The following is a 72,089-nucleotide window of genomic DNA, read 5'->3' on the forward strand; positions in this document are numbered from 1 at the left end:
TTCTGAGCCTTCTGAATAGTGTAGTTCTATCACGCATAGACTATGGCTCGATGGTCTATGGGTCAGCATCATCCTCTGGATTAAAATTACTCGATCCCGTGCACCACCTCGGCCTTCGCCTCGCTACGGGCGCTTTTCGAACTAGCCCAATTGCTAGCCTTTATGTCGAGGCGAACCGATGGTCACTGCAACGAAGAAGAGAATTTACTTGTGTAACTTATGCTATGAAGGTACTATGCCAACTGAACCATCCATGTTGCTGGCTCCTGCTTGACAAAACTAGCACAGCACTCTTCTCAAGAAAGCCATCTCTAACAGCGCCATATCCAGTCAGAGTTGCCACGCATATTGAACAACTGGACGTTCCGATTAAGAGCCTTCATACAACTTCACCAAAAGACTTAATTGCTCCTTGGAAAATGCATGCTGTTAATTGTGATCTGTCATTTCTTGCAGTGGGGAAGCACGCATCCTCTATTGCCATACAGCGTCACTTCATGTTACTTCAGGCAAAGTACACTTGTGATGAATATTACACCGATGCTTCGAAGTCTGCTCAAGTGTCCTGCGCAGCGCATGGACCACGCTTTTCACTTTCAAAAACACTGAACAGACTTACAAGTATATTTACGGCTGAATGCCATGGAATCCTGCTAGCTGTGAGACACATTATAGAAAAGAATATACAGACATCGATCATCGACACAGACTCCCTCACTGTTTTAATGTCCCTATCCTTTCGAAAGTGGCACAATAAGAACCCAGTCCTGAATTCCCTTTATAACTCCCTTATGTCTGCCCATAAACTATAACTTAATATTACACTGTGTTGGGTGCCAGGCCACCGCTGTATACCAGGTAACGAGGCAGCTGATAGGCTTGCTGCATCAGCTGCCCTTCGAAACACTACAGACACTGACAACATATCATATCAGGATCTCAAGCCTCACATCAAAAACACGATCAGACAACAATGGCAAGAGGAGTGGGACAAGGCAACTGAGAATAAACTACACACAATAAAACCAAGGATAGGCAGATACACTACAGAAAAACATAACAGATTCATAGAAGTAGCTCTGTGCAGGATGTGAATAGGTCACACATACAACACATTCATACCTTTTAACGAATTCTCCTGCACCACGTTGTTCGAGATGCTGTTGCCGGCTCACAGTGCTCCATATTTTAATTGAATGTCAAAGACTTGAACAACATAGGAGACGTCACTTTCCTGAATTATACACGAAACAAATACCGACACATCCATCCCTCTTTCTTGGCGATCATCCAATGTTTCCTTTAGAAAGACTTTTTAAATATTTATTAAAAGTAGGCTTTTTATATGGAGTCATTTATCAATATGGGCGTCAGCCCGTTTATTTTAATTAAATGGCTTTCTTTTAAAGAAATTGTTGCTGAGGCAACTTATTCTTTTAACACGTACATCTTACCCTTTCAGTTTTACTCAGACCACTAAACACCTTAACTCAATGTTTTTAGGCCCTATACACCACTGCTTTTAGACTACACACTCCGGAAAAACTTTTAGGCTCTATACACCATCGTATTTAAGTACTTCATTAAACACCTCACCTCGGACATTTTATTAACTTCAGTAGTCACTTCACCTTGTGTTTTGGCGCTCTTTGGCCAAAGATGCCCTTGCACCATAAAAATCAGTCCATCATCATCAAGAAGGACCCGGATGTGCAAACCCAACATATGACGATTGTGATCACTGATCTCGAGCCGGGCATCCTGAAGAGTGATGTTGAATTACCTTAGCCAGCCTTGCTAAGAACAAAGCTAGAGGAACTGATGGCATTCCAGCTCAGTTGCTTCAAAACATTAACGATGACTCTGTTAACGTTCTGTGTAACTTATGTAAGCAAATTTGCACAAGCCTGCAGTGGCCACAAGATTGGAGAAGGTCAGTTTACATCCCTATTCCAAAGAAAGGCAGTGCCAAAGATTTTCCAACAACCGAACAATCGCGCTTATTTCGCATGCCAGCAAGGTGATGTTGAAGATCCTCCAAGGAAGGCCGCGGCAGTATGTGTTACGGGAGCTTCCGAAAGTGCAAGCTTGGATTTGCAAGGGAAGAGAAACTAGAGACCAGATTGCCAACATTTGCTGGATCATGGAAAAAGCAATAGAGTTCCACAAAGAAACCCATTTACTTCTGCTTTATTGATTATGCGAAAGCGTTTGAGTTCGTAGATCCCAACAGATTGTGGCAAGCTCTCCAAGAGATGGGAGTTTCAATTCACCTCATCTGTCACCTCAGTATCCTGTATGAAGGACAAGAGGCCACAGTCAGCACTGATCATGGTCTTACTGATTGGATCCCGATTGAGAACGGAGTGAGACAAAGCTGCATACTGTCGCCCTGCCTATTTAACCTATATGCTGAGTGCATCATGAGGAAGGCCGGTCTGGACGAGTCTTCAGCTGGAGTGAAGATTGTTGGAAAATGTATCATCAGCCTTAGATATGCGGTTGATACCACTTTAATGGCAGAAAGTGAAGTGGAATTCAAGAGAATTCTGATGCGCGTACAAGAAGAGAGTGAGAAGTTTGGGCTTAAACTGAACATTAAAAAGACAAATATCATGGCATCTTGCCCTATCAAGTCCTGGAGCATCAAGGGCCATTAAGTGGAAGCCGTGACAGGTTTCTCTTCTTGGGCTCTGAGGTTACCCCGGAAGATGACTGCAGCCATGAAATTACGAGTCGCCTGCTTTTAGAAAAGAGGTCCATGGCTAGCCTTGATCGCCTAAGTAAAGAGCAGAGACATCAGACTGCCAACTAAGATCCGTATAACTCGTGCTATGGTCTTTCCAGTTGTGATGTATGGATGCGAGAGTTGGACTGTGAAGAAGGCTGACCGCCGAGGAATTGACGCGTTTGAATTGTGGTGCTGGTGGAGACTCTTGAGAGTTCGTTGGACTGCCGGAAGATCAAATCAGTCGATAGTGTCGACCATAAACCCTGACTGCTCATTGGAGGGTCAAATTCTGATGGTAAAGCTTAGGTACTTAGGTCATCTGATGAGAAGAGAGGAGTCGCTGGAGAAAGCTTTGATGTTGGGGAAGGTTGAGGGTTACCGGAGAAGGGGTTTTATGGCATCCTCGAGACGCTGTAGATAAAGTAATGTGATGTTAGGAAGATAGTGACAGACCGGAAAGCGTGGCGTGATATGGTCCATAGGGTCACGAAGAGTCGGTCATGACTGAACGACTGAACTGAACTGAACCTGCTATGATACATTATGCGCGAGTGACAAATAATTATATTACAATTCACAGCAGTCAATATAGTAGAGCACAGAAAACTTCCTTGAACTGTCTGGAGATGCAGAATGGTGTTTATTGCCTTGTAAGAGACGTGTTCCTCCACTGTAGATATTCGAAATGGTGCGCTTGTTTGCCAAGAATTGGTGATCTCTGAGCCAGTGTTCTAAAATGTGAAGTACATGCACCTTTGTAAGCGGCCTCCTCCAGATCGAAATCTCCATCTATTCTCACCTGATAATATCTTCACCCAGTGTGTTCCTTCAGGTAGAAAGTGCTTTATATATTTTTGATATTGCAGATATTTACAAAATATATTAAATACGAGATGGATTTCAGTACCTTGGTAATTAATGACAGCCTGAAGGGACAGTGGAACTTAAAAATTTGTGTTATTCATCATCATCAGCCAAACTATACCCACTGCAGAGTGAAGGCCTCTCCCACATTTCTCTAATTCACCCGGTCCTGTGCTACCGGCATCTACTTGTTACTACCTGTCCTAAGTAGACATGCTCACCTACCACTTCAATTGCTCCGCTACATAAGTAAACTGAAATTCCTTCCCGAGGCTGTTCAACATTACCTTATGTTGAAAGTTAACTACTCAGGTTAAAGTACTTGTTTCCTGATGTAGTATTTAACGTTTTTAGAGCTCATTAGAACTTCTGCTGCATGAAACTATATTCCAGTTTACAGATGAACTGTTTTGTGCAAATTTGCTGCTGTTTTGTGCTGATTGCTGTTTAGCAATGGATTATCAACTGTCCAATGTTCGCTGTTGCTGAAGATTCTGAAAGCAGCATTTGTAGAATTTGACGTAGGCCACCCAATGATCAAGTTTGTTGCAAACACACTAGGCCGTAATAATTAAACCACACCCATTTCAGCATTTTATAATATTACTCCAATAAATGTGACTTAAACATACATTTTGCTGTTTATAGGAAGTACAGCACCCCTATTGAGACAGCTTAAGACTTTTTTCTTTTGTAAACGTGAGGTAACATACTTGCTGGAAAAGTTTTCTCAAATCTTGCATACTTTTCTTTGAACGTGCAATTATGCAGAAGGGTGTTAGCAGCTGAACTGCTCATTTATGCGCAGCAGTCCCACATGAAGTGTCCATGCTAACGGACCTATCCTCTCTTGTGTTTCTTTGTGTATTGTCAGTTGACTTCCTAGTTTTTCTTCAGTCTTGCAAACTGTTGACTGCAGTATATTCTTAGAATTGAAACAATTATTCCGGATCTCAACGTCTATACTTAGTCCAAGATTCTACTTTTCTTTGCTCTTTGTGCCCGCTATGCCCAATGCTGCGATGATATGAGCCATCGCTTCACTCCTGTCGTCATATTCTTCGCGGACACCACCTTAGCCAGGGAGACGCTGTCCCTACTGACGTATCGTAATAAATGTAGAAAATAAAAATACCAGCTTTCATTCTGCATAGATAGGGACAATGATTTCCCTGCTTGCGGAAAAATTGGAAGTGTGAAAAGCTTCCACTGAGGCTATTCTTACGCGGCTCGTCAGCGTGGCTAGTGCTGGGTCGCAGTGTTGTAGTTATCGGATATCTGAAATCAACTTACATATGGAGTGCAGTATTCTTGCACATATACCGGGTGTCCCTCTAATTTTAGTCAAGCACAAAAATTTAAATGACCGGCAAGTACGCCACTGGCAGTCAATCTGACTGACAAAACAATTAGTAGGAATGATTTATTTGACTATATTTACATATTGACATTAAACAAGAAATCGGAATTGCTGAGTGGAAAGTAGCATAGACGCTAAAATTGAACGGCATTTTTCACCATTTTTCTGTTTCCTTAATACATTCCTTAGTATGAAACACCCCGCGGTTTTCGCATACGACCACTATGTAGTATGTAATTAAATTTTCGTTTCTCACCAGTTTTGGTTGAGCAGTTGAGCGATGCCTTTGAAGTCACAAACAAGTCTAGGTTTGACGCTGCATGGAAAACTAGCGATGCAAACGCTGATTCTTCGATTGTTATGATTACTGTTCATGAGGGAAGCCGACTTTAACGTTTTAGTGAATTCAAACGATAGAGGAACGATTATAGCGCTGGTTCTTCAAACGTACCGTCTATGCCAAAAGTAACCAGGCTGCTCCGAAGGCTGGCGGAGCAAGCACGCGGCCGTGTGGCGGCGTTGCGCTCGCTGTGGCTTATCGGTGCTTGTCAGCTCCGAGGGTACAACAGCTAACGTAACTTCGCACCCTCACTCTCGCCTGTTGGATGAGAAAAACTAGGCGCGTATGATGTGCGGGCTGCGGTTTCACGCGCGCAAAGCCTGGTTGTGCTCAGCGAGGGCGCTCAGTATAGCGAGGGGGCTATTCGCTCTTCTCTGCAACTGCGGAAAACAGAAAAGCAGGTGATAGCAGACACCGTGAGCTCTTGTTAATTTCTAGAACGAATATGTGCTAGGTTTGCCAGACAGTGTCGCCCTGAAATAAGGGTTCCGCAAGCGAGAAAGCAATCATGTGCAAAACTTACCTACAAGCAAATGCAAAAATTTGTTCGAATCAATCATTGTACATATTTACGTAACAGAATTTTGAAAGTCTAAAAAAGAGATAAGGTGGCTTGAAAGGGTTCACAAGCTTTCCAATATCTTTGTACTGGAGTTACAACCCGTAATGTGGCACTACGCAAGGCACCTTGAAGGAAGCATATTGAAATTTCGAGGTGCGTTATCATTCTTTAATGCACAGGCGCATGAAACTCGTAGGAAAGCGCAATTCTGCTAGTGCGTTTCAGCAGCGGATTACAGAACACAAGCCCGTATAATTATACAGCTAGAAACGTGACATGTCTGCTTCAGGCAGTTGCCGAGAAGAGCGAATAGCCCCGTCGCTATACTGAGCGCCCTCGCTGGGCACAACCAAGCTTCGCACACGTGAAACCGCAGCCGGCACATCATACGCGCATAGTTTTTATCCTCCAGGGGGTGAGAGTAAGGGTGCAAAATTACGTAAGCTGTTGTACCCTCGGAGCTGACCAACACCGATAAGCCACAGCGAGCGCAACGCCGCCACATGGCCGCGCGCTTGCTCCGCCAACATTCGGAGCACCCTGGTTACTTTGGCAAAGACGGTGCATTACTTCGGCCTTAGTTTCTCTCGACTCTAAGGCCATCGAGTCGAGAGGCTCTAACAGGTCTCTCGACTGATGAAACCGAAATATGAGAAAATAAATTCGATTATAAATTATTCACAGATTGAAAGCGAATATTTCGTGGTGATCCGTGTACAGAAATGTCTTAAACATTATTACAACTGATAAAATTAAACCTCATAATTTACGTGTCTACACTCCTTCAATAGGGCCTCCAAAAATCTCTATTACGTTATTTACGATAAATAAACACTCCCATGTACGTTATTTTTATGGTTCAAAGAAAACCCCGGAAATACAACTAAAACGTGGGCAAAGAATTTGCGCGCCACGATCCTCCTCCTCTCAACAATCATTTCAACACGCGAAGCCAAATGCGGCAGTCAGTTTTCACCGTAGTGCAGCGGCAGGCCTATAGGATAACGTTTGTTCCTGCGATCGTATCAGCCGAGCCATAGAATGCAATTTTATTTCCTTGGTTTTGTTTACAATAGACAATAAAAAAAGCTCCCCTCATTTCGATCCTACAGCCTTGTAGTCTTCCCCGCCACTGCAAAGCTCAGCGTGCTGTATATACATTGCTTCATCATGCACAACTGGCTGACGCGGAAGAAGCAATTATGTCCATCCCCAAGTAGCACACATTACGTGGCGCACCTGGGGCCCGTATGGGCAAGTTGTGCTTGGGTAACCACAATAACACCCATGAGGGCCCCCTTTAGGGATCAAGCGGGCAAGCCCAATTTGGGCTTGCCCCTGCTTTTTCCATTTGGGCATCATATAGGCGCGGAAAGGGCTAACTGATTACATATTCCCACATCTGGCCCTTAAGGGTCCCGCTTGGGAAATTTTAGGGCCGATGCAAATAAAATTTGGGCAATGTGTAGGAAAAGCCTGGGCTAATCTAATTTGGGCTACTCAAAAGCTGAATAGGTGCCGCATGGGCCGCGGCGGGACTAAATACGGGTATGCCCGCACATTGCCTACATGGGACCCTTGAGGGGTACTTGAGGGAAGGTCAGACGAAAATGTGGAATTCATGCAGAAAATTCCTGGGCTGCCCCAAATAGGGCTGCCCCCCAAAAACCTAGATAATTTCCGCATGGCCGTTAGCGGGGCAGGCAAGTACTCCTTCCCGCTTCTGCCTGCATCAGTCTCTTGCGGGGCAATTTAGGGCAGATGCGATGCAAATGTGTTCCTAAAGCAAATAGATGACGGGATAGTCCGATTGGGGCTGCCCACGCAATACCCGAATAGGTCCCACATGGTTTGCGGCCGGGCTGAAAAGCGAGCACACCACCACGCTGCCCACACGGGTATTCCTTGGGGTACTTGCGGGAAAATGCAACATATATTCGTAGTCCATGCGGTAAAAATAAGGTCAGCCCAATTGGGGCGGCCCATGAAAGGCCGCAGTGGGCCCCAAATTGGCCGTAGGCGGGCATACCGCTCTGAAACGTCTCCACCCTATATTTAAGGCACCATTTTATTTATGTAAATTATGTTATACCGGCCACTAATTGCCTCTTCTGGAGGTTTCACATAACTGTCCTAAGCATATATATGCAATGAATATAGACTATGTTTACTCTACAAACTACGTTAATTATGCAGTATCGACAGTAAATATGCAACAGTAACTGTTCCGCTTTACGAGTATGTACTGAACGACCTCCAAATGCAGTTCGAAACCCACCGCCGGACACCCACCGGTAAAAATGGGTACAAGCGTCCCCCGGCCTGGTGCTCGGCTTTTACAGGGGTGTGCGTTTGGGAGAAGCTCCGTAAACCCCGCTGCGCGCCCCTCCTCCGCAGTGGGCCCAAACCCAGTTTCGAACCTTGCAGCCTGCAAGGGTGGTTCTGTTTGTCTTGCAAAGGTACTTCCTTTGACCTTCACCTGAAGTGCTCCCTTAGAGCCTCAGCTGCAGCAGTCCTAAAAAAAGGGCCACATAATGGGCTGTTGTCGCGCAAGGTGGTCTTATTGTTGTCCGATGGCGGAACGAATCACTGCCACATCGGTGCAACTATTTGGGCCGTGACTCCTTTTCCCAAGCATTTCACCCCAGAGAGCCGAGCACCAGGCCGGGGGAAAGCTTGTACCCATTTAAAAACCGGTGGGTAACCGGCGGCACCAGGGATCGAACCCGGTACCTCCCGAATGCGAGGCGGATGCTCTACCACAAGGCCACCGCTTCGGTCAGAATAGTAATGCTACGGCATTACTATTCTGCACGCAGCACCGAAATAAATATTCAAACCAACATGTTGGGGTGTTGTTGTTGTTGTGTTGGGTTTTATGGCGCATAAGCAACTAAGGCTATCATGCGCCAAGAGCGAGGTTAATGTATGTTCTGGTTGCAAAAGAGGAAATGGATATGTTTAATCTATAGTTTATTTAAAAAGCTTCCTTCTTCTAGGAAACTGAGAACAGATGCTAGGTTTACAAGTGCTCTTTCTCCTAAAAGCAAGGTGGGATGGAATGGGATGGTATGATTGTAAAATATAGTAAAATGTTTTCTCCGTAGTGCCTCAAGTTTTGAGCATGTAATTAGAATGTGGTTTACAGTGAGTATCTCGTCGCATTCTTCACAGGTCGGTTTGTTATGTTTCATTAGCAGAAAGTTATGTGTTAGATGTGTATGTCCAATACGAAGACGGCATACTATCACTTCCATAAAACGTTGTTGATGTGTGCTCGATTGCCATTCTCCTAGTACAGGCTTTATGAGACGCAACTTATTATTTTCTTGGTTGTTCCATCTGGACTGCCATTTATTCATCTGTTTATGTTTTATTAATTTCAAGCAATCACTATGTGGTATGTTTACTTTCTGAATCAATTTGTTGTGGGCAAGTGCAGCACATTTGTCTGCTCTTTCATTGCCGTCAATGCCTACGTGACTAGGGACCCAACAGAACACTATGTTATGTCCTTGTGTCGTGATCATTTTTACATTATGTATTATGTCACCGATTAGAGGCATGGCAGCATTTCTGTGATTTAAAGCCATCAGTACACTCAACGAATCGGTGTAGATGACACTGTTCCCAATGCCTTCATTCACTATTTTTTCTACAGCTGTCAGGATAGCATAGGATTCAGCTGTAAAGATTGATGCGCACTGAGGAAGCCTAATTATTTGTTCCCAGTTCTCTTCAACTACGGCACAGCCAACATAAGTAGAAGTTTTTGATCCATCTGTATAAAACTCTGTATAATTACTGTACTTTTCTTTTATTGTGCGAAATTCTTGTATTATATGCTCTTTAGGAGTTTGGCTTTTGTTGAAGTGTGTTAGAGTGAGATCGCAGACATTTGGAAGTTTGTACCATGGGGGTAGGGGGCTGTTTTTTGGTGCAGTGTCGGGCAAGGTGTCCAGAATTTCTAACTCACTGCAAATGTTTTCGAAACGCATTATCAGTGGCCTCGTCGCTTGTGGTTTATTTGTGAAAATTACTCGTGAGCGGCATGTTGAGACTATTGGATAGCAGAGGTGTTTTTTCTGTGACCTTATTCTAAGGACATAAGCACATGTAAGTGAAGCCCTTCTATCTTTCAGCGGAGGCTCGTTCGTCTCTGCATATAGACTATCAACAGGGGATGTTCTGTAAGCGCCACAAGAAAGGCGTAAACCTAAGTTATGTACCGGGTCCAATTTCCTTAGGTATGATGGTCTAGCTGACCCGTAGACTATGGACCCGTAGTCCAAGCTAGACCGCACAACAGATCGATATATATGTAGAAGACACGCCCTATCAGACCCCCAGTGTTTCCGAGAGAGAACCTTCAGTATGTTTAGAGATTTTATGGCTTTCCTCTTTAGGATGTTTATGTGAGGCAGGAATGTTAGTTTTCTGTCGAACGTTACACCCAAAAATTTATGTTCGCTCTTTACTGGCAACTCAATCCCATTTAAGTGTAACTTGGGATTGATCTGTATACCTCGTTTCAGCGAGAACATTACTGCCACGGTTTTCTGTGGGGAAAATTTGAACCCATTTTTAAAAGCCCATGAGTCTAGTTTATTTAGTGTTAATTGTACTTGTCTTTCACAAATTGATATGTTTGAGGATGTGCAGGCTATTTGAAGGTCGTCGACATACAGCGAGAACATAATGGATTTTGGGATTACCTTGCTGATAGAATTCATTTTTACAATAAACAAAGTTGTACTTAAAATGCACCCCTGAGGTACCCCATTCTCTTGAATAAAGTTCCTCGAGAAGGTGGTACCGAGACGTACTTGAAATGAACGACCTGATAGAAAGTCCTTCAGAACATTTAGCATCCGGCCTCGGATGCCCAAATCTGCTATATCGCGTAGGATCCCGAACCTCCAAGTCGTATCGTATGCCTTTTCCATGTCAAAGAAAACGGCGAGGCAATTTTGTTTATGTATGAACGCTTCCCTGACAGTATTTTCAAGACGCACTAAGTGGTCGGTCGTTGCACACCCTTTTTTAAAGCCACACTGATGAACATTAAGAAGTTTATGAGATTCTAAGATGAAAGTTAGTCGGATGTTTAAAACACTTTCAAAACATTTTGCTAAACAGCTGGTCAGAGCTATGGGTCTGTAACTGCCCGCTGAGGTCGGCGGCTTTCCTGGTTTCAGAAACGGAACAATAACGGCTTGTTTCCAAGCCTCCGGGAGTTTACCCAGAGTCCAAATTTTGTTAAAGAATTTCACAAGTGCCTCTACAGAGGATTCGGATAAATGAGCCAGCATTTCGTAATGAATTTCGTCAGGACCAGGCGCAGTCTGTTTTCCAGCAGCAAGGACGTTCTTTACTTCTTGGAGTGTAATAAAACTATTATATGATTCATTTCTGCCACCACTTGTTGTGAGTTTTTGTTTCTCAGCTATGTTTTTGTATTTTAGGAATGTTTCTGTGTAGTGTGACGAACTTGAAACGTGTGCGAAATGTTCGCCTAGTATATTGGCCTGTTCTTCTATGCTAGTCTGAACACCAGGGGCTGTGAGGATGGGAATTGTAAACGGGGAAAAGTTTCCACTGAGTTTACGAACTTGTTCCCACATTTTCTTAGACGTCATTGAGCTATTTATTGACGTTACATACCTCTGCCACGATTCTTTTTCAGCCTTTCGACGAATAAATCGTGCTTCTGCTCTTGCCTTTTTAAATGCTATAAGGTTTCCTTGGGTTGGGTACCTGCGGAAAGTTCCCCAGGCCTTATTTTGTTTCTTTTTTGCATCCCGGCATTCTTGCGTGTACCAGGCTTTGTTACTGCTATGCACAACTCCCGAAGACTGTGGAATAGCTAGTTTTGCTGCACGTATTATGCAATTAGTAAACCTTTCATTCAATTCATCTACAGTGAGCTCCTCTGAGAAAACTTCTTCCAGATTGGCTTTGGACTCGAAAAGTGGCCAGTCGGCTAAATGGAGCTTCCATCGTCGCGGTTTGCTTGGGGTGACTTTTGGTGATGATGACATGCGGATTAGTACTGGTAGGTGATCACTCCCATATGGATTCTCTAAAACTTCCCATTTAAAATCATTAAAGAGAGAAGGTGAACAAAATGACAGGTCTAAAACACTCATCTTTCCCGTGCTCGGAGAGCAGTAGGTCGGTTTACCCGCGTTTAGTAAGCAAATGTTGTTAGATAGAATAAAATCTTCAATAATTAGACCTCGCGCATCAATTTTTTCGCTTCCCCAGAAAGGAGAATGTGCATTAAAATCACCAACTACCACATAAGGTTCCGGTAGTTGATTTATAAGGTTTTCTAAGTCATTGAGAGCTATTTTTCGATGTGGCTCAACATACACGCAGCACACCGTGATTCTTTTAAATGTAAGCAAGGTGGCTGCCACTGCTTCAAACTGAGGGTCAAGTTTGTATTCACTAGCTGCAATATCATTCCTTACAATGATAGCAACACCACCCGAGAGCCTGCTAACGTGCTCTCGGTCGCGGCGAAAAACTTTATATTTTTTTAGTATGTTTTTATGCTGCGCACCGAGATTGGTTTCCTGAACGCACAGTGCTGCGGGTAAGAATGAAGCAAGAATGTCTTTTATATCGCTGTAGTTTCTTAAAAGTCCTCTACAGTTCCAATGAACTAAGAACGCCATTTTATATGAGGAAGGTAGAGAGACTAAGTTTTTTCTGGCCCGGTGATTCGGGCCTTTTCTTTTCTAGTTCGCTCCAAGGAGCTCCGTCGCCTGTCAGATGTTGACGGCCCCGGACGGTCGTCGTTTGTTGTGTCCATTGCGTCCTCGGACGTGCTGGACGATTGTGCAGACTGCACAGACACATTTGTGGTAGATCTCGCCGTTACTGGAGAGACCTTGGGGCCAGCTGACCTAGACGCCCGCGCAGCCTGCTTTGGGGGTGGTGGAGCAGCCCCAGCTACTTCCACCGGGGACGTAGAGGTCCCTGCCTTAGGTGCACCGTGTGTCACCTGGGCAGGTTCCAAAGACTGTTGTGACGCCGCCCCCTTTTGCGTCACAACAGAATAAGTTGGGGTGTGAGTGGACGTGAGTTTCTTACGTGCTTCCCTGTAAGTGAGGTTTTCTTTGACTTTTAGTGTGATGATATCTTTCTCTTGTTTCCATGTTGGACAGGTTCGTGAGTAAGCAGCGTGGCTGCCCTCACAGTTGATGCAAAGATGCGTTTCGGATTCACAGTTCTCAGTGGGATGCTCGTGGGAGGCACACTTCGCACATGTAAGTTGGCCTCGGCAAGTCTGTGAGCCGTGGCCATACCTTTGGCATTTGAAACAGCGACGCGGGTTAGGTATGTACGGTTTCAGTTTTATCTTCGTGTACCCTACCTCCACAGCCTCGGGCAGTGTGCTCGATTCGAAGGTAAGGACTAAGTGCCTGGTCGGTATCTCTTTGTTATCCCGTCTGATTTTAATTCTGAACACATTGATGACATTTTGTTCTCTTAGTCCTTCAAGGAGTTCTTCTTCACTTAGGTACTTTAGGTCGTCATCTGAAATGACTCCCCTCACCATGTTTAGAGAGCGGTGTTTGGTGACATTAACTGGGCATTCCCCAAAGCTGGTTACTGTAGGAAGTTTTTCATTTTGATGATGGTACATAATTTCCAAGAGTAGGTCGCCATTTGGAAGTTTTTTGACATTGTATCCTTGGCCTATTGCTTCAGTCAATGTCTTGGTCACGACAAAAGGAGATATTTGCCTAGCTGTTTTTTGAGGGTCTTCACTGTGCACCACGTGGAAGCGTGGGAATCTGTTTGCATTCTTTAGAAAGAAGTTTGCAGTTTCATCGGTCCGTCCCCTTTTTCGGGAACGATCATTGGAGAGCAAAGAAGAAGCCATGCAGTAAGTTTTTGTTCAGCCGGGGTGGCGGCCACCCACCATGGAGCCCAACGAGGGGACGGGACAGGAACTCGCAAAGCAGACCTGCCCGCGCCAGCCGTACACCCCGACTATAACCAAATATGGCATAACGCAGGGTGGTTAGCCACACAAGGTTAACCCTCGCCGCCTGGAAGTAGGAAGAAACGAAGAAGGTAAGAGAAGACAGGACAGTTGTAAGAGAGAGGATAGGAAAGTGAAAGATGGAGGGGAGGACAGGAAAAGGCGACTGCCGATTTCCCCCGGGTGGGAACATGTTGGGGTGATGTGGGCCAGCACACATTATTGTAGTGTTGGGAATAAATTTCTCTCATGTTACTGAGTGTAGCATACAAGCATAAAAATATAGTGCTTAATGTTTCACACTTGATTATTGGAACTTGAGCAGCCCTGAAAATGCCCGATTCAACCCATGAGGGCAGCACGTGGGTCAGCCCGAAACGGACTGGCTTTCGCAAATCCCGCGCCTGTACAATTCAGGTATTGGAGGGGTTAATCGACTTTAAAATTAAAACCTTGATCAATGGAATGTCGCTGCCTGCAAAAACGTGGGACCCATTAATGGTTATGGTGTGCTGCCCACATTCGTCTACCTGGGCTGAATGCGGGCAGCCCTATTTGGGCTGAATGCGGGCAGCCCCATTTGGGCAGCCCACACGGATACAGTTTGGGACCGATCGCTGCGAAATTGGGCAGCCCACGCGGGGCCCCTCTGGGTACGTGTTGCAAATCCGGCATGGGGCCCGTATGGGCTGCCCTCACGGGCCCAACGCGGGCCCCCATGTCATAGCTCACTTTGTGCTACTTGGGATCATATCCGTCTAAAGCACCATGAGGGCCGTTGACTCATGGCTTAAACTGGGTTAGCTCGCTTAAATTATGATAAGAGCAGCGCAATCGTGGAGAGCGAATGCCTGGGAACGTCTTTCTGTATTTTTCAGATATTTTCTGAAGATCAGAAAGAATTGAAAAGTACACACACGAGGAATTCGTTCTGGAAATATTGAAGTAGTGAAATTACCTCGACAAATGTTTAGTACTTAAATAACGTAACCTTATTTCACTACTTATTTGCAAAACAATAAATTTTCTTTGCCGCTTAAAATGAGTGCCAGCAATATGCATTCGGTTTCCATGAGTTAATATTTTTATTGGACAGTAGGTATAATGCAGTATTACTGACATAAATATATGTTGAGTGATATTTAAGCTTCACAGGTATCTGCTAAATGCTGCGAGAATCGCGCCGCTGCGGCCTTTCAGATGCCTTTTCTGAAAATCAAATACATGTGCGCCAGAGAGGTATGTTCTTCACTTGTATAAGTGTACTGGCAAATATCCTAATTGCAACAAGTACCGCTAAAATAAGAAAGAAAAAGTTGGCAATACGAAAGTTGAGCCAAGATTGAAAAATTTAATTCCTGGCAATGTGCTTCGAAAATAGAAAGCCAATAACACGAACATGAAATCTTGCGGAGTTCACTCCGGTAGAAACGTTCCAGATCCCAAAAATGAACACTGCCAATTATGAAAAAAAAATGGGAATGTTGCTAATTTCGGGAAAACAATGGCACCATAGTATTTTTCTCTGGAAATTACTTTTTTTGCTGACACAATCGCAAATTCAATTTTCTGCAAAGGAGCGAAGTTAACTCAGAAAATAAATTAGTTCCTGCTATAAGCAAGATGCAATAAGTTGATTTTCCTATTTTATTTTAACTTTCGTTTCTTGCTGTGAGTTCACGAATAGACGAAAAAATTTGCTGATTTTGCCTGGCTCGCTGTGTATGAAAAAAACATGCAACGTGTAGGAAGATTTTATAATGATATCGACATTATTTCAGCTAAACTAATTTTCGAACGTTTACAGGTTGATTGCTATAATTTAAGGTTAGAAATATTTAAACTTGTTGAATGTGGTAGCTTTTGGCCCAAGATATTTTGACTTCTGCAAAAAACGATGTTTTCTTCGTACACAGTCCTCTTAGGGTGACAGTTGGCCACATGACAGCTTGTTTTGAACGCCTATTAATAGACAAGTGTAAATCGCAACCTGACTGAAAAGACGTAGTTTGCCTATTTTCAAGCTGATTTACAAATCCGGCATTGACACTTTCCTAAAGGATAACTAAAATACATAATTAGGTTTTGTAACTATTAACATTGCTAAACTAAAAAAAGCACTATACATTAGGATGGGCGACAAAACAGCTGCAGTTTAGTGTCATTGAGAAAGGGCTAACATACCTTGTTGCACTTATGTGAAACACTCGCTATGTATGTATGTATGTATGTATGTATGTATGTATGTATGTATGTATGTATGTATGTATGTATGTATGTATGTATGTATGTATGTATGTATGTATGTATGTATGTATGTATGTATGTATGTATGTATGTATGTATGTATGTATGTATGTATGTATGTATGTATGTATGTATGTATGTATGTATGTATGTATGTATGTATGTATGTATGTATGTATGTATGTATGTACGTATGTATGTCCCCTTCATGGATCACTGCCTTGTCGTGGCGGAGGGGCTTGCGAAACTCGATGAAGTCGTGAGCTCTGCTGTGTAGGGCCACCCAAGATAGACAGGTCACGGCAGAGAGTTCTGACAAAGTGTGATTCATTTGAGAAGGTAATGACAACCCACTCCAGTATTTCTTGCCAAGAAAACCCTATGACCAGTCACAGTAGCATTAATGATATGGCGCCGGAAGATGAGCCCCCAGGTTGGAAGGTATCCCACATGTCACTGGGGATGAACAAAGGGCGATTCCTAGTAGCTCCAGGACGAATGAAGCGGCTGGGCTAAAGCCAAAAGGACGCTCAGTTGTGGATGTGTCGGGAGGCGACCGGAAAGTCCGATGTTGCAAGGAGATATATCACATGGCAACATGGAATGTAATATCTATGACGCAAGGTAAACTGGATGTCGTCATGCGAGAAATGGACAGATTGAACATTGATATCTTGGGTATCAGCGAGCTAAATTGGACCGGAATGGGAGAATTTAACTCCGGCGACCATTATGTATTTTTTTGTGGGTACGAATCCAGCAGAAAGAATAGGGTCGCTCTCATACTAAATAGAAGAATGGGCAAAGCAGTGCTAAGGTACAACCCCCAAAACGACCGAATGATTTCACTTCGGATCCAAGGTCATCCTTTCAACATAACAGTTATCGAAGTCTATGCACCAACCACTATTGCTGAAGAAGCTGATGTTGAGAGATTTTATGCTGACCTGTAATGCCTTTTAGACCGCACTCCATCATCAGACGTCCTTTTTCACAGTGGAGACTGGAATGCTAAGGTGGGGAGTGAAGAAATATCCGGAATTACAGGCAAGCTCGGTCTCGGTGAGCCAAATGAAGCTGGGCAGAGGCTAGTAGAGTTTTGTCAAGAAAACAACGTGACCATAGCGAATACTCATTTTCAACAGCACAAGAGATGCCTGTACACATGGACTTCATCGGACGCAGAAACTAGAAAACGCAGAAAACTACAAGGCCTTTCAGGTATGACCTGGATCAAATTCCATCAGAATATGCAGTGGAAGTGAGTAATAGATTTCAAGAATTAGATCTAGAAGACAGAGAGCCTGAAGAAATGTGGACTGATGTTCGTGATATAATACTAGTTGCTACTTTGGTAATTCCAAAGCAAAAGAAACTCAAGAAAGCAAGCTGGTAATCTGAAGAGGCTTTACAAATAGTTGAGGAAAGGAAGATGGCAAAAGTTATGGGGAAAAGAGAAAGATACAAGATTCTCAATGCGGATTTTCCGAAAATAGCAAGAAGAGATAAGAATGCCTTGCTTAACATACAGTGCCCAGCAGTTGAGAGCAACAGTCAAGTGAGGAACACAAGAGCTCTGTATAAGACAGTCAAAGATATCAAAGAAAAGCTTCTGTGCTAAGCTGGGCGTGATAAAGGACAAACGAGGCAGGGACCTCAGTGAAGCCTCAGGGATAACGAAGAGGTGGAAGTAATACACAGAAGAACTGTACAAGAAGGACCCGGATGTGCAAACCCAACATAAGACGGTTGTGATTACTGATCTCGAGCCGGGCATCCTCATGAGTGAAGTTGAATGGGACTTAGCCAGCCTTGCTAAGGACAAAGCTAGCAGAATTGATGGTATTCCAGCTGAGGTGCTTCAAAACCTCAACCATGAAGATGATGTTAACGTTCCGTGTATATTATGTCAGAAAATTTTGACCAACTTGCAGGGGCCACAGGATTGGAGGAGGTCAGTTTACATCCCCATTCCAAAGAAAGGCAGTGCCAAAGATTCTCCAACAACCCCACAATCGCGCTTATTTCGCATGCCAGCAAGGTGATGTTGAAAATCCTCCAAGGTAGGCTGCAGCAGTACGTGGATCGGCAGCTTCCAGATGTGCAGGCTGGGTTTCGCAAGGGCAGAGGAAGAGACCAGATTGCCAACATTTGCTGGATCGTGGAAAAAGCAAGAGAGTTCCACAAAGAAACCCATTTACTTCTGCTTTATTGATTATGCGAAAGCGTTTGACTGCGTAGATCCCAACAGATTGCGGCAAGCTCTCCAAGGGATCGGAGTTTCAATTCACCTGATCTGTCTCCTCAGGAACCTGTATGAAGTGCAAGAGGCCACAGTCAGAACTAGACATGGTCTTACTGATTGGTTTCCGATTGAGAAAGTAGTTAGACAAGGCTGCATACTGTCACCCTGCCTATTTAACCTATATGCTGAGTGCATCATGAGGAAGGCCGGTCTGGACGAGTCTTCAGCTGGAGTGAAGATTGCTGAGAAATGTATCAACAACCTTACATATGACAGATTTTCGCTTATCGTGCTCCAAGATTACCCCGGAAGGAGACTGCAGCCATGAGATTAGGAGACACCTGCTTCTGGGAAAGAGAGCCATGGCTAGTCTTCACCGCCTAGTAAAGAGCGGAAACATTACACTGCCAACCAAGATCCGTATAACCCGTGCTATGGTCTTTCCAGTTGTGATGTATGGATGCGAGAGTTGGACTGTGAAAAAGGCTTACCGCCGAAGAATTGACGCGATTGAATTGCGGTGCTGGCGGAGACTGTTGAGAGCTCCTTGGACGGCCAGAAGATCAAATCAGTCGATATTGTCGACCATAAACCCTGACTGCTCATTGGAGGGTCAAATTTTAAAGTTGAAGCTCAGCTACTTTGGTCATCTGATGAGAAGAGAGGAGTCGATGGAGAAAGATTTGATGTTGGGAAAGGTTGAGGGTCACCGGAGAAGGGGTAGGCAGCGAACGCGATGGTTAGATGGCAGCCTCGAGGCGCTGCGGATGAAGTTATGTGATGTTAGGAAGATAGTGACAGACTGGAAAGCGTGGCGTGATGTGGTCCATAGGGTCACAAAGAGTCAGACATGACAGAACGACTGAACTGAACTGATGTATGTATGTATGTATGTATGTATGTATGTATGTATGTATGTATGTATGTATGTATGTATGTATGTATGTATGTATGTATGTATGTATGTATGTATGTATGTATGTATGTATGTATGTATGTATGTATGTATGTATGTATGTATGTATGTATGTATGTATGTATGTATGTATGTATGTATGTATGTATGTATGTATGTATGTATGTATGTATGTATGTATGTATGTATGTATGTATGTATGTATGTATGTACAGCACGCCTCTTTGTATTCTGGATAGCCTTTCACAACATGATGGTGAATTCCAGAATGAAATATTTTAGGTATCAAGGCAATTCTGTATGCAGCCCTTCTAGCACCAATAGCCGCTTTGTTGTTCACGCAGACAAGAGGCCACGTTGACAGGCAGGTGAGAACACGTCGGTGCGGCTTCATCCGTGACATCGAGTTTACTTTCGAATATGATTTTGGATGAAGCAGTAAATTTTGCAGGAAAATACCAGGTGTTGTGTGCCTGCATGCCAGCAAAAGGCAGGGCAAACGGAGCTGGAAACTTCCGAGTATTTTTTCATAGTTCCGTGACGAATGTTGCATTCTAGAATTGTAAAAGAGTCAGTGGTTTATATGTAATGCAAAATCCTACGTAGCCAAATAATGACCCGCATACCATGGTTGCAGGTGATCCTATCCACAAGCATGAGCATGTATCTGAGTGGTAGAACTCCTAAATCAAGATCTAGAGCACAGTACAAACTCCTAAACAGCTGGCAGTGGTTTCATCACATTTCGCATTTCAGAGCTTCCTGAATACACTCAGGCGATTCGCTACGTGCTTTCAAACAACCATCTAGGTTTCAAATGCATTTCAGAAATATTGTCTCATTCCTGTCAAGCGAAATTTTAAAACAAAAGGAAAGAACCATTTTATGTTTATATCTTTAAACTGAAATGTACGATACTTACCACAAGCAATCATGAAGATAATCTGTAAAGGTGTTTCACTCATACTTATTGCATTGTTTTAAGGTAAAGAATCCACAGATTCGCACACAACCTGCCGTAGAATTCTCTTCAGAACACTAGTCATTGAGAGCTATTTTGTGCCTGTATTTGTGCAGCTTGATTATAGGGCCAAGTTTTACCTTACAAGCGCTATATCGGTGTAGCAAATCTTCAACACCTCCAATGGTGTTTTTCTAAACTAAACTTGTGAAATTAACTCATTTTCTATGTGTCCACATTGTCATAATATTTATGAGAGTTCCGTGGCGACAGTTTTTGAAAGTATTCAGCAGCATTCAAAGCAGCAGAAGAATAAGATTGGAATGGACCGCATTTGGCAAGCACTCGAAGATTATGATTAGCAGCTTACCGGTATCGCTCAAGAGAAAAGTATACAACAGTTGCATCTTTCCTGTACTCACCTATGGGGCTGAAACGTGGAGGCTAACCAAGAGAGTTCTACTTAAGTTGAGGGCAACCCAGAGGGTTATGGGACGAAAAATGGTAGGGGTAACATTAAGAGATAGGAAGCGTGCAGAGTGGGTCAGAGAAATAACTCAAGTTACCGGCATTCTAGTGGAAATTAAGAAGAAATGGGCATGGGCAGGACATGTAGTGCGAAGAGAGGATAACCGATGGTCGCTGAGGGTAACAAACTGGATTCCAAGGGAAGAAAAGCGTAGCAGGGGGTGGCAGAATGTTATGTGGGCGGATGAGATTAAGAAGTTCGCAGGGGTCAAGTGGATGCAGCTAGCACAGAACCGGGTTAAGTGAAGAAATTTGGGAGAGGCCTTCGCCCTGCAGTGGGTATAGTCAGGCTGATGATGATGATGAGAGCAGCATACAAATATTGAGAGTGCTTGACGATATAAATTGCGCAGAAGCGAATGCTCTTAAGCGCCGCTGTCGCAGATATAAGTACAAACGGCTTCACAATGCGGCGAGCGGTACGGAGTCGAGTTCCAGGGAGCCCCTCGCGTGCACGTCTGCTGTCCGTAAAGACTGAGAAGTTATTGATGCGAAGGGAGAGATGCTGAAGTTTAGGACGCGCGAGCGCCACACGACTGCTGACTCCGGAGTAACACATGCTTGTGCAACGCTGTCCAGTGACGGTGTCCCCGTCCGCAACTGACGCGCCCTTCTCGCATTGTCTTACTCTCTCACTTGTTGCATTTATGCGACAGCTCCGCCCCCTCAGTATTAAGTTGTATAATGTGAGCGTCGATGCTTCCCCTTACTCCTCTTCAAGTTCAAGGAGAGACGGATGGACAGAGAGAGATAGAGAGAGCGCGGCTTCTGCTGCAGCTATGTGACTGCTCCGCCTCCTCAATGCCACGCGACGCACGCGTCGCCACCTCCTCTTTCTCCACTTCAAGTTCACGAAAAGAGATAGAGTAAGCGGCTTCGGACAGACATGGGCGAAATCCGTGATTGCGACTACTATTGCTACGCACTAAACGTTCATCGCTCTTGTGGGTGTCGAGAAAAGCAGTCGTTCTTCCCAGCATAAGCCTCACTTCTCGGTGGACACATATACCTGCATTTAAGGGTTTCGCAATTGCAAGCGCATATGTTGACGATTCGAATCCCTATCCTAAGCTAGCCACTAACTTCACAAGGATGTGGATATTACATGAGAAACTTGCTGCTAAGACACCAGCCCGAATATATGTTAAAGGCGCCAAAGCAACACGCACACACAGAACAAGAAACGGGACAGAGCGCCAGTCACAACTGATTTATTGTGCAGGAAAACGTACATATATATCACTGCCGGTACATGCACAAGGAACGCATTCAGAACCATGTCATATAAGATAAGCGATGTTCAAGAAACGCTTTCTCTGCATTGTACAGATTGATCGACGTGTCACTGACACACAAATTACCTTTTTTTCCGATATAAAATGCTTCAATTAGCTCTCTGGCCATCGTATTGCCACTCATTGCAAGAATCCGCACATCAGAAAAACATGGTTCACAATTGCTTGAAGGGCAGGAGCTGATATGTTTCGGAATATTAGGGCCATCTTTATTTTGCTCTACGTTACGCTCATGTTCCCAGATTCGCTCATTAACACATCGCCCGGTTTGTCCGATGTAGGAGCAACCGCAAGAGAGGGGAACTTCATACACAACCCCTTCGGCACATTTTGTGAATTGTCGCCCATGCCTTGTACCACAGCCTCTTTCCTGTTCTTTTTCCTTCCTTTTTGCTATTCGAGAGCAAACGCTTCCGAGTTTCAGGGGAGCCAAAAAGACGAGTGACACCTTATGCCTACTCGCAACTTTCTTCAAGTTGTGGGCCAACTTGTGCACATACGGCACGGCCACCGGTCTCACCTCTTCTCGAGGTACCTCCCCCTTACTTCTTTGCCTTCTTCAACTTCTGTAGGAGGCTCTCAGCGACATGGGCCACGACCGAACCAGGGAACCCTGCTGGAGCCAGCCTAGCCAATTGGTTTTCAAAACTCCGACCCATCTTGGTCAGGCATGACTTCCTTAGTGCAGACTCAAGGCAAGCGAAGCAATATCCCTTTTTACTAGATTTGAATGTGCGGAGTCAAATGGCAGAAGCCCCTTTTTCGCGCGCGGAACATAAGACTAACCCACCTGATCCTTACAGGACTCAATGTTTAGATCTAAAAACTGTAAAAAATCATTGTCAGGCAGTTCACAGGTAAAATCCATGCCTTTTCCTTGTTGTCTAAAAAGAGGTAAAACACTTTACAGTATCAGCGATGGTAATGCTGCCGTCCTTAGTTAAAATAATAAAAAATCGTTAACATATCTAAAGATTTTAAAAACTTGGTTAGCTGGTACAACATGCTGAAGCACTTGGTCCATATTGTGAAAGCAAAATGTTACATAAAACCGGAGCGACACAAGAACTAATGAAAATACCGGCATTCTGCAGAAAGAACAGCTGATCAAAAGAAATAAAAGTAAATTGTAAGCGAAACTTTACAATACTTAAAAAATTGTCAGTGGAAATACCGGCGGAGTTGTGAAAGGAAACAGGATAATTTCTTTCAATACAGTCCCGAACAGAAGTAAAAAAGGCATCACGGGGCACAGAATAAAATAAATCAACAACATGGTCAAGTGACGCCTGTGTCAGCAGCCCGTCCTTGGCGTTGTCAGCAAAGGAACTTAGATATCTAGCTGCAGGGAAGTGACATGGTGGCATCACACGTGGTTTCTAGTGTATAATCAAATGTGTATCGCTTCTGTGTTTTCCTTTGTTGTTTGGAGCCTGATATTTACATTACCACGTTCCGAGCAATAAACATCAGTTGTAAATCAGCGCCTGTCCGTGTTGTCTTTCTTCCGTCCTTGTCCAAGTCGCGCTGTTCTTCAGAAAATGCCAATTGGCTAGGCTGGCTTCAGCCGGGTTCTCCGGTTCGGTCGTGGAATATGTCGCCGACAGCCTCTTACAGAAGTTGAAGACGGCAAAGGGAGTAAGGGGTGAGGTCCCTCGAGAAGAGATGAGACCAGTGGCCGTGCCGTATGTGCACAAGTTGGCCCACAACTAGAAGAAATCTGCGAGTAGGCATAAGATGTCACTCGTCTTTTCGGCTCCCCTGAAGCTCGGAAGCCTTTGCCCTCGAATATCGAAAAGGAAGGAAAAAGAAAAGGAAATAGGCTGTGGGACGAGGCATGGGCGACAATTCACAAAATGTGCCGAAGGGGTTGTGTACGAAGTTCGTCTCTCTTGCGGTTGCTCCTACATCGGAAAAACCGGGCGATGTGTTAATGAGCGAATCTGGGAACATAAGCGTAACATAGAGCGAAATAAAGATGGCCCTAATATTACGAAACATATCAGATCCTGCCCATCAGGCACTTCGAAACCATGTTTTTCTGATGTACGGATTCTTGCAAGGAGTGGCAATATGATGGCCAGAGAGCTAATTGAAGCATTTTATATCGGAAAGAAAGGAAATTTGTGTGTCAGTGACACGTCGATAAATCTGTACAATGCAGAGAAAGCGTTTCTTGAACATCGCTTATCTTATATGACATGATGCTAAATGTGTTCCTTGCGCATGTGCCGGCAGTAATATATATATGTACGTTTTCCTGCACAATAAATCAGTTGTGAGTGGTTCTCTGTCGCGTTCTTCTTTTCTTGTCTTTGTGCGTGTTGCTTTGGCGCCTTTAACGTATAATGAATAGACACCAACTAGCCCAAAAAGAAGTTCTCTTAACCATGCCGAAGGCTTCACAAAGAACGGTTACGTAAGAATCTTTAAAGAATGCAGTTTATACTTTTCGTGGCGGTTCTTGCCCACATTTTGTACTCACAGATCCTGCTCGCGGCACTCATGAGGCTTTCGTGTTTGAAGATTATGAAGCTCTTTTTTTATATCTAGTCTCAGGCACGGCATTCTTGTAGCAAAATACTGGCATTCGTTTTGCGCGATGAAAGGCAATACGAGTGATCTTGCATGCGCTGCTTACCGAAAGTTAGCTAAAACAATTATTGGGGAGATTTCTTTATTGCTTTGACAGGGCAATTGATATGTACGCGGATTGTAACATGATCAAGTGAATTACAGATGCAGCGCATTGAATAGAACTGCGTCAAGTTGGTGTGAGGAGTGAGCACAGACTACGCTGTTTTAAAAAATACAATTCTTCTTTTAAAACAAAAAAATTGTGCGAAGCAACTGCACGAACCAGAATACACTTGATTGGATACTCCGCAGACTCTTGTTTGATATTTTAGGTGGACTCAGCCAAATGTGATAAACATTAGTTTTTTGCGTTTCGCTGTTTGTTTTTCAAATACAATTGCAGCTCATGCATGATCCAAATCGATTTCTTCTCAGTGTCTTTTGGCTATTTCGACAAATTATTTTTCGAGGCTAAGAATAAGTTCTGTCTTTTAAATAATGACGCAAAATATTGTCCATTATAGGTAATGAAATAAATATAAAGATTAGGTAAACGGAATAAACTGAAGTGTGACGAATCATGTGGACGACAAGCCTTAGTCGGCACAATTACGTCCACAACAAACAAGAAAATTACAAATGAGGCCCACCTTGCCAATGCATTTAGGAACATTATTGATCCTTTCATTGTGCTCTTGGAAGGCCTTTCCAAAATGATAACATCATCAAGGTAACACATGCCTATTTCCCATTTGAGGTCTCGAAGGTTAGTGTCCATAAATCGCTCGAACGTCGCAGGTGCGTTGCATAATCAAAAGGGCATTACATTAAACAACCAACAACAGTTGTCACTTTAGAAAGATGGCCAAATTTCGGCGCTATCCGACGTGCCTTTAACGCCTCAAATGCCCGGCACTGCATGATGACATCAGCTACTGTGGCAAGGGTGTCCCACGAAATCGAAAGTTGTACACATCCTCAGCAATCCCCTTGAGAAGGTGCCCTATCTTGTCTTCTTCTGACATCTGCCGGTTTACCATGCAACAAAGTTTCAATATTTCCTCGGTGTAGCGTGTGCATGTCTCACCGGGCAGTTCGGCTCGCTGAGAAAGCTGATGCTCAGCGCATTCCTTTTTCGCAAGGGTATCTCCAAGAACTTCGTAATTTCTTCAACGAATCGGTCACAGGTCGTCAGGATCTCTTCGTGGTTGTCAAACCATGTCAGAGCCGTGCCAGCGAGGAAGAAAACAACATTATACAGATGTGCGATCGAGTTCCAGCGGTTGCACTTGTTGCATCTTTCGTAATGTCGGAGCCATTCTTCAACGTCATCTTCGGGCTCACCGTTCAACATACGCGGCCCTCGCTGGTGGGGAATGGTCGGTGCCTCTTCAGGTCACTGTTCAGGAGTCTGCGTCGTGCCGGTGGCAGCCATTGAAAGGCACTGTTGAGGAGATAAAGGTGGCAAACCAGCTACACGACGGCTGCGACGAGGTACTGGCGGATCCTGAACGTTTTCACCCAGCGCCTAGCACCAAATGTAACGGATGAAATGGTTTTATTATAGGTGAACGTCGAATGAACGACGAACGCACTTGGCTCAGAAACCCGGATCAGTCAGCGCGCCTCGCTTCCTCTGCTTCTTCTTCTGCTTCTCCTGCTTCTCAGTAAGCCGCTACGCGGCTGTCACCCGTTAATAATTATGAGGGGTTATCATTAACGATGCGCCCTTAACGGTGCGCACACTCCCAGACATGATTAGAGTGAGTGGGGGTAGCTGTTTCGGTCGCAAAGGAGATGCCCTCGACTTGCGTGGCAAGCTCAGCCGGAATTCAAATACCTTGTAGTGACAGAAGGGGGTGATCGTTTGGTGCCCAGTGGTCGCCGGTTCAAACCAGAGTAAGGATCGGAGTCAGAAGTAACAAACAAACACAATTTATGCACAGCAAGAGACGATACAAAGGATCACACAAGATCACTTGAAATGCACACACGAGAGGTTCACAGAATAACAAACGCCAAGCATGCAATTACACAGGTATTCAATAACATAGAGGCTTTCCCTACTGAAAAAGTGTATGCGAAATGTACGAGATTGCTACGATGTGTACGAGAAATGTGGGAGATTTCTAAGAGCTATGCGATTTGTACAAGAATTCTATGAGGTCTCTTAGAGCGTCTACGTTGTCTCGTAGAGTTGTACGAGGATTGTACGATGTCTCGTAGGGCGTCTACGGTGTCTCCTAGAGCGTGTACGATGTCTCGTAGGGTTGTACGAGGGTTGTAGGATGTCTCGTACAGATGTACGAGGGCTCAAGCAGCTTGTAGAAGATCTCGTACAGTTCACGTAAAACCCCCGCAGACGCCGTACGCGGTCTCGTAGAGCTCGCACGCTCAGTTGTAGGAGACATAACGCTCGCTTAAAATCACGATGCTAGTACAGCACCAGCACTCGATTTCGCAGTGCTCATTCAGGGTCCATGCGAGTTCAGTTGGCTCACTAAGCCTCCCCGTAAAAAATTAAACCAGTTATAACATGGTTTCATTCGGCCCCACACTGACCCAATTAGATACAGCCATATATGAGCTAAAATGGGCACAAAATTACGACCAATTTGGCAGCTAACGGAATTACCCAAATGGTTTTGCAAACAATGGGCACTCCCAATTGTTCTCATGTTCATAATGATCATTTAGAATCCCCACTAGATTTTCCATATTATACAGGATTACAATTCATATGTGTCCTACCCTATTGGATATTCAAAGTGGTTTTGAAAATTTGAATTGGTCCCCGGGATTTCAAATGGCACTTCATATGGTATATATATATATATATATATATATATATATATATATATATATATATATATATATATATATATATATATAGTTTTCAATTGGATGTTCTAGTTGGTTTGGAAGACATTCATAGGCGTATGTCCTCATCCGTTTAGTTCAGTTCAGTCGTTCAGTCGTGTCTGACTCTTCGTGACCCTACGAACCATATCACGCCACGCTTTCCGGTCTCTCACTATCTTCCTAGCATCACATAACTTCAACTGCAGTGCCTCGAGGATGCCATCTAATCATCGCGTTCGCTGCCTACCCCTTCTCCGGTGACCCTCAACCTTTCCCAACATCAAATCTTTCTCCAGCGACTCCTCTCTTCTCATCAGATGACCAAAGTAGCTGAGCTTTAACTTTAGAATTTGAACCTCCAATGAGCAGTCAGGGTTTATGGTCGACAATATCGACTGATTTAATCTTCTGGCCGTCCAAGGAACTCTCAAGATTCTCTGCCAGCACCACAATTCAAACGAGTCAATTCTTCGGCGGTCAGCCTTCTTCACAGCCAAACTCTCGCATCCATACATCACAACTGGAAAGACCATAGCACGAGTTATACGAGTTATAATGTCTCTGCTCTTTACTAGGCAGTCAAGGCTAGCCATGGCTCTCTTTCCCAGAAGTAGGCGTCTCCTAATTTCATGGCTGCAGTCTCCTTCCGGGGTTACCTTGGAGCCCAAGAAGAGAAAATCTGTCACAGTTTCCACTTCTTGTCCCTCTATGCTCCAGGACTTGATGGGGCAAGACGCCATGATCTTTGTCTTTTTAATGTTCAGTTTAAGTCCAAACTTCTCACTCTCTTCTTGTACGCGCATCAGAAGTCTCTTGAGCTCCACTTCACTTTCTGCCATTTAGTGGTATCATCCGCATGTATGTCCTCATATTTGACAGTTAAATAGAAAAGATCATTAAGAGAATTAAAGTTTGTGTCATAGTTTTACAGTTTATCACTGAGTTAGACAGTTGATACCTGTACTCACCTATGGGGCTGAAACGTGGAGGCTAACCAAGAGAGTTCTACTTAAGTTGAGAACAACCCAGAGGGCTATGGAACGAAAAATGGTAGGGGTAACATTAAGAGATAGAAAGCATGCAGAGTGGGTCAGAGAAATAACTCAAGTTACCGACATTCTAGTAGAAATTAAGAAGAAATGGAGATGGGCAGGACATGTAGTGCGAAGAGAGGATAACCAATGGTCGCTGAGGGTAACAAACTGGATTCCAAGGGAAGGAAAGCGTAGCAGGGGGCGGCAGAAAGTTAGGTGGGCGGATGAGATTAAGAAGTTCGCAGGGGTCAAGTGGATGCAGCTTGCATAGAACCGAGTTAAGTGGAGAAATATGGGAGAGGCCTTCGTCCTGCAGTGGCTATAATCAGGCTGATGATGATGATGATGATGATGACCAATTTCCTTCATCTGGTTGGCGAACCATATTGTATTTACATGTTAATTCCTGAATAATCATTGATATATATGCCATATATATTTCAAGTTTAATGCTTTCGTATATCTACATGGGCGTGCTGCTTACATTGAATGTAAAATATAGGCCATAGAATACATATTCTTTAATAAATACAGAGTTCAGCATGAACATATCACAAAACAAAAATGTATCCGCAATATATATATCATGGCATGAAAGAAATGCGGAAGAAATAAGATGAACTAAGACAAGATTTGAGCATTGTAACTTAATTCATTGAATGCACATCAGTGGCATAACATGCAGAAGATCAAAGAATAATTATAATGATCAGTGCAAAATATAAGAAGAGAAAGTAGTTACACAAAGTTAAAATAATTTTGGAGCTTCAGCTAGTTTACCTCAATAATAGACGTGACAGCATCTTAAACATGAACTGCATTTTCATTCTGCAAATTTTTATATAATTTTTCTCGTTTAAAGTTATCTACTTTTCAAAGTTATTACCAATGTAACAGCATTCCCTAAATGCCCCACTAACACACCTTTGACCCTACATGGCTATAGACATTGCATGCAGAGGGCACACATGGGTTCGAGCTTTAGTATCAACATATTTATTTTGTTAAACTACTATTTTGTGAAATGTCCTCATTAGAAGAGCTTCCTTGATAATTGGCTTCATTTGCACCCTCCCTATTTTGTTAGCTTTATTTCATTGTGAGATGTTTGAAATTCTCACGCGAGGTCATGTAACTCTGATGTCATGACCAATATGTCGACTAATCAGGATTTTTTTGGTATTTTTTGTGCAGAATCTTTTCAGTCGAATGAGAACTGTTCACTTAAAGTTAAGTAAATGATGTTCCTGCTGCACACCTTGACTAGCACTGCCCTTCGTTCATTGTATCTGCCACTATGCTGTGTGCACAATGTTGATGTGTTGCCGCTGCCATGTATACGGTAGTCAAACTGGCAGTCAAAATCACCCTTATATTGTGTTTTGCATATGAATGGAGGTGACGCACTATAACTGCACAGCTTTACCACCGGCAGGCATCACAAGTTTGTATGAAGAATTGGCTTGGAGTTTCATCTGTAGAAGGAAAAGTAAGCGTGATAACAGAAATGTGAAAGCCAACTCCAGTACTGAACTTCACGAACTCATAATCCCTTGCAAAGACCACAGAAAGACAATTCTCAAACGACTGAACAGCACTAACAGATGGGATGGGAGAGAAGATGACAACAATTCTGCTTCTTTCTCTACGTCACTCATTTGGCTGATTATAAACAACCGGACTGACTCTCTTTTTCAGCACAAGGATATGCCGAGCAAAAAAGTTGCTACAGCCTTTTGAGTTTTGACTTGCACATCTACATCTATACACCATTTTTAAGTTTCCTGAGACTATAACAAACCCCATGTGAACTGAACTACTCTGAATTGAAGCTTTCTGCTGCATAATGACACTTGCAAATGCTGTCCGTCTCATTGTCAAATGAAAAAAAAAGAAACGATTGAATCGGTGATCTTAGACTGATGAAAAGATGCAAAAATCCCAGTACTTTATGAAGGGCGATACCAACAGTATATGTGTTGCATCTCGAAGCTATGCATACTATACACATATATGCTGCAGCATAATATTGCAAGGAAATGTCTTTTAGATAGCATATTTTTCAGTGTCACTGTAGGCTGCGTCACGCGAGATGCGTAACCTATTGAACAAAGCTGCACGTTCAACGATAGTCCACCAATATATGCTGTGCAGTTTCCAACAGCAGTGCATAATTCTTTATGCTGCATGGAACGAGCAGCTTGGCGGCTTTTGCTTCTTTACTGCATGTATGTTGTAGGCCACAGAGACAAGTTGAATATTTGTATGGTCAGTTTCATTAGTGCTTAATTGAAGTAACGTGCACGCAAACAGGTGTAGGTAAAAACGTCCCCGGAAAAAACGTCTCCGGAAGAAACGTTCCCTGAAGAAGCGGCAACTAGGAAAAAACGTCCCCAAGGCCAAAACCGGCCCTAAAAAAGATTTATTCTGGAACACACATGAAAAAAAACAACAAATGTTATGCCATTCTTTCTCGGCTTTAAGTTAAATGTAATCATCATATGGAACCTGCGTCCTCTGGGGGCCCGAAATGTTTACAAGAACTGCGTAAATTAAAGCATGTCACTGTCACTGTATTACCGCTGCCATAATTTTTTTTGTCATGAATGCCCGCATCAATTCGATATTCGCGGTCAATTCCAAGCCGACAGGTGAAACCGCTGTAATAAAGTTAACATGCATCATTCATCATTGCAATTCGCCACGGAGAAACGTAGTCTACGTCCTATAGCGCAAGACTCCAGCTCCGTTCGGGGACATTTTTTCCTACTTCGCCAATAGGGACATTTTTTCCGGGGACGTTTTTACCGGATCCCCACGTAAACTCCCCACACTGTCTTCTCTTGAACCTTGACCGGTAAGCTATTTTTGCATGTCGCATATCTTGCCTGACTGCAGGCGCCATGCTTTCACACAACTGTTTTTGCTTTTGCTATAAGCTAGAGCCATTAAAATTTCATCACCATTCAAGAGTTAGACACTGATAGTAGTGATGCACACATCACAAAAGAAAGTATCGCTCGCGGGTGACTAGTGGAACAGTGTGCGAGCAGGATTCGGCGTCTGTTTCCAAACAAATCACTTGATCTTCCAATATAAACACACAATTAAAGCAATGGCCACTGTCGCTGTTTATGATCAGGAATTTTCGCAAGGAACTTGGCGATGCATTGGGCCAAAGCTCCGATTTTCTGAACCACCGCAACGCATTTCTTATCTGTCAACCCGACGTACATGACAAGCACGCATAGTTTTTCCAGCATCGCAAAAAAAAGAAGCGAAACTCACGGTGGTCTTTTCCGCCACCGCTAGCTTTCGCTAGCACCGCCACATTTCTGAATGCGCAAACTACAGGCGCGCATACACGACAAACATGTAGCGTTAGCGCGCAGACACTTGACATCGTGCTTGCTGCTGTTAGGCGAACAGCAAAGCCGTTGAAGTCGGCAACTTCCGAAACCGAAACAAGTCGAAATCAGCCGAAGCAGCCGAAGCTGTAGTGCTAGTCATAGCCATTGGTGGCGGCGTCGCGGCGTCGCGCTTTCTTTTGTGCTGCTGGCGGCGTCATGCTCTCGAGATTTGCGAGGCACAAAGCGCAGCAAAATAGCTCGTGCGATGTGCAGAAGCGTCGTCAGGTTCTGTGTAAACCTGTGCAAAAAGTGTGCCGGCGTGCCCAACAGATAGTGCGTCTTCCTTTGTGCGCTTTCACTGGAAACACTACGCTGACGGCGGGACTATTGGAGGGCGTTCACCACCCGGGACATGTTTGGCATCACAGATGTAAGTAAATTTCCTTCTGTCCTGCACATTCTTCTGAAAACAGCGCAGAACTGGTCATGCATGCCAACACAATGCTAGTTTGTTAGTTCGTAAACAACAAGACGCGTTCATAACAAACGGTTGTTTGGTTTTGACAAAGTAAGGGGGGGGGGGTGTTAATGCGTTTGCAGTGTCTTGGAAAAGAGACAGTGTCATGGGCTGCACGATTGGAGTAGAATATGCCGTACAAATCATCATTCATAGGCTCATTGCGGGGTGCATGATGCCGGTGCCGTACTGCGATTCAGCCTTCGGCAAGAATTTAGTATGGGCAACTTCGTAAGTGCCTCGACCCGGTCCTTACGTTGTGCTGTAGTTGAAGCTCCGGCGCTTGTGCATTGAATTTACACGGACTGAATAAGCGGTAAAACCTACCTGCGTTACGACAGGGCTAGCTCATTATTCAATGTTCTATAAATATTGCGGATTATGGGATAAGGAGCCGGCGATCACGCGACGGCAGTATGATTCAGCTGTAATCGTACTTAAAGCACCATTGTCGAGCCTTGGATGCAAGTAGAAGGTAAGAAAAAAGTTTTTTTTTAGCTATTTTTGAATTTTTTCACCTGTATTGGCTTCACATTTTCTTTTGCATAATTTGTTTTGACTGAAGTAATCCACAAAAACTACAAAGTGCATATAAATGACAGAGACCAAACTCAGGCCTTCAGTCCAAAAATAGCAGTAAGGTGTAAAGTTAATTATGCATTCAACAGTACCAATAGTATTGATTTTCTTGTGTAATTATCTACAAATGAAGCAAAAAAATCTGAACTAATTGTGCTGAGATGCCCCATCGACATCTTCCATGATATGAAATGTGAATCAAAATGTGTGCAGGTTTTTTTGTACTCAGTGTATGAAATTCATGCAGGTTTTAAATTGAGGAGTGCATGCAGGATTCCAAGCAAAACAAGCCTTTGCTCAAAGTGTCATTCCAGTGTGGTGTTTTTGTTTAAATTTATGCATGTTTTGTAGAAACAACTGTAGATGTTGATGAGGAAGTGGTTTCGGGGGGTGGTTGCTCCTGGCCCTACGGTGCTGCGATTGGTAGGTCACCGCAGCTTGCGGCGGGGGCTAGCCTGCCACTGGATTTCTATCTATTGTAGGCAGTCTTTGTACCTACTACCGTTTCAGTGGTGGACGACGGCTGTCGCGACGTGCCTTTCTCTCCCACTTTTTTCTTCTCTATTTTCTCTTCTGTCCGCACGAGGCAGTGGAGGTGGCTCAGCTACAGAGCCAGTAGTAGGCCCGTGCATTTTCGTTATCTTCTTTCTTTAGTCGCAACAACAAGTGGTGGTGTGTCTGGATCTAGCTCATGAATGGCTACCACATTTATGAATCGTTTGGTGGCCGCATGCACTTCCATACATGGTTTGAACAGTCACGTTACATTCTGCAATTTACTTCTTTTTACTTTTTGAATGGATGTGTTTCCACTTTTGAGTGCGTAGCCTTTCACAATTCATAATTGATCGGGTGAGCGTGTTTTTACATGATAAAAGGTTTGGCAGCTCGGTATCATTGGCCCGTCATGATGCACAAGCAGCAGCTGCTTGCTGCGCTGGTGCCAATATCTTCCTAAATATCACTTGATCATCATGTCAGTGTTTAGATCATTTAATGGAAGTGTGCAGATAGCTATAATCCCACATTTTCTTCACTGGCTTGCAGGCAGGAACTTGTCAGCAAAGCAGCTTTAAAAAAGAAAGCTCACAAAAATTATTTCTCTAATTGGCTGTTAAAACTGGAAAAAATTATTGTATAACTAGACTGCTCACTCACCATGTCAACTTCAGCAAAAAAAAAAAAAGGTTGGATAATAGAGGCAGTTGCACTGCAGTCCTGATAAATATGTTGAAGTTGTTGAAACATAACTTGAGCTTTGAGTGCAAAATGAATCCAAGCTAGATCTGCTAGAGAGCAAGTAAAGTTGAAAGATGGAAAGATGGCACTTGACTGAATTCTCTTGTGAAAATTTATATATCTGGTCCGACTCTGCACATTCTTCCGAGTTGACGTAGTGGGAGCTAGGGATGAACTTTTGCTTTTCTTGGTGCACTGCTTGTGTGTAACCCGAGTTGGGGTGGAACATTGCATGTTCAGAGGGTGGTTGGGAAGCAAACTTGGTGGCACTAGGAAGGCTATGAACAATATGAGGATGATAGGCTGCCTTTAGACTGACTGGCTTGCATTTCTCGGTGTGTTTTGTATGTGCGAATGTTCCATAGGCTGCCACATATGCCTTGGATTTGATGTTGAGGTGACTGGAATGATCAAAAACTCAATGTTATGATCGAAGTCCTCAGAACATGCTGTGATTTTACTCCTGGATTAAGTTGCAGACATTGTTTGCTGGGCATACATACCTTTGAGAGGAAATCCAGTAGATGAAGGTACGGGCAGAGTGCTTGCTTATTATTCCAACCTAACTGCCCAAACAACGTCACCATTTTCTGGAAACAGATTGTTCAAGCTTCCAGCATTCCGGTTCTTCACTCGTGCAATACAGTGAAGCGCATTTACGCCTTGGCACATGGCAGGCTCAGGGGCTTGTTCATCGCTACTGTACTAAGTTAGACCTCAAGTGGACTCGAAATGCCTTTTTCCATTGCCATGAAGTAGGGTTTAAAAGAAGGTTTGATGACGGACATACTGTTTGCTCTGCTAGCAAGTAACGAAGAGTTAGCATAACATTTCTTACAAGTTACACTATCTGGCACCTCTTGATGTGTGTTGTGCCTGCTACGCCACTGAATCCTTTGTGTGAGATCGGAGGCCCCTGCAGGATCACAGACTTAAATAATGCTACTTAAATTATGAGCAGATCGAGGTGGTAGATAGTAAAACTCTGTTAATAGTGAATTCCAATAACAGACTGTGGTCACTTACAGAACATTCTTTTCTGCTCATTTTGAACCAACTGTATTCCAAATTCAGATCCGGAACACAGGTTTCATCTTCCAAATGCAGATGAGGAGCGATTGCTGAGCCAAGATCGCTCCATGGAGCAGTCTGGATTGCTCTGCCGAAATCAACAGGACCGGCTGGAAATTTACTTGAGTATGTGTTCAGCTGCACCTACCATTTCCAGTAGATTGTCTCTGCTGCGCTTGCTGTGCCCTCTGCAATAATGGACTATTGGTACTTGCCGCTGCTACGAATGCAAATTGCTGTCATGAACTAGTGCTCACTTTTGAGGACAGCAAGTCTGAGAGCAGCAGTATTCTGCAATAATCTTTTTTAAAGACCTCAGCTCAGAATTGGACTGGAAAACTATGTGCAGAAACAATCTTTGTGTGCTATTTGTGAACTCGAAGCCATTCCTCAACTCTGAAACAGTGAAAACAGTGATCTGAGCCTTTGTTATATTTGAGAATAGTGCCAAAGAAATCTTACCGTGCTTGCCCGCACTCGACTATCTGAAAGAATGGCATAAACTGTTGAGGTAAACACCAATCTAAGACCTATTACAGGTTTAAAACAGACGGCATGTGTACACGAAGCACAGGCTAGCGCACAGAATGACTGGCAATTGCTATGTCAGTCCATGGGCACTACCTACTTGCGCTAGCATGAGTTCCAAACACAGTCGGGACACAATCTGTGCTGGATGCAGGTGCTCCGTTGTGGAGCGGGCAATCCACTTAATTTCTGGGATTGTAATTCACTATGTGTGGAGGAAAAGCAAGTGAACATCTCTCTGCTGGCATATGTCACATTGCCTGCTGCCATCGCTTTTGGTTTCAATATGTGCTAGTGACAGGAATGCTCACAGCACAAGTGGGAGTGGAGACACTGATCTGCGCCATTATGGAAATGCCAAGGTGTTAGCATGGGCAAACATCTCTTTGCATCACCACGAAGGTTGCTAAGGCTCAGCTCCATGTATGAGCAAGCGAGTACAGTGCGGGCATATGTCAGACAGCTCGTTAACTATAGGCCTACAGCAACAGCTGCCATACCTTTAATGAGAACTCTCGACTAAAAAGGCACAATTTTACAAAGAGCAAAGTAAATGATGATAATGACTTTTTTTTTTATTTAACAAAGCTGGTGGTCAGAGTGAAGAACTCATGCCACGACTGTTAATATGCCTCTACTGCCCCATTTGTAAAGCAAGCAGATTGAAGTTCTCGAATGAGCATGTTTGCAGTCGTGAGCAGCTCTGTTAGATGTGTGTCCATAGGGTGGCACATTGTTTCATTGTTCAAAAGAATACTAAACAAAAGGTGGTTTGGAACTTAAAGGGGAAAGAACAGAGAAGCTGGCTGTATTTTTGTTTTCTCCTAAAAAAAAAGAAGCTGGCTGTAGGTGCAGAAATACTGTGAATGGTGAGAGGTGGACAGGTGCCAAGCAGTCGTGAACTGCACCTGGACTTTGCAAGGAGCCTCATGCTACTCATGAGCCACAGTTTGGCCATACCTAGCTTATATAAGCTTGACTTGTACAAAACATGCCTTCAAATGTAACCCTGCCTCAAGGCTGCCTACACCCTACTGTGGCAGCTTCAGCGTTTTCGACATTTGACTAGTGAGCTGGGTGACGCGGGCTCGGTCTTAGCTGGGGTGGTTGCATTTCGATGGTGGAAAAAGGCTAGGTGCCCATGTGCTTTATAGTGTCAGTGCACATTAAAGAAGCGTAGATGGTCGAAATTATCCAGAGCTTTCTACAATGGCTGACCCTCGAAGTCAGTTTCTTTGGCATGTTGAACCCCATGATCAAATCAAGGCTGCCTACTGTTAGCATTAGTAGAGTACCTTCGCAATGCCACAAAGTCTGCCCCTCACCACTCTCCTAAATTTCGTTGTTTGCAACTCTACTCAGGTTACTTAGTTTGATGACCCCTTTTCCTGAAACAGTAGCAGTTGACGAAAGGAAGTGTAAAAGCATATCTCACGCCCATGCACTGAACTCCGAGAAAGGTGCTGATTTGGTCATAATTTCTTTTTTTCATGAGAATTTGGTCAGTGTCATAATATGACCCTTGGAAAGTCATATCTCTACTGAAATGTTCATGTGATAATCTGGGTAGCTTTTATAGATGGCTTGGATGATATCATAAGTGCTATGATGGTGAACTGTGCTTAGTGTCTGCAATACCGTCATGATGAAGATGGTGAATGCAAATTAGACAGATTTTTGCTCTACTTTTGGTTCACCAGTGGGTGCCTAGTGAGTCGTCAGTGCAAGCTATCCATAGGTTCACTTTCTTCATGCAATTTACATAGCTGTGGAGTTCTCATAATAGCAGAAGTATCATATTTATGGGTCACTAACTTTTTTTTTAATGTAAGATAAGCAAATACGCCGTCAGCAACCTTAGAGCGCAGCATGCTCTTTACCTGTATTACCTGTTTATCATGGATCGAATAATGGTGCTGTACTCCTGTGCTACTTTCAATGTTCAATTCTACACGGTAGCACATCACTATACTCAGGGTTAAATGTCTGGCTATGCAGCTGAAGCTAGGCAAGAAAGTGAAGGCAACATACCTCTCTTCCCTTGCCATGTAGAGTGGGTTACTTCAGCGCTAGTGACCTTGCATTAACTCTCCAACTTTCTCCCTTCACTTCAAGCCTGCACATGCCTAGCCTAAATAGTGAGCAAACCACTCTCCTCGGCAAAGAGACTAAAACTTGTCTCCTTTCCTTTCGTACCTTGGCTGCATAGCCCACAACATGTCTCCGTGCATAGCAAGATTCAATGCCATATTTCCTCTTACTGTCGACGCACCCTCTGCTTCTGCTGTACCACCCTTGCAGCAGCCCAGTGTTTTGTTTACCACAGAAATTCATGTCTGTGCAAGCTACACTGGCATGGAGAGGTGCATTTCTGAGCCAACTTTCATGCTTTATGATGATGCTCTCTTTGATCGCCTTTAAGTTGCATCAAACCTGGTCATGTGTGTTGGTTAGTACCAAATGAAGTAAATTTCTTTGACTAACATACTTTGAGAAGGATGGCAATTTGCATGAGTTGGTAAGGCGTCATCTTGAAAGTAGCAGCGCGAAAAAACAAGGATGTGAAAGGAGGCAAGCAGGCCATAACTCGAAACTAAATTTTATTGATGCAAACATGAAATATATAAAGCTAAGCAACGCCGCAAACTGCTCAGTCACTGATAAGCAGACAGCAAAACATCAATCACTAAAATATCCGAGCGGTTTCATTTATGTAGATATAGGTAGAGGTACCAACTTGGCTGTGCATTGTAAAGAATGCACTGGCTGCTTTCAGTTTCTTTCAGCTGCGCACATTCTGGCTGTCATCCATTTCAAATCAGCTGGAAAATCATTGAAGCTGAAGGCATTTCACGACTAGGTAATGAATGTGCTAGTGAGCCGTCCATTGTGTTAACATGCAGTGAGTTGGGATATCTAGATTAGGGAAGTGCTCTTAAATATTAGTGACTCATGTTTTGCTTTCTGCTTATAAGTGATTGAGTGGTTTGCATTGTTGCTTGACTCCTTTATATGTTGCAAGTTAGCTCCTGTCTTGTCTCCTTTCACAGCCTTGTTTTTTCGGGCTGCTTGTTTCAAGGTAAAATACAATTTCTGCTACTTAGGTCATGAAATGAATTCTAATGAAGTTCCACATCTCTTAGAAAAGTAGTATTGTAGTTACAGGCATGTATTAAGGCCTGCACTACAAATTAAGAGGCTCACTCGATATAAAGCATAAAGGGAGAGCTTGTCTGATCTTGGGCCTAGTGGGCATTAGTGGATTATGGATAGGTTGATGTTAAAATGTACTTGCAGTTAAAATCAAGTAAATGCTTTATTTGTAACTAGGGGCACTGTGATGCCTGACCTGTTCTTTTGCCAGGCTGGTGACGAGATGGAGTGAAAGGATTTATTTCAGTGTTGGTATGTCTCCGGTGATGTCAACATTGTTTCTTCTCTGGCTTTATAGGCAGTCGCCCTTCAACGAATTCAATCCTAAAGTGAAAGTTTGAATCCAAAAAAATATTAATCTAGGATTACTTAGCAGGCAGAGGCGAATTCATACAGTGACTTACACCAGCATGCCATGCATAATTTCAAGAAAAAAAAAAGTATTGTGGTGTTCCTATTCTATGCCTTTATTTCTTGCTCACAAAGCCTCTGCATGTAGGTCTTGTACTATATTACGCTTTAATTTGTTGGTTTATGGTACTTTTTACCTTACAGCAAGCTCCATGTGGCTTCAAAGCAATGGCTTCTTCAAGCTCTACAATACCCTTTGCCAGAATCGCACAGTGCTATGATGGGCAAGTCGGACATTGATGTAAGTGCTGAAGACATTTTTCAGCATGTGTAGTTTCTTATCTGCCTAACCTACTATTGCATTTGTGGCTCCTTATGTTTATTTTGAGGTTCAGGTTTCTTCAGTGTTTTCTTTGATTGTTGCCGTTGCTTACTGGCTATGGCATTTGGCTGCTGAGCCTGAGAATATGGAATGGAATGGTGCCTGGAGCCTGTCGATACAGGCAAAATGCAAATTTGCCTACATGTTGGGCAGTGCCAGTGCACAGTTTAAAGAACTTTCTGTGGAAGAGGGAGGGCTCTGGAAATTAGCCCAGAAGCCCTCTTTCATGATGTCTCTCATAGCTCATGTTCAGCTTTAGGGTAATAAAAGGACATTGAGGACAAGCTGAAGCTAGCTTGTGTTATACATTTCTGCATTCTATTCACTAAATTGCTATTTTACTGAAAATGCAAGTTTCTTTTTAAGGTAGGAAAAGCCAGAAGTTTTGAAACAAATCTCATTACCAGCTGATTTTATAAGATGTGAGGATAGTACACCTTGAAGTGAAGGCTCGTGCACCTTCACTGTGGTTGCTGCAGTTGTTGGGCTAGTTATATTCCTCTGACTGCAAGTTAAATTAGCAGAGTACAGTAGGGGCAATGCAGTCGATATAGGTTTCAGTAGTCTTGACATTGCACTGCTTTCACATAAGTACTACCATCTTTCATTTGAAAATGATTGACAGTATTCTGAGTAGTGGTAGGCCGGCCACATGTGATCAGAGTTCTTGAGTGCATACTGGTTGCAGATTTTCACCATACCGCCATGGCTGGGATGCCACGTACCGGGATGCCAGTAGCACTGTAGCAACTGAGAAGGAAGTGGTTGAGCGTTTAATTGGATGGGAAAATTCAGTGTTATCTGTACTTTTAAGTGTTAAGCTGATGTAATTTGTGCATGTGGAATCACGTCAAGTAGTTATTACTTCTCGGCTAGCTGTATTGGCGGCGGAGGTACTACAAACTACTGAGGAAAGTGTTGCTGGCTTCTGTCCTCATTGAAATGCAGCTGCTGATGATAACAAATGTGGCAAGAAACAGGTGGCCTTGCTTCCACCTTGAAATATGTGCGTGTTTGTGAAAAGCATTGTTTTGTGGCTTAAAGGTAACCGATACCATACCCCTTCCATGGAGAGTGGACCAAAGCACATCCTCATGATTTGTGAGTGAGGAGGGAGAACTCACAAGTTTCAGCAAATGTAAATGGCGGTATGGGGTTGTTCTGGCAGAATACTTCTGCTGTGCTTCTCTCCTCAGCGAAAACCCCTTCACTGTGGCGGTAAAACCTGTTTTGGGGGCAGAAATAGGGTGCTGCCGGGAGACATCTCTTGTGACAATGACCACATTACCTGCTCCACTCTGCCTTGGTTTGCTCTCTCTATTAAAGGGATTAAGCGCTTAAGAGCACCTTAACCTTACAGGTACCATTCATAACCCCCCTGCCTTCCCTTCTGGTTTTCAATAGAGAAGGCATGCTCCTCCCAAGATTCGTGCATAACATTAGACTTAATACAGAAATATTCAGCATTGCACCCAACTTCTGCTGCAACGGGGATTGGGAGAATATTTTTGCAGGTCCTCAGTGCACAATCACATAATACTTCATTGACATAGCCTACTATATGTCACCTACACATTACTCGTGGAGTTTGTATTCTTTTTTTTCTTGAGAGAAAAGCGCTGCTCAGTCAAAAGGCACGATGCGGGGGAATGTGGAGTGAGCACTGATTCTGTGTGGTCGCAATTTTTGCTTAGCTTTCGTTCTTTTTCTTCTGGTGGTTTGGCAGGGTTGCTGATATTCGAGCGACACAAGAACTGAGTCATAAGTCTGCTTCTTCGCAGTGGGATCGTGCGTTTGTTTTCCTCATTGTAATGAAAATGTGCAAGGGTACTGACCCTATGTGAGGCTGCAAACATATTTATAGTGCATGAGTTATTTGCACACATGCACACCACACACTTGCAGTTTTGTAGTGGTGAAAAGAAATAGCTGTCAAGACTGAGAGCATCTTCTAAGGGCACATAAATGATGTTTGAAATTAAGCTGTGAATTTATACAAGATGTGGCTTAGTTATTGAACAAACAATTTTTTAGCACTATAGTTGTTTCATGTAACGGGTTTAACTTAAGGTACAAAGGTGGCCGATTGAGCCCTGTGCTCTAACACACAGTGCACAGAAGCAGTCAAATCTTTAGTCCTCCCTATCTTCTGCTCAGGCCAAAGCAACTCATACCTTGTTGACACAAAAGTGACGTGTCTGTATTATTCCTGCATATCCTGCGTGGCGGTTTTTTTTTCCTTTTTCATTTTACTGGGAGGGAGTGAGAAAAGGGCTGCAAGGTCTTTCTCGTCTATGCGGGAAGGACGAAAGGGTACTGGGAGGTTGGCTGTCAAAGTGCTTTAAAACGAGTGACTGCTTCAAGCTTCCCAGGGCGCTCAATAAATTGTGGGTGGGTGGGAAGGGGGAGTGGAGGTAGTGGGAGGGGGGTCTAGCTGTTCTTCGAGCTAAGCGCACAGCAGCATGTATGCTTCTTCCTTTTTTTTTACTTAGTAGTGCGGAGAGGATAAAAAAAATGGGGGTGGGGGAGGGTTTGGCCAGCGCAGGTCGCGCTGTTTCAAACGAGTGACCGCCTGGAGCTGCCCTTGGCAAAGCACAGAGCAGTATGCACGCTTGCTCCTTTTTTTCCGTAGCAGTGAGGTGTGCGCTGCGATAGCCTGAGTGGCAGTGGAGGGAGCACTGAAGATTTGGCTGCTTCTGTGCCCGTGCACTGGGGCAGGTTTTGTACCTTAAGTTAAGCCCGCTATGTGATACAAGCCTGAATCACTTTGGGGCATTAAACCCCATAAACCAAACCTTATGTGAAACATCTTGTATACTATTTCATGGCTTAATCCAAACATCAATGTTTATGCACCGTTCAGAAGATACTCTGTCTTGACAGAATAATTTTTTGCGCCACTACAAAACTGCATGTGTATGGGCGTGTTCGCAAATAACTCAAGCTCTGGTACTGAATATATGCAGCCCCACATACGGCAAGTACTCTTGCACATATTCATTACACTGCGGAGAGCAAACGCACCATCCCGGTTACATGATGCGAAAAAGCCGACTCAACTCCAGAGTCCCCGCGTTGCTTTGCATACCCATACAAGCTGTACGCTAAACTATCGAAAGAAACAGAACGAAAGCAAAAAATTGCAAACGCACAGAATCAGTGCTCACTACATTCCCGCGCATCTCGTCTTGACTGAGCAGTGCGCATCTGTTAAAAAAAATCTAGGAGATACATATATGTGTCGTATAGGCTACGTCATCCATGTGTGACGTGACTGTGCACCCGGGACCTGCAAAAATATTTTCCCACAGGAATTGCACTATGCAGGATAGCTGATACTCTTGTTTTGCAAAGAGCCTTTCTAGATAATTGTGCCCCCATTTTCACCCTGGTCAGTTCAAGGAGCAAGAGGCACGTAGGAGCACAATTACCTATTATAATCTGTATGATCCTAAATGGGCCAGGGCTCCTGTGCCATTCGCAGGGCAGCGTACAGCTTGTGAGATTGAGTATCGTGACAGGAAATTGGCACTTCACAAAAAATACTTTCACTTGAACTTCAACTCCATGCAGCCCTCAATGCCTGCTTTTCATTTGTTGGCAGTTAGGTGACCTTGAGGGCTCATCGACTGCCACTCAACTTGTAAACACGGGACATTATATCATTTGCTCGCTATTTGTGCTTTGTTCTGCGAGTTTATCCAGCTTTTCACAAAAGTGGATGCAGTGAGTATGCACACATCTGTTTTGTGAAGCATTGCCTGAGTGACGGCCCAGGTCAACCCTGTTCAACCCAGAACTTCTGGCATATTGTTTTGTGGATACAGCTTTGGCTACCCTCCTGACATCCCAGCTTTTGACACCAAGTATGCATAACCATGGCCTATCACAAACAGCAGTGCTGTAATTGATCATCACATACTTCTGTGGTGCTGCACATTTCAAATTGTCTCTATATGGGAGCAATGTTTCAGAACCTACCTAATGCAGAGCTATGATACACATTTGAGGACTAAGAGCAAGTTTGCTTTGCATGGTGACTTCCAGAGACAGGGACACACTTGTGGGGAAAGGCATGTTGCGTACATACCTTCCAACCCTTTGATTTTCCAGAAAACCAGATTTTTGACCGAACTTTCTGATTGCACGATCACTGCCCTAAATGTTCCGATAAGGGGCTTCTGCCTGCAAAGAATGGCTTTTGCAAAACTGGCACTGCGGAATCAGCAGCCACGTCTTAATTGCCAGCATCTCCATCAGAGGCCCCACTAGCACCATTGGCATCATTGGCTAAGCAGGAAATCAATCAAAGCAGACTTTAGCTGAGCAAGAGTAGGTGTGGCTGGCTGCACACACAGTTGATGTACTGCGTTTCTTGTAGGCAGCGGTGCACAGCTAATGCAGCCACAGTAGATATAGATGCTTTGCTGGCTTCGCTTTCGATCTGAGCTAAGGGCAGCTGCTCGGTGCACTTCACGTTAAAGGGTTTTTCCAAATGTCACGCCATCTGATCCTCTGTATTAAGCTCAGCCGCATGCCTCATCTTACCAAGCTGCTCTATGCACAACAATGGCGTGATTGCTCTTCTTTCAGAACCATCACAGCCAACAACGGTCGCAGACGACATTACGTGTAAATAGGGCTAGTAATGGTTTTGCTTTGAAGACTTACAGCACTCCGATGGTGCTGAGAGAAAACTGTGGTGGTGGGCACGCAGATCAGTTTTGCTTTAGCTATGGAGACATAGCGAGAACACTCGGTGACGGCCTGTAGATATCTCGGCGTACACCTTTAGACATGTATTGCACACTTGCTGCTGCATGTGTGTATGCTCAGGATGTTTAGATTAGGACTCATCAGACATTGCATGAAAGTGGCAGCCCCCCCCCCCTTTCGGACATTGAAACAGCAAACATGGCCTCTTCATCACCCCCTATTGGGCAGTCTTCCCATTTTTGGTCTTAGCACATACGTATAAAGGAAGCTTGGGGCCCACTAGCAGCGCAGTTGAGCCTTTGGAACAATGAACATTTGTGCTAGAGGCATCAATGGCTTAGTTGTCATATCAGGGTAGTACAGACGTATTCAGACTCGCGGTGCTGTCTAAGTGGCTGGTTCACTCGTTTTGTGGAGACACATTCACGGTAGGCAGAAGGCATGGCTTTTCAAGCAGTGACCATTGTGGCTCCCAGCTTTGTTTGTAAACCGATCAGGGAGTTCAATTTGTTTGTTTGGGTGCATACGTTGCAAAGCAGCATGCATGTTTTCTCCCCTTGCCCCTGAGCCTTGCAAGGTCAAAGAGCAAGTGTAGCAGCAACTTCAAACCAAACCTTAATAAACAAATTTGGTCACTAAATTTCACATTTCTCAATGCATATGTCATGTTCTACATGAACTGTATCACAGCGGCAGTGAGGTTTCCTGACATTAAAGTGTTTTCAGCTGTTTTTCACAGCTGCCTTTTCATGCATCCTGGGAAACATGTTTTGTTAGCCTGTGAATATATAGAGGTTGCTTCTGAACGTTCAGAGGACTTGACATTAGGGCATGAGTCTGTTATGCCTGTGGAATAGTTTTTAATTCAAATTTTGCCCTTGGGGTCGAATTCACAAACTTGTCTCGACTTGACACTACCTCAGCTCTATAAAGTGAAGAAAACAGTCTTCTCTACTCAAGGTTCAGTTGAGATTCTTGAATGCTTTTCAGCATTTCTTATGACTTCGTATCCTCTAGAAATATCCCTCCACTCTAGGCAGCACACATGGCTTACAGGAGCACACATGGCTTACAGGGACAAAACAAAACCCAAAATTTGGCCTGGAAAGTACATGCCACTACGTGTAACCTGGTCATTTTCTAATGTGAAGTCCTTCTGAACAACATCAACAAGCTGCCTCAAGAGTCGCAGCCTAATAGGTTGCGGCAGCCGCTTTTTGATGGCGACGAAAAGTAAGGCACCCGTTTGCTATGCAACATCAGTGCACATTAAAGAACCCCAGGTGATTGAAATTTCTGGAGCACTTCACTACTCATAGCCTGAGTTGCTTTATTGCATAAAAAAAGTCCCAGCCTAGTAAAACTGCTCTGTTGTGGCCGTTGAAAGACACGAACGCAGGCAGCTTGGAATGGAAGTGAGTCTTATTCACCAACGCCTCGGTCTATATAGCCCTTGTTTTGCGCAATATCAGATGTCAATTTAGACGCATGCGCAAGACAGGGGCTATATAAGCAAAGGCATTCGTGAATAAAACTCACGTTCCTGGCTGCCTGCGTTTGTGTCTTTCTTTGGCCACAACAGAACAAAAATATGTTTTGCAAACTGCATGAACAAGGTATCTGTGAAAAATGGCTGAAAACAATTCACGTCTGGCAACATTTTCTGTCATTGACATAAAGCTTGCGTAGAACAGGATTTAGGCATTGAGAAGTGCTAGAATTGCTGTGAAATCTAGTGACCTAGTTGCGTGTTTGCACTCGAAGTGCTCAGCAGTGAGCGTTGAGCACATGTAAAGTGCAAATAAGCATATTGCAGCGCATGCACCCCAGCCAAGAAATTTGGCTTTCCAGAATCAAATGCCGCTTGTTTCCAAGCAAGCTAGGAGCTGTAATTGTAAATGTACTTGACTGCGAATATCCCTGAGCCACTCTGAAGACAGAATTGACCCCCCCTCCCCACAGCACCGTGCGTCTAAAACATTATGCTCCGAGGCAATCAGCAAGCCATCGATGTGTGCAGCACAGGTGTTCCATGGCACAACTGCACCTCCGGTACCTCGCTCTTCCTATTTACAATATGCCATTCCCTACAATTGCACCACTGTTCACAGTGGCTCATAGAAACCCCTGCACATGCTTTGTTTGCTGTTAGCCATCAAATGCTTGCTGCAATTTGGCACTCGGCACACTCTGAAATGTTGCTGAGGCATCCGGTGACAACTTGAAATATGCCTATACCACAGCAGTATAATGCGGTGATCAACTACAGCATTAAAAGCTGCACCTGACAACAGCTATCCATACTTATCGTTAGCTGCATGGACTTCGGGAGACTTGTCTTGGTCGTACTTGAAACAATGTTTCAGTATTTTCGAGTCAGATTGAGGTTCCCACAGAGCCAATGCTTCAAACAGTGGGTCTGTGAATCTTATTGTATCCGCTTTAATGAAAGGCTTTGTATGCAGTAGAATGAAGTCCGCACAGCGTGTGAACGCTACAATGCCTCATGTTTGCAAGTGGAGGTCGAAGTGGCCCTATATTAGCGTCATTGCAACTTTGAAATTCGTGAGAAAACTTGAGTTTTCTCCTGCACTCGAGGAGCGATCAAAGTAAAGCTTCATTTCTAAAAAAAATGTCTCCAGGATCGCTGGGAGTAAAGGTTTCAGTCAAGGTCTCCATGCATTCTTTCCGCATGGTATTTCTCAAGCAGACTTTGTTGGAAGGAACGCTCGGAGGCCGTCATGAATTCTAACCAAGCCTTGAGTAGAGGAACAGCTGTTTCCTTCAATCTGGAGCAGAGGCAGAAGGTTGAGCCGAGGTGCATCTTCATATGATCATATATGTAGGATTGCATAATCTTTCAGGTTTGGTTTTATTCTTTAGCTGTGTATGCTGAGCCATATTCAAGAGTGCAAACTTCTACTTCTCGAAGGCTGTTTAAATCTCCAGTTTTGCACTACTCTCTTGACTTTGTAGTTATTGTAGCTTTTCATGAAGCGGTGTACAAATGTCATTGATCGATAGGTGAAGAAAAAAAGCCAGCAGTCGGCGAGGCCAAGGAAAGCACTGGGCATTGTACTTTGTGTGTTTTTTTTTAATTTTTACTTTGGTAATCACACAAATTAGTAATGTAATCTGTTTAGGGGAAAGATAAATGCAAAGTAGAAGGAAAAACAACATGCCGATGGTGGGGCCCGAGCCCACGACCTCCGAATATCGCGTCCGGTGCTCTTCCAACTGAGCTACATCGGCCGCTGTTCCACCTGCTACTTTCTTGGGTATTAATGTTGTCTCTATATGAACCTTGAGAGTATTCACCAGCGCCACCCTCAACCATAGCGGTGGACGTGGACGTGAAGATGAGGGTACTCGTCTTTTTTTCTTTAATTTTTACTTTGGTAATTACACAAATTAGTAATGTAATCTGTTTAGGGGAAAGATAAACACAAAGTAGAAGGAAAAACAATGTGACGATGGTGGGGACCAAACCCATAAAGTACAATCCCCAGTGCGTTCCTTGGCCTCGCCGACTGTTGGCTTCTTTTCTTCATGTATTATAATGAGTACCCTCATTTCCCCTTCACTTATCTGCTTGTCGCCTATGGGGGTCTCGGTTCTGGAAGTCTTGAAGCCATAGGTAGCATAAGAGGGTTCTAGCACAGCTTTCGCCCTCGCTCTTGATCACATTCTATGTGACAGTGGCGATAACACAGGACATTCCACGTCCACCGCTATGGTTGAGGGCGGCGCTGGTGAACACTCTCAAGGTTCGTATAGAGACAACATTAATACGTAAGAAAGTAGCAGGTGGAACAGCGGCCGATGTAGCTCAGTTGGAAGAGCACCGGACGCGATATTCGAAGGTCGTGGGTTCGGTCCCCACCATCGGCACATTGTTTTTGCTTCTACTTTGTGTTTATCTTTCCCCTAAACAGATTACATTACTAATTTGTGTGATTACCGAAGCAAAAATTTAAAAAAAAACTACAATCCCCAGTGCTTTCCTTGGCCTCGCCGACTGTCGGCTTCTTTTCTTCATGTATTATAATGAATACCCTCATTTCCCCTTCATTTATCTGATTGATCGATAGGATATGGTTCGAAGGCCCTTGAAATATCTGTTTGCTTGAGGTATTAAATTTTGTGGGGGTCTGATGATGAACAGTCTGTATGCTCGTGTCAGTTTCTCAGATTTCTGTAGTTCAGAATCGAAACTTTTTGAATTGAATTGTTGCCAAATAATAGTATAGCACCTACTTGTCCCTTTCCCAAAATGTTTGGAAAGACATGAGCTGAATTTTTGGATCTGGGATATAGTCCTGCTTTTTTTTTGCATTTTGCAGACGTCGCACAGTGAAAACCTGTATCCAAGCCCGAACCCAACAGGTCAAGAGCAGCAGAACAAGGGAACCTATATCCAAGCTCCAACCTGGTGGACCGAAAGCAGATGTTTTGTGACCGCAGTGTGTCAGCCATGCTAAGACATGGCATGAATAAAGCCATTCCAGGTGACCACATGTGTCTTTTCCAAGCATGCATGCTTTACACATAAGGCATATCTCATGGAGGGCATCATTTCTGCAAAACATTTTGTCACAACTGCAGCAAACACTTATTGAGGCCTTGCACAAGGCCTAAAGCTGGGATATTAGTATTATGCGCAACATAAACATGAGGAGTGGTGTAGGAGCCTTGCAACCATGCAGAGTATCACTATAGCATGGTAGCATTCCTATGTCAATGTCTCTCGTCCTCTAAGATCACACTGCTTTTTTCATCTTTTGAGTCCTGAGTCTCGAACAATCCTCACGCTGTGTGCGGGTCGGTAACCACGCACAGGTTTTTGCATGCCGTACCTTTTGAAGCGAAAGCTTGTATACGCGTATCAGACTTCAGCTTCGCGTGGCTTCACATTGCCTAGTTCTGCGCATGCGTGTGATGTCACAGCCAAGGCCAGCTGTGCAGCCTCCTCGCCAAGCTCTGCCAGCATTGCCTAGCAACGCTTAAGAGGTGTGCGACTCCTCCTCAAAAAAAAAAAAAAAATGTCTCCACCGGGAATCTAACCTCCATCCCTTGGATCCCTAGCCAAGCGCTTTACCACTGTGCCACCCCCAGATCGTTAAAAGCTGTTCATAACCCCGCTTGTCTACCGTGATCCAATGGCTTGGCGCCACATTTGAATGTATCAAATACTAAAATATAGTTAAGTCAGTCAATTAGGGTGCGGCCGAGATGTATCAAATACATGTTAATTAAACCAGTCAAGCTGATGCCACGCTACCTGAAGTTGAGCCAAAAAAAGGGCATAGGAAGGGATTGGGCGTGCATTTTGAAAGTACCAAATCAGTCAATTAGGGTGACTTCAAGGATGTGAGACGCAACCGGAAGTAGAGCCGGAAAGGGGCATAGGAGGGTGTTGGCACGCAATTTGAAAGTACCAAAGACTAAAATGGGTAAACAAGAAGTGAATTAAGCAACCAACAGCAGCATCCGTGCTTTCATATTACTCCAATGCAGATTCCGCACTGCTCTAATTTTTTACACACCTGTCATGCAACAGTACTATGATACATATTCTCAAAACATATTGATGGAAATACAAGAATTGTAATGCAGACTGAAGAGTCTCCAAACACAAATTGTGTGACATTACACTCCTGCTACATATTAAGGTTTGCACTTGATCGACGATGTCAAATAGGTGACAAGAAAGTGCAACTTCCCAATCAACCTGCGAAGGGGACGGGCAAATCAGGCGGTGATAAACTGATTAAATTTTGGCATGCAGCAGACCTCAAGGAGCAGAAGAAAATAGGACATGAAACATCTGGCCCACAGACCAGTGGCAGCTCTTAACATACAGCTCTGCATATATATGCATTTAGTTTTGTGATGGGATTACGCAGTCATGCATGTCATGTATGTCGTACACTTCACGTAGGCTGTACGGCCACGTTGGGTGTACGTTCACCTAGGTTGTACGTTCTCCTAGGCTGTACGTTCTCCTAGGCTGTACGTTCACCTAGGCTGTACGTTCACCTAGGCTCTACGTTCACGTTGGTGTACGCAGCAATAATTGCGTACAGCAGTCTTGTACAAATCTCGTACAATTTTTCCAGTAGGGTTACAACAGATGAAACACGAGAGAGTTACATAAACAAACACCAAATTGTTCACCGGGCACTGTTGCAGTCCGACGCCTCAAGAGTCACGATGTGGCCGCCATACGAGACGAGCGCCGTCCCTTGAAACTCCGTGGGCTTGCCAGCAGCGGGTGATCCCCGGGAGTCCAGCCGAAGCACAGGCGAGCACGTCGCAAAGCACTGACTGACTGACTCACAAGCGGCGCGGTCTCTTTAAATAGGGCGCGCCGCGTCTGTTTGTAAGCGCGCGTCAAAGCTAGCGCGCACAAACACTTAGCTTCGCTGGTTATAGCTCTCTCTTCTCCTCCCGTCGAGCCGCGCGTCGTCATTGGCTAGGTCCCATAGAAGATGCTGGAATTTTCTGGCGTATTCCAGTCCGATGAACCACCGTCCTCCCCGGGCAATGGGAAAGAGGGTGACGGCTATGCGTACAAAGCTACGCGCTCCCCGCGCGGGGAAGGGGGCTTTTCTCTACATGCTTTCCACGCAACGCAAGCGCGGGCCTCGCGCCGTACCGGCTTGATGAAAATGTGCGCCGATTTCGTGACACTGCCCCTCCCTTAAAGAATATTGTCCCACAATATTCACAACAACCACGAACATCGCGCGCACATGCATGCGCTCACAATTGTATGGGGCAAATGTTCATATCACGCATATTGCACAAACTTCACAAACTGTAATAACACATTACAAAATTCATACATCAATGCCATAAAATTCACAAACATAGCAACATACTGTTCTCGGATACACATAGGAATCAACAACACAGAAACCCATAGTTATTCAAATGTGATGCACACAAACCGATGGCATGCTTTCGCCTATATTTCCAAAAACGGTTTGTGGCTCTTCCTTGGAACAGGTGAGCTCTTCTCAAACTGCGAGTTCTCTTTCTTACGAAGCACTGGCGCTTCTTTCGTTCGCGCGTCCGGCTCCCCTTTCTGGTTCTAATGGTACTTCTCATTCGCGATTTTATCTCGCTCCTCCCTCTACTCTTGAGTTCTGCTTTCCGATCGGAAGCTTGGCCAGAACTAGCGCTAACATGCCTAGGACCGCTTCCATTAGGCAGTCCCATTCCTTCCCGGCTGGTGATACATTCTTTGCGCTTGCGCTTCCAGTCCTTCATGAAATTCTTCCTTGTTTTTCTTTGGGACTCTTCCCGCTCGACTTTGCCTACATCAGCAGTGTTGAGTTTTCTTTTCTTTCTTACCTTCCCCCGCACAGCTGACCGAGGCGCGTTTGTTTCCGTTTTACTGGGATAATCAGAATATTGTTGTCTGGAAGGAGCGTCTTTTTAAGATATTTGTTCTTCCTCAATCCTTTTAATTTTCTTTCTTTTCTTTGCGACCTTAAGTCGTACTTTCTCAAAGCAGCGCTCATTTGCAACTGGAGACTCATTCGCCTCACTTTTGGTTACATCCTGTTCCTTAAAATGTTTCTTGAACCTTTTCATTGCAGTGCAGTCTTCGCTTTCTTCCATTTCTGAAGCCTCAAGGTTAGGATGTGCACTGCCACCTTCATCTAAGCTTTCGTGCTCACTGCTATTTGAAAGCTCCTCATCCCGGTCACTCATGCACTCAGCCATGGTGTCATTTAATAAGGAGCTACAATCCTGCCCTTCTTCATCTTCAGGGGATGAAAATGCGAAAGAGGTTTCTGGCTCGATAACTACCTTCGCAGCTTCGCCGCAACCTGTCATTTTGGAGGGGACAATCTCACTTTCTTGAGAAATCTTAGCTCCAGAAAAGTGTTTTCTTTCTGAACATTCTGTCGCGGGAACGGACTGTTCCACAACCTTACTCTGACCCTTGGAGATAGTCTCACCCTCTTTAGTGGTTGTCAGGGAGCCAGTCGGTACCTTTTCGAACAATATAGCCGCATGCAGCGGCGGTAACGCAGCCGGGCAGTAAGCAGTAGAGCACTTAGCAACATTTTCTAGTTCGTCAACCTCGATAGTAATGCCCATTTTCTCTCCAGAGTCAGATAGTTGGAATTTTGTGCCCTGAGCCTTCACTTCTGTCTGTGTAGGCATACCTAGTGTACTCCACTCATCTGACAGAGTTTGTTTTGCTTTGGGAGCAAACATCTCTTCAGGCTCGTCGGCGTGACAAAATTCGGGATTTAGTGGTCCCGCGTCCTTGATGCTACACAAGATTAGATCGTACACTAGGTGTTGCATGCATATCGCAGTCACAACGCCGGTGAAGATCGGAGTCTTCACATGCACTTTCGCTTCAGGAAACAGTTTAGCGGAACCATCGAGGAAAAGCACAGGAGTAATTTCTGCGGTAAGCTCTTCATCAAGAACTAATTCTCTTTTTATAAACACAGCGGTGCTCCCTGTGCTTGTCAGTACAGAAATCGATTTGCCTCGAATTTTTCCGCTGAGAACCGGAATTCCAGCACTCTTGGATCCCGGCGCGGTGCACGCAACTGTGCATAATACTGGAGTTTTCTCCCAGCTCTTTTGTTGCACACTGCCGATGCCGACGTCTTCATCGCAGCGTTCAAATGAAGAGTCGCAGACGCATGACGGCTGTAGGAATGGCTTCCTTGGACAATGCACTGCTTTATGTCCCTTACCACCACAACATAAACAATTAACCATTCCTGTGTGCACAAGGTTGCTACGGCAATCTGAGGCATAGTGCCCTACCTTATTGCACCTGTAGCATTTCACTTGGGGCCAGAATAATTTCTCACTATTGTCCCTTCCTTTGGCTAGCACTGTCTGCTGCCTCTCACTCTTCATAGGCGCTTCTTTGACCTTCAATGAAAGCATTTTCTCCTGCTGGTCAAATTTTGTTTCTTGCTCCCTTTGATATTTCACTGCCCCTCCTCGGGCGCTTTCTTTTTCTTCTGTCCCAAAATGGGTTATTTCGGTTACTTCTCGGGCTCTTGCCCTTTCTCTTGGCGCCCCTAATCGGGCTTTTTGAGGAGCTACTCGAGATCTCTCTGCTTTTTTCCTTTGCCATTCTTTCTCTCTTTCTTCTCGTTGCCTCTCTCTTTCTCTTTCAGCCTCTTCTCGAACCTCTCTTTCTTTACGGTCCACCCATTTACGCAGTCCAGCTCCTTTAAGACCTTTCTCTAGGCCCAACGCAATAATCTCCTTGAGATTCATCTTCAATTTGAACTGCCTAATGCTAACATATAGCACTCTCAATGGACCCTCACAACCGCTTCAGCGCGGTACCTCACGCTATCGCTCTGCTGCTACACTGTTTACGACCTCTTCGTAAACTCTTCAAACTCATTCACCGCCCTCTGAGCTTGAGTGCACCAAACGTCCTGTCGCGGACGCCAGAATAATTGTCACCCGTTATTAATTATGAGGGGTTATCATTAACGATGCGCCTTTAACGGTGCGCACACTCCCAGACACCCTTAGAGTGAGTGGGGGTAGCTGTTCCGGTCGCAAAGGAGATGCCCTCGGCTTGCGTGGCAAGCTCAGCCGGAATTAAACTACCTTGTAGTGACAGAAGGGGGAGGTCGTTTGGTGCCCAGTGGTCGCCGGTTCAAACTAGAGAAAGGATCGCAGTCAGAAGTAACAAACAAAACACAATTTATGCACAGCAAGAGACGATACAAAGGAACACACAATATCACTTGAAATGCACAGACGAGAGGTTCACAGAATAACAAACGCTAAGCATGCAACTACAGAATGATTCAATAACACAGGCTTTACAACAGATCAAACACGAGAGAGTTATATAAACAAACACCAAATTGTTCACCGGGCACTGTTGCAGTCCGACGCCTCAAGAGTCACGATGTGGCCGCCATACGAGACGAGCGCCGCTCCCTTGAAAGTCCGTGGGCTTGCCAGCAGCGGGTGATCCCCGGGAGTCCAGCCGAAGCACAGGCGAGCACGTCGCAAAGCACTGACTGACTGACTCACAAGCGACGCGGTCTCTTTAAGGCGGGGGTCCCACGGTGGCCATCTTGGAATTAGTTCAAATTCTGCCACCAGGCTACGCCACTGATTCAGGACTGAGAAAGTGCCTATCGGCCTTGCCCCCAGTTGGCCGAGGGGCCCAACCATTGCTTTGTAGAGAAGCTTTCTTTTGTTGGAGGGTGGGTTTTCAAAGCCCCATTCTTCTCCCAGCCGTGCGCAGGGGGAAGCGTTCACCTGTTCTTAGCTTGACTACTGCGGATAGCAGGACTGCGGGGTGCAAGCTTGCCTTACCACGGCTGAACTTGAGTGGCGACGCGGACCGCCGCCGCTTGATTCGGCCATGACCGAATGTGCGTAACGTAAATGAAAAGTACCACCTCGTTTTGTTGTTCACTGTTCTGGATAGAGTGGAAGCTTGAGCGAGTTGATGATACATCGTCGATATATGTTCAGGATAGCTCAAGTGTATACCAAAAATAGAAAGGTGCGATATGATGGAAGATATTTATGTGGCCTTTGTATACTATACTTTGACTCACAAAAGATTTGCACCACTGCTAAAGGCAGGGGCTCCCTGGCCCATTCAAATGCGCACTGTAATAGGTAATTGTGCCTATTATAGGTGGTGTGGATAGTGGTTATTCAAACAAAAGGAAGGAAAAGAGTGCTGCCGGCCCCTTCAACTGCTATCTAAAATCTGAAGCGCCCAAGCTGCAGCCGGCGGGAAAGCAAAATGATGGGGAGAGGAAAGCGAGGGGAAGTGCAGAGGGGAGCTATAACAAGAAATTACAGGGGGAGCTTTGTACATTAGTTACAAAGTACAAAAACAAAAAGGGAAACGCGTTTGCCTCGCTCGCGCGCAAGTGTCCAAGTGCTCTTGGTCCATGGCGCCCCGGCCTTTCACAGTACTAAAAACATTTTGTGAGACGAAGTATACATCTTAGGTGGTTTCGTCATGAACTCTGGCTGAAATCGACACCTGTATTGTCTTTCCTTTGATACCCATCTTTTGAGCTGTTATCGCTTTTGAAGTTATGGCATTTATAGTAGGATATTCTTGCGAGCTCTCTGGTGCAGAACTACTTTTATCAAACGTTATTGCACATAATAAAATTGCAATAAAGTCGGTTTCAATCAACAGTAATCATTTTCTTTTTTCTTTTTTTTTTTTTTTTAGTTTGGGCTTTTCTAACCATAGAAACTGACGTTGGTAACCTAATGAGCTGAGAAAAGGGCGATGGCCAATTTCATTTTACCTTAGAGAGGACAGTCGGCATTGCGAAATAGGTGTGAAATACCTACCAAAAGGGTAAGCACCACGCAGCTGCCGCAATGCATTCAGGCTAAATTTGGGGGAAATGAATTGGAGAGGGGAGGGTAGCAGACAGTTATGAGGCAACGTCGCCAGTAGAAGCGGGTTAGTTTCGCAAGCGCGTTAGACCGCTCCTTCTCGACCCTTCCCCTTTGAATCTCCTCTGTACTCTTCATTGGTTAGATGTACGTCTTTGCTGCATTGCGAATCCAGTGTACTTTCTATATATTTATTTACTTATTTATTTATTCACTACCAGCATCACCTGCTTTCATAACAAGCATAGAACGGCAATCACTCGTGCTAACCACGGTAAAATGCATAACTGGCTGCCACTGAGGCATTCTTTGGAGTGAAAGGATTCGTTTCTGTGGTTGTATGTGCAACAAAAGAATAATGCAAGACGCCCTTCGGTTACTTACTGCCCCTAGAATTTGTCCGGACATGTACTTCCTCGCGCTGCCCTGATGTGACCATTTGGCGTGCTGAACAGCTTTCTTTCTTTCTTTTTTTTTTTTTTTTAGAGCCCAGCTCTTTGGCGCCCGTTCCTGCGTTTCGCGTCGCCGTCTGCGTTGTCCCTCGTAACCAGCTCCGCAGCCAGGGCAGCGCACGCTCCTGCCACCATTCGCCGCTGCGTGTCCCCCCCCCCCCCCCCCTACCTTTTTCCTTTGTGGCGGCGACGGTGTTTTCCGGTGTAAGTGGATCGCGGTGCATACATCCTAAGCCGAAACGCAGAGCCACGTTGACTTGACTCGCCAGCGGCGTCAGCGGCATCAGTCAGTCGCTGCTATCTCTTCGCTGCGCAACGCTCCTACAGGTCCATACGCTGCCTTACGCGAACTCCTGATCCACAAAGCTTCCTTCATGACAGTCAAGAACTGTTAGTGGAGTGTTTCTTGAAGAAATACGTGTGAAAAATAAAATAAAAAAGTTGTCTTTGCCTCAATCTATCGAAAAGCTGGAACAGCCAATGAGATATGCTCAAATTTCGCATTAGGAAGTAACGTAATCGTCGGTAATTTTTCTGTTGTAATAAAAGTAGAAAAAAAAAACGCGCGCGCTGATATATGTGGGTGTGCGTACTTTCCTTTTCATAACGCGCTGACCGCTTTCTTTTTTCCCTGGTGGGGGTGGGGGGGGGGGGGTGGAGGCATTTCCATTGAAACACACGAGGCTATATAGTGTTGACGGTAAGCTAACCGCCCCTCCCCCTCCCCCATTTTTGTTTTTATTTAGAATAGCAGCTTGGGCGTGTTGCTTATGCATCTAGAGGTGACAGCGCGGAACGTGGACGGGAGCACAAGGTCAGAAGACAACACAACGAATAGATTGATGTTTTAGATTGAGCTCCTTGTGCTATATACAGCAACATGAGCAGGTGGGCTGAAGGCGAATGCACCAGCGCTGGTAGTAAGCGTACATTGGTAATGGTACTCCAGCTACAATAACTACCGCGAGCTCTAGTTTCAAGTCAGTCTGCGCTCTTGTTGCGACATTTTTAGCTATAAGGTGCGTTGAGAAAGCGGACTGCCATACTAGCAGCACTCAAGAGCGTGAGTGCAACATATTTCTGAAATATATTCAAAATATATGTAATGCCTCCCTGAGGGGTAATGTAAATAAAATAAATAAATAAACATATTCTGAGCAATAAGACGACCAGAAAAGTGCGACATCACGAGCAGTTATCTAAATATGCGCCGCTTTGCAACTAGCACATGTGTTTCTTGACAATGATTTCATAATTTGAAATTTGCCAGCCCCGGAATTCTTTTGACATGTCTGGGGATCGTACAATAAGATGCCCTTTTTGGTTCGTCTGCGGTTCCAATGAAGAAGGGGGGGGGGGGGGGGGGGGGATCGCCCCATTTAGACAAGTACTGGCGAACCTACACCGTTTGCAAACATTGTCCCCACGAATGTGTGAAGGGTTTGTTTCATCATTGATGGAAAAAAGAAAAACAGCCCGAGGAAACAGTACGGAAAATCGAAGAACTGACAAACATGGCTGTCAATCCTCACATTCCTTCTGTAGGTAAACCCTCGTAACTGCCATAAATAAAGTGGGTACTCCAAAGCACTTTCCATGCGCCGTGACGTCAACGCCGCCGTCACGGCAGGCGTCGCAAAAGGGGAATGCACCTGCATGTTCGTGGTGCTGGCTCGCTCACCCTCTCGCGCGGACTGAGAAAATTTGAAAACCGTGAAGAAAACTATTCTGTGAAGAAAAGAAGCAGGGGGAGCTAAGTGGACTTCAGGACGAGAAGAACGGAGTAGGGGACAGCCGCGCGGTCCCAACCCCTCGCTAGTTTTCGACGCGTGTAGCACGCGCCAGATATCTGGCAGGGACAGATCACAGCATCAGAGCTCGCGATGCACGCATGCGCAGACCGGCTTTGGCTGACGCGTGCGACGACGTTAGCGCGGCAGTGCATGACGCATGTGTGTTTGGAGTCGGGGCTTATATGTATTCCAGTAGTTCCCTTCGCCCCACGCCACTTCTACCCCCAACATGACGCAATTTTGGATGTACTTTGGGGAAGTGGTATGCCTTTATACTTTCTTCAATAGCCACACTGAGAGAAAAAACTTGACGAATGCTAAGCAGCACAGGCATCGGAATGTATTCATTTTCATGTTATACAAAACATTTTCCCAGTGCATGCCCAGATTATTTTGGTCAATTTTGGTCAATCTAGTCTGAATTTACTAGGTTTTGTAGGCTTGCAAAAAGCGGCTATGAGCTTTAGGCACACTGTCTCTCTGCAATGCTCTTTCTTGGGCTAGTTGGTGGAGTTTGCTCATTTTGACAAAGCGCAAAAAAGAGGCAGGGATGGTCGAGAGACATGGGACAAAGCGCTTTGCCTGTCCCTCGTGCCTGTATATTTTTAGCCCTTGCCCAAAATGACCAGTCCCTGTCCTTCTCTCTTCCTCTATCATGAGATAAATCATGGTGGCAATTCGTTGACCTCACCCCAATGTTTTGTTGTTTCACTATGCCATGCAGCGTTTCAGCAGGATTAGAGTTGAACAATGGCAGAGCTGGTTCAGGGCCCCTTGTTGCACCTAACCCTTATCCTCCTTTTTTTGTCCACACAAGAACTCCTTAGAATGACTTTCCAATCAGTCGGCTGAAGTATGCTCGCGAACGCTCAAGATGCAAGTTGATAGACCCTTGAAGCAATTTCTCTAAACCAAGAAAATGGCAGATGCTGCGAATATTTATGCAGTTTCTTCTCCGGCGATGCTGTTTCAAGTCATTTTGTTTTTTGGACATTATGTTTCCATTCCCTCCCATTTATTTCCGATTTTATCATTGCAAAGGAGTGGAAATTTGTTTTCCTATCACTAAAAAAAAAAAAAGTTGTCTGCAAGGCGTGGTCGCCATTTGTTATCTGTGCACAGCAAAAATGGGTGATGTTCGCTACACGTGGGAACGAAGCTATAGCGATAACTCGGCGCGGTCAACTGTGGGTTTCACCGCAAGGTCTCGACATACAGCTGTCTACATCGAATTGACGTGGTATTGTTATCAAAAATCATTTCGAAACGGATTGAACAGGTTCAGCCCAGTTCGTGAATGCACCTTCGTGCAAGACTCAGGCTCCTATCTCCTGAGGGAAGCAACAACTGCTGTCTTGGTAGATATTGCCGCGTGTCTTCTGCGTGTTTGCTTGGAATTGCTTTCGCACTGCTAGCTGTGCTACTATGCTTATATTTCTGAATCTTTTTGAGTAAGACCACGTGGCTCCTTGATGCTAAGCAGTAAGGATTACAACTAGCGTTAGTCTTTCGTTTTATTTTCTTTTACTGCTTTGCATGTTTGTTATCGGAAATGCTTTCAGTAAAACAAGAAAAATGCCGCTGGTGACTTCGACGTCAAAACTGCGCGCCGAATCAGACTGTCATGTGATTTCCGCTCCACACATCGTCGCATATTTCATTTCGGTGGTGTCAATCGATATTCAGCCATTCGGAGGCAAAAATTCTGAGCCTCCTCTACTTACTTTACTAAAACTAACTGACGTGTTCGAAGGTGTGAAGAAAACGATGTCCTATGTCAAAACCAAACTCGACGTTTATTTACTTTATTTTTTCCGGTACAAAACCGGAATGAGGTGCAAGAAACACTCAAAAAGCTTGGAATTTCACTGCGATGACTAATCGGGGATGACCATGTGCGCTTGTAAAGGGAGGCTGTCATTGTGCTAATAAATACGTTCGATTTTTTTCATTGCGGCAGTCTAAAAACAGTGGCGATGTGCGTGTGCCGCGATGGATATCAGTACTCTGTTCTGCACGACCGCCCGATACAGACACGCGCTTCATTCCGTCAACCCACCACATGCACTAAATGTCCGCGAAAGCGTTTACGGTGCATTGCATAATAATAACAATAATAATAATAATAATAATAATAATAATAATAATAATAATAATAATAATAATAATAATAATAATAATAATAATAATAATAATAATAATAATAATAATAATAATAATAATAATAATAATAATAATAATAATAATAATAAAAATAAAACAGACCCCTGGCCTTGAAACATGAATCCACGGCTTCGAGGCTTACTATTTTGAGCATAGCGTAGACGCACAGAGAAGTAGAGAGTGCCGGCTGTGCACGCGCATTAGCCCTACTTGGCCCCACTAATGCCACTGTGTGTGCGCCGAAGGAATCCGGTAATTCGGTTTACATGTAGGCAAGCACTTTTCTCTTGTCACAGTGAAATGCGCCCAGCTGCCCTCTCGGCGTCACTTTGTTTATGTTACGCTGTCTGCAGTCGAAACTTCTCTCTTTCCACGCAGCGTAGTGTGGTGAACTGTCCCACCTTTGCGAAGATGTCCATACACGCTTCGTAAGTGACAAAATACAATTAGACGTACAACGGCTGTTACGTTTCATTACGGTGATTATCGGTGATGACGTCTGGTTTTTGATTATCTATGAGCACATATTTGTAATGTTTATAAGCATGAAAAGCACTGAACCAAAACAGTGTACATTCTCATTTCAGCTAACGCTCGACATTCGGTTCAGCAGCGTCGAATTCCTTCGTTTCTTTTTTTTTTTTTTTTTTCATCTGTACTCCGTATGCGACGTCGTCCTTTTGCAGTTGTATTTCTTGTAGCGGCTGCGAAGCTACATTCAAAACGGTGCTTTCCGAGAGGACAGCTGCACCTAAGCACACGTGTGCCACTGAAAGCTCTAGGGAACAGAGCACGCACCAACGGAGATGTGAAGGAGACAACCAGTCGATACCGCCGGCCGAAACTATTTATTTTGGTCTACTGTCCTATTCCTTTTTCGACCAATATTTGAGAGTCGCATGACGCACATAGCATCTAAACGGTGGATCATACGCGTGGTACGCCAGCTGGCGTATCGTGATGTCACGTGCGAGCATTTTGCCAGCACACCATGCAGCATAACGTGGCGATATCCGTAGCACTCGCTGTCAAACACATAATGCCTAGATTTTGCGAGAAATACCACTGGACCAACTGCGCGCACGGATGAAGAACCTCGTCCAAGCAACCTGCAATCTGTCAAGGCATGTCTTAATTTTGATAAATTTGCACTTTTGTCGCCAGCCGAAAAGCAAGCCCGATACATGTAAATTTACCGGAAGATTCTGCGCATTCTGTTTGGATTTTGCTAGCCGTGTCACTTGCTATCCGAGCCTGAAGCGCCTGGCGAAATACGAATGCGTGAGGGAAAAGTACAGGGCCAGAAGCATATTCAGAAAAGCACAAAATAGCGCAAAGCCCCTCAGCGATTGGGCGTGAAGGTTAGCGGCTTAGCACTGCAGGCGAGCGTCCACTGTTCGCACACAATGCAGGGGTGCAAAGGGTGATGCGGTGACCATGTGCAGGCTCTTCGTGCGAGCGAATAGCCCCCGCATAAACCACAGTGTATGCGCGCAAAACATGTGCACGCACGTAGTGTGCGTGTCATGTCTTGTCACCTAAAAAAGCTTTCACTCCGTGGTCCTTCCCTAATGAACTGTTTGTGTTTCCACTTTGAGTAGATGCGTCTCCTTGTGCTAGGAACCAGCGGTGTCTCGCACCACGTTCTCAATCGAGTGGTGCCTCCAGGTATCCATTCATTCCTTTCACTCCACTGACACTCCCTGCTTTCCTCTATATCATGAATTGTAGCCTCTGCATCAGGTGAGAGAGTTGTCGAAATTCTTCCTCTATGGGATGTTTGAAACCGGATCTGCTGCAGAAAGGAGTTGTTTCGACAGGCAATGAATTTTTGAAAAGTGTGACACTCGCCTCACAAACAGCAATGCAAATAGCAACAAGCAAGACACTTCACAGCACAAAAGTAGTATAGGTGGGTTGCTGAAACCTAGAAGTCAGCAGAGCAAAACCCCTTCACCATGGCAGCCAAACCTGTTTTGAGGGCAGAAGTTGGGTGCAGCGCAGAATACTTCTATGTCCAGCCTGATGTCATGCGCGAACGTGTTGAGCAGAATTCCTTCACTATTGAGAGCCTGGAGTAGGTAGGGGCAGGGGAGGTGTTATGAATGGCACTCACAAACGGAGGGGTTCTTAATCCCATAATTGCGACAAGAAGAAGAGGGGTGCAGGAAATGTACGTGGCCATTATTACCACAATAGACGTCTCCTGCACTGCACCTGTTTTGTGCCCTCAAAACAGGTTTGGCCGCCATGGTGAAGGGGTTTTTGCACTGCAGAGAAGCTGACTTCTAGGTTTCTTGACTAGCTTCAGTACTTTGAAGGAGTGTAGTCACGCGCGCCTCTCCTGGCAATTGAATGAACTCACACTTTTGCTGCTTTTACCTAGATGGCGCTAGCAGTGAAAAACCTTTAATGACCGAATACAGGTGCAAATACTAATTATCACCATGGTTTGTGCTTCTTATTTTAACTTTATTTTACAGTAATACAATATTAAAAAAAAGCCAACTCAAACAAGGCTCACGTTGTTGAGTATGACGGCCTTCTCCATTGAATGTCGTGTACGAAAAATTGATTATATTTGAAGGCTCAGTATAATCGTGCTAATTGTATAAAGCGCAATTTGCGATCAGGGTTCACAAATAACGACTATTCTAGTTTCGCCGTGCATGATTCCTAGGCTGTAGAATGAGCGGTTTTTCTGGTCAAGCTATGCGATGTGAGGCAGTATTACGGAAATCTTCAAATTGGAAAGGTAATTAAAAACGAACTAGCGAATAAATTTCGATGAAACTTCGTACACTCAACTATTATAATGTGCGCCCGAAGTGGTAAAAATTTTACTGCTGTGCACGTTGATAAAGCGCAGATATTCGTGCCCAAAATAGCCAAACTTTACCATGTTTAAAAGGCTGCCGATCAAAGACTGATTAAATTAAAACTAATTACGCTTCAGGTTTCATAATATAAGTACCCATTCTATGTGTAGGCCAAAGGAAACTGTTCTAAGTGCAGCAGTTTCTTCAGCGAACTAATCCGAAGTAGGGTATATCAACGACGCTAGCGAATTTGTCATCTGCAAAACCACCTCTCATGCAGTTGATAACGTTGACACACTAAAGCAGCGCACATCATTTGACAGAGAGTATATTAAGCTTTCGAATGATGCCTACATTGTGATGTTCGAAAAAGAACAACGCGCAGAATGCTCACGCAAACATTGCCTAAAATGGCACATTCGCGCTGCCGGAGTGGGACCCCCGCCTTAAATAGGGCGCGCCGCGTCTGTTTGTTAGCACGCGTCAAAGCTAGCGCGCACAAACACTTAGCTTCGCTGGTTATAGCTCTCTCTTCTCCTCCCGTCGAGCCGCGCGTCGTCATTGGCTAGGTCCCATAGAAGATGCTGGAATTTTCTGGCGTATTCCAGTCCGATGAACCACCGTCCTCCCCGGGCAATGGGAAAGAGGGTGACGGCTATGCGTACAAAGCTACGCGCTCTCCCGCGCGGGGAAGGGGGCTTTTCTCTACATGCTTTCCACGCAACGCAAGCGTGGGCCTCGCGCCGTACCGGCTTGATGAAAATGTGCGCCGATTTCGTGACACTGCCCCTCCCTTAAAGAATATTGTCCCACAATATTCACAACAACCACGAACATCGCGCGCACATGCATGCGCTCACAATTATATGGGGCAAATGTTCATATCACACATATTGCACAAATTTCACAAACTGTAATAACACATTACAAAATTCATACATCAATGCCATAAAATTCACAAACATAGCAACATACTGTTCTCGGATACACATAGGAATCAACAACACAGAAACCCATAGTTATCCAAATGTGATGCACACAAACCGACGGCATGCTTTCTCCTATATTTCCAAAAACGGTTTGTGGCTCTTCCTTGGAACAGGTGAGCTCTACTCAAACTGCGAGTTCTCTTTCTTACGAAGCACTGGCGCTTCTTTCGTTCGCGCGTCCGGCTCCCTTTTCTGGTTCTAATGGTACTTCTCATTCTCTTTTTTATCTCGCTCCTCCCTCTACTCTTGTGCGCCGAATTCGTGACAGCGGCGTAACACTATCTTGATAACATCAAATGTTTTCCCAGTAAGACATCTATGCCTATCGATTAAATAAACTTTCTTGCTTTCCTTTGAGTTTTTTTTTGTGCTGCTGAACGAGACTGCTGATCGAAATAAAGCAGTCCTGAATGCTAGTAGGATAAGTCGAGTAGTTGAGTTCTTAACTATTATCGAATAGGCTCTCTATATTGATTTTTACAAGTCGTCTTCGTGGCCCTTACTTTTGTCAAGAGTGCTTTTGTACTGTTGTGATCCGCTTTGTGTGTTCACATTTACCATTGAACTTGTAATATTGCAGGACACGAACAATGCACAATATTACAAAATACAACGTTTAGCGCTGTTATTCAGGGTGGCGCTGGTGGATATTTTCAAGACTAGAATACATCCAGCACAAGGGCTTCATAATTTATGAGGGTCACATAAGCTCAGCCTTTAAGGGTATGATGCAGTACTGTAGATAAAGCCCGGCATTAACCAAGCTGTATGAACGGACCTGTAGTGCCTAAGGGTAATGTGTCTGACTGAGAAAGCAAAGGTCGTGGCATGCAGATTCGGATATCAATCTCCTATCAGAAAGTAGATGCCCGAGTTGGAATATCCTTTCAGATGTAATTTCATTCAAACCTACGTCCAATAAGTGTGTGGCCCCTTCGGCTGTCAGCTACCACCTGCTACTGCCATGTTAGGGACTTCTCGTAACAACACCCACGCCGACAAACGCACTGGATTTTCTGATAAACAGGGCGTTGTACACTCTAAATAATAAAGAGTTTGTGGTCAGCTTTAAACAATGCGTTTTAGTTTAGTAACAAACTCACTGATTTCATAGGAAGTCGTAGATATATTTTGAATGGTATATTTAAAAATGAGAGCTACGTATTGTCAGCTTGTTGTGTAACTGCAGCAACCGATGAGGGCCATAGCTCAAAATAATGTGGACACGATTTGGTTCAGCTGTAGCACTGTAACACTAACCTGTAATAATAACGCTGAATAATAAACGCTACACAATTATGGTTGATCCATCAGCCACGTAATAGAGTTGATCGAGCAGCGTGCTATGATTGTGAAGCTTTGGTTCACAAGGCGACATGATGGTTTGCGGGGTTCAACGTCCCAAAGGGACTTTGGCTATGAGAGACGCCCGGTGATATTTAAAAAGGATATCTTTGAATTTAGTAGGTATTTTACTGGCGAGATAATTTACTGGCGAGACAATTTTGAAAAAAGTAACATCACAAAAGAAAACAAGATCGTTCTTTTCTGATGTCAGTGACTAGGATTTACTAACGTTACCACCACGACAAACCCAGTTTACTACACTTTATTTCTCCTTAGGCAATATAGTATAAACTGTCTCGAATGAGAATATATGCTTATGAGAATGAGAATATATGCTTTATTGATGCTTTTCCTGCAACCGTCCAGACGCCTATTTCAGAACATGTTTTTACAGCATGCGGCCCTTTGCGGTAAATGAATATTCCGATAATAAGCTACTGATCAGTTGTTTTCTTCCAGCATGCTATTCCAAGGTTTCCTTTTTCACACTTCAAATTATTTTTGCATGTACCTAACAGACATTGAAAAAATACTCCGTTCTTCGTGGTATCGTATTCCATAGGTGTGATGTGCTCCGAAGTGAAAAAAAAAGCAAATTTAGAAAGGCATGCAAATCTACGATTAATCGTAAAACATATCCCATTCCTATTTCCAAGGCTACACAATATTTCGCTAACAATAGGAGGAATGATAGCATTTCCATCAGACCTTCCTTTCTTTGGGATTAAATGTCTTCTTTTTAAATACGCGTGTTCGTACTGTGATAATAAAATATATTGTTTCTAAAAAAAGAAAGAAGGTATTAGAATCAAAAAGCTTGAGGTCGGCGCAAAATAATACCTTTACACCTATTAACAAATTCGCTGATTTTTTAGGAAGTCACAAGATAGTTGTTTAGCATTTATTGAAGTATGAGGGCTTGGTATTGTTGGCATACTGTGCAAAAGCAGAAATTTACAACGATAAATGCCTAAAATTAGTTGGTCATGATTTGAACCAAGCATCAAACGCATTTCTACAAGAAGTTGTGATTGTATGGAATACTATTTCTCTGTGTAAATTTTAAATTTCCATGCCAGGTCTCCAGTCTTTGTCTATCTCATTACTACACCATCAAAATCGATTGAAAAACGTAACACCATTACGGCAAAAAGCACCTCCTTCCTAGTTTGCTCTTTATATTCTTAGTATATAGTACCGATGAAAATAACGGACTGAGCTGGTTAGGACTCTTTCCGTTTTATTTTCTTTTCTTCTGTATTCGACACAAAACTAGGGTGCCACTAGAGCTTATAATAAAGATTAAGTTAGGCCCTGATGAAAACATTTAAATGAAGTGAATTTCAGAACTAATGGATTGTCTCGGGTGAAAATAATAAAGAATAAGAGGTAGCTGATGCAAAATAAACTTTAAAATGAGTGGATAGCTGAGTTAATTGGTAAATCTTCAGGTTTTTGATGCAGCAAAATCCAGAGCCTGAAGCGTCTAGAGCAGTGCTTGGGCACTGCTTGTAAAGCAGTACATCGGTGTACAAGCAGTGCAAGTCCTGTAAAGGAATGGCGACAAGCTAACACGACAGATCCTTCAAGCATGGGCGATACGTGAAAAAGGAGAGCAATGCGTATGGAGGCCATCAATATTGTTATCAAAAAACTTCTTTTACTCGAACAAGAGGCAGAGGAAAGCAAAAGTTTTGACAAGATTTGACAAAGAAAAAAACACGCGGGTTCACAATAAAGAATTTTAATTGTCAGTGCAGCTTAGTCCTCGCTCTGTGTGTTTTCTTTCTGTATCACCGTTCTTTCTATTCTACTGCATCGAAAACTCCAAATAAATCTCCCCGCCTTAAACGTGTGGGAATTGTAGTATTCGAGACTATTTCCGGATCGCTGATTAAAAAATGCGATCTTTAAAGCAGTGACAACCATTAGATATTGCCTAGACACTTATGCACAGACACGCTGTCACAGCACATTGGTGGCCGGAGTAATTTATCGGCGTTGCCCCCCGTCAAGCCGTTCGGACACCAAATAGGGCATTCTATCTTTATCTGTGAAAAAAATAGTATGAAAAATTGTCACATTGTTGGAATATTAGAGTATTTTGGGCAAACCGTTATAAAAAGCGCTCTGGTAAAATGTATTTGATGCTTATTGTATTTTCATATTATTGCATAATATGGTGCTTGTACCTATTTACCAGAACGAGTACATTCTAAAGATACTAGGAGTAAACCCATGAACCTTATTAAAAATATGTTATAAATGCAAATTTTGCGAATCAATATATTTCTGACAGAAATGAAACGAATTAGGTCATTTCTCCTCCTTATTTAGCGAAACAAATTGTACCACCATTATAGTGACGGTTTATCTTCGAAGCAATAGTGGATTACTCTATTTTGATATTATCTGAAAATACATGAATGTGATGTAAAAGTGTGAATTTTTAACACTCTTCGGACGCACTGGAAATGCACTAGAAACAAGACGCAGTTTTGCAACATTGAAAAAAATTATAACAAAACACTTTAAATGCTGCAAGAAACGACACACCGATATAAATGTGAGCTGGTTAACAGAAAAGCACAATTTTTGAACAAATGTTCAAATAATATTTGACCTTTGGCACCATGCTTTCATACCCCTCACTCTCCAGCTTTCCACAGTTGTTAAAGAAGCTCATAGTGCATTTTTAAGGTGAACGCCTTCGGCCCTGCCAGCACCCTTATGCGATAGAGCATCAGTCTGTGCGGGTGCGTGTAGACACCTCTGACACTAACGATGACATTGTAATCGAGTTGAGTAGCCACATATCTGAGCACAGTTGGACGCCAATGTGATGCCGGTTCTGACAATTTCGGTATCAAATATGTGCTCTAATCTAGTTTTTTGGAGCAATCTCTGTGGCGCCATAAAATTCCTGGTTTATTATACCACACAGTTGTCAGTGAAGATCAGCAGAAGTATACGACAGAACTGAGAGTGACAAGAGTATTCACAATTTTGAATATTTTGAGTCTTTCCTGAGATCTGTATCAAACTTGTGACACAGTCGTTTAACATAAAATTTCCAGGAAGCGTCATACGATGTCCTCTTGCTCATATCATATTAGACTAGGTCACGAAGGGATTCTCGCCAAAGGAATTTAAAGTAAAACTTTCGCCACACAAAGATTTAATGCTTTTGAAGTCCTACACTATATTTATTATCAGGTGTAAACAATTTTTTTTATATTCCATCCCTGTGTTTTACCAGCCAAGAATGAATATGCAGTGCACCTTGTGGACAAACACTATTTAATATCCCATGATTCTGAGAGCCTGTGTAAATTTTAGTGTTGTAGACAAAGTTTGAAAAAGGGCTCCCCGACTCATAAAATATTATAACGAAAACATTTGAACGCCGGCTTCTCGTTTTAATCAACCTGGTCTCATGGTAGTGGGTGCCTCATAGTGTGAGACATTATAACAAATGAATGAAGGCCCGCCAAGTAATTTTATATTAAGCTCTGATTTTGACCAAAAGGCTTCTATACGACAGCATGAATTTGGCTGCAAATAACTTGCAGTATTACACTTTTGAGATCGCAAATATACTTCGCGTTACATAATTTCTCATTAAACAAAGTATTTGCTTAATTCGTTCCCAGCATACTAAACCCCCCCCACACATACATACATACATACATACATACATACATACATACATACATACATACGTACGTACGTACGTACATACATACATACATACATACATACATACATACATACATACATACATACATACATACATACATACATACATACATACATACATACATACATACATACATACATACATACATACATACATACATACATACATACATACATACATACATACATACATACATACATACATACATACATACATACATACATATATTCATACATACATACACACACTCGCGCACGCACGTATGCGCGCTCTCACACTCACACATACACGCGTTACCTTACAATATATATATATATATATATATATATATATATATATATATATATATGTATATATTGTAAGGTAACGCGAAGGACGGACTTGGGGGATCAGGCTTTATTGCAGACCTGAAGCCTTGGTCGCACACTGCAGCCAAACACACTCCGCGATGATGATGGGTATCTACAAGAGGGAGCAGGATGAAGATGAAGCAGCACGTTCAGCCGTGTGGAAGATGAAGCGCCACACAGTGCTCACAATATCTATATATATATATATATATATATATCAAGGAAAGAAGCCAACAGTCGGCGAGGCCAAGGAAAGCGTTGGGGATGGTACCTTTATGTCTTTTTCTTTTTAATGTTTGCTTAGATAATCACAGAAATTAGTAATGTAATCTGTTTAGGGGAAAGATAATTAAACACAAAGTAGAAGAAAAAACAACGTGCCGATGGTGGGATCCGAACCCACGACCTCCGAATATCGCGTCCGGTGCTCTACCAACTGAGCTACATCGGCCGCTGTCCCCCCTGCTACTTGCTTGGGTATTTTGTGTTGTCTGTGTACGAACCTTGAGAGTGTTCACCAGTGCCACCCTCAGCCATAGCGGCGGACGTAGAACGTCCTTTGTTACCGCCAGCGTCACGTAGCACGTGATCAAGAGCGAGGGCGAACGCTGTGCTAGAACCCTCTTACGCTACCTATGGCTTCAAGACTGCCAGAACCGAGACCCCCGTAAGCTACAAGCAGATCAATTAAGGGGAAATGAGGGTGCTCGTTATAATACATCAAGGAAAGAAGCCAACAGTCGGCGAGGCCAAGGAAAGCGTTGGGGATGGTACCTTTATGTCTTTTTCTTTTTAATGTTTGCTTAGATAATCACAGAAATTAGTAATGTAATCTGTTTAGGCGAAAGATAATTAAACACAAAGTAGAAGAAAAAACAACGTGCCGATGGTGGGATCCGAACCCACGACCTCCGAATATCGCGTCCGGTGCTCTACCAACTGAGCTACATCGGCCGCTGTCCCCCCTGCTACTTGCTTGGGTATTTTGTGTTGTCTGTATACGAACCTTGAGAGTGTTCACCAGTGCCACCCTCAGCCATAGCGGCGGACGTAGAACGTCCTTTGTTACCGCCAGCGTCACGTAGCACGTGATCAAGAGCGAGGGCGAACGCTGTGCTAGAACCCTCTTACGCTACCTATGGCTTCAAGACTGCCAGAACCGAGACCCCCGTAAGCTACAAGCAGATCAATTAAGGGGAAACGAGGGTGCTCGTTATAATACATCAAGGAAAGAAGCCAACAGTCGGCGAGGCCAAGGAAAGCGTTGGGGATGGTACCTTTATGTCTTTTTCTTTTTAATGTTTGCTTAGATAATCACAGAAATTAGTAATGTAATCTGTTTAGGGGAAAGATAATTAAACACAAAGTAGAAGAAAAAACAACGTGCCGATGGTGGGATCCGAACCCACGACCTCCGAATATCGCGTCCGGTGCTCTACCAACTGAGCTACATCGGCCGCTGTCCCCCCTGCTACTTGCTTGGGTATTTTGTGTTGTCTGTATACGAACCTTGAGAGTGTTCACCAGTGCCACCCTCAGCCATAGCGGCGGACGTAGAACGTCCTTTGTTACCGCCAGCGTCACGTAGCACGTGATCAAGAGCGAGGGCGAACGCTGTGCTAGAACCCTCTTACGCTACCTATGGCTTCAAGACTGCCAGAACCGAGACCCCCGTAAGCTACAAGCAGATCAATTAAGGGGAAATGAGGGTGCTCGTTATAATACATCAAGGAAAGAAGCCAACAGTCGGCGAGGCCAAGGAAAGCGTTGGGGATGGTACCTTTATGTCTTTTTCTTTTTAATGTTTGCTTAGATAATCACAGAAATTAGTAATGTAATCTGTTTAGGGGAAAGATAATTAAACACAAAGTAGAAGAAAAAACTACGTGCCGATGGTGGGATCCGAACCCACGACCTCCGAATATCGCGTCCGGTGCTCTACCAACTGAGCTACATCGGCCGCTGTCCCCCCTGCTACTTGCTTGGGTATTTTGTGTTGTCTGTATACGAACCTTGAGAGTGTTCACCAGTGCCACCCTCAGCCATAGCGGCGGACGTAGAACGTCCTTTGTTACCGCCAGCGTCACGTAGCACGTGATCAAGAGCGAGGGCGAACGCTGTGCTAGAACCCTCTTACGCTACCTATGGCTTCAAGACTGCCAGAACCGAGACCCCCGTAAGCTACAAGCAGATCAATTAAGGGGAAATGAGGGTGCTCGTTATAATACATCAAGGAAAGAAGCCAACAGTCGGCGAGGCCAAGGAAAGCGTTGGGGATGGTACCTTTATGTCTTTTTCTTTTTAATGTTTGCTTAGATAATCACAGAAATTAGTAATGTAATCTGTTTAGGGGAAAGATAATTAAACACAAAGTAGAAGAAAAAACAACGTGCCGATGGTGGGATCCGAACCCACGACCTCCGAATATCGCGTCCGGTGCCACCCTCAGCCATAGCGGCGGACGTAGAACGTCCTTTGTTACCGCCAGCGTCACGTAGCACGTGATCAAGAGCGAGGGCGAACGCTGTGCTAGAACCCTCTTACAGACAGAACCCTCTAACAGATTACATTACTAATTTCTGTGATTATCTAAGCAAACATTAAAAAGAAAAAGACATAAAGGTACCATCCCCAACGCTTTCCTTGGCCTCGCCGACTGTTGGCTTCTTTCC

The 72,089-nt window shown here is 44.1% G+C and overlaps 1 long non-coding RNA gene across 1 annotated transcript; it reads left to right on the top strand.

Annotated features, from left to right (window-relative positions):
• Positions 1 to 35,280: 35,280 nt before the first annotated feature.
• LOC146191959 (uncharacterized) lies at positions 35,281 to 48,910 on the top strand. Its single transcript, XR_014706376.1, has 3 exons — positions 35,281 to 35,403; positions 39,514 to 39,610; positions 48,751 to 48,910. It is a non-coding gene; the product is annotated as an uncharacterized LOC146191959 (long non-coding RNA).
• The last annotated feature ends 23,179 nt before the right edge of the window (positions 48,911 to 72,089 follow it).

The sequence above is a fragment of the Amblyomma maculatum genome, chromosome 4 (assembly GCF_055883805.1).
Source record: "Amblyomma maculatum isolate TAMU_Amacu chromosome 4, ASM5588380v1, whole genome shotgun sequence".
Classification (NCBI taxonomy): Eukaryota; Metazoa; Arthropoda; class Arachnida; order Ixodida; family Ixodidae; genus Amblyomma; species Amblyomma maculatum.